Below are 72,089 nucleotides of genomic sequence, written 5' to 3' on the forward strand. Positions count from 1 at the left end.
GGCTGGAATGACGTTTCTCTCAAGGCCATGTTTCAACGCAGTCTGAATATTCAACTACAGACTGAGCTGGCGTGTAAGGGTGAGGATCTCTCTTTCTCTGACTATGTTACATTGGCGATCAAGATTGACAATCTCATGCGTAGCAACCATGCACACGTCAAGCCATTATATCTGGGAAACATGCCCACCCAGCCAGTTTCCAGCCCTGTCCAATCCAACGATCACGCCAACCCTGAACCCATGCAACTAGGGGTCACCAGACTATTGGGTGAGGAGAGATCACGATGACTCATCAATAATCTGTGCTTCTACTGTGGGGAAGCAGGTCATCGCAACTCATCGTGCCCACTCAAAGCCCGGAGGAGCAACATTGAATACAACCGGGTGAGTGTTGATAACCTCTTGCTTCCTAACACCAAATCACTCACTATAACAGTACAGATCTCTACTGATAGTGACTCCTTTGAATTTACAGCGCTGAGTCCTGAGTGTAAACCCGTAGCCATCCCGTCATGCTACCAGGACCTTCAGGAGGTCTTCAGTAAAGCCAAGGCAACACTGCTACCACCTTATCGTCCTTGGGATTGTGCGATCGACCTCCTGCCCAACGCCATGCCACCTAAGAGTAAGATTTATCCCGTCACATCCTGAGAGTCAAGCCATGGAGGAGTACATCGAAGAGGCCCTCAGTTCTGGTTTCATTCGCCCATCTACCTCTCCAGCAGCTGCAGGTTTCTTCTTCGTAGAAAAGAAAGATGGAGGACTTTGGCCATGCATTGATTACAGAGGTTTGAACCAAGTTACAGTTAAGTTCCGTTACCCACTACCATTAGTTCCTGCAGCACTCGAACAGCTACGTGAAGCCAGGATTTACACCAAGCTTGATCTCAGAAGTGCATATAACCTCATCAGGATTAAAGAGGGTGACAAGTGCAAAAAACTGCTATCCTGACCACTAGGGGGCACTATGAATACCGGGTTATGCCATATGGCCTGTCCAATGCACCTGCCGTCTTCCAATTCTTCATCAAGGAGATTTTCAAAGACATCAGGAACAAGTACGTAGTCACTTACATTGACGACATACTGATATACTCCAAGTCTGAAGAGGAGCACAAGAGTCACGTCAGGACCGCACTCACCAGGCTACTGAAACACCAACTCTATGTCAAGGCTGAGAAATGTGAATTTCATATTCAGCGAACTTCATTCCTAGGGTACAACGTCAGCTATCAAGGTGTGGAAATGGATAACTCAAAGATTATGGCGGTAACCGAATGGCCTCAACCCAACACAGTTAAAGAACTTCAGTGATTCCTGGGCTTCGCCAACTTCTACCGAAGATTCATCCGTAACTACAGCATGACAGCCGCACCATTGACATCCCTGCTAAAAGGCAAACCATCGCGATTGAAATGGACTGACCAAGCCACTCAAGCCTTCACCAACCTTAAGAACAGCTTCACAACCGCACCCATCCTGAAACACCCAGACCCAAACCTCCCGTTTATTGTGGAAGTGGACGCTTCGGACTGTGGCATAGGAGCAGTCCTATCCCAGCGCCATGGGGGGGGGGGGGGATTCTGTAACGCCACGCCAGCAGAAGGAGCCCTCTCCCGAGTACTGACTGTGTGCCGCTCCCTCTGCTTCACTGTTCACATCCTGTTTGTCTGGCATTTAAGCATGGATAGGCCATCACTTCACTGCAAAGTATTGCCAGTTTACCTGCCTTACCGAGCGTTTCTTTCATTGATTGTTTGCCATTCTGTTACGACCATTGCCTGTTTGTTCTGTTTCTGCCTTTTGGATTGCCCTTCTGTTTTGTTGTTTGGATTGGACTGCCTTATTGTGTTTGAACCTCTGCCTGCCTCACGTTTATGTCTCTGCCTGTCGATTCGGCTTTGTTTGCTGTGGATTGCAATAAAACACTGCACATGGATTCTAACGCCGCCTCAGCGTCCTTACACCCAGATCATTAACCTAGGTTGCTAACATTTATTGGCAATTTTATCTAACTCCTATTGTTATAATATAAAAATATTATAACTATTATACTAAATATATTATAAATATTATAATATTATATGTTTAACAACCGCATTTCTCTCACTTTTTTCTCTTGAATCACATCACAGGATGTCACAGGACAATTTCAAAGGAAGATAATTTGCATCTCAAAACCTTATTAATCTGAAGCATTTATCTTAAGGCCCTTTTAATTTTTATCATTTATTTCTATATGCGTTGCCTCCTAGCCTTGCAGTTTAACACACAAATGTTTGCTTTATTATTCATAACACAACAACAAATGTCTTTATAGAAATGTTATATTATGGTAAAAAAGACATATAAAGCTGCCCATTTAAAATGGAGACAATTTTATTTATCTGTGTCTGGCAACTTTATTGGGGTATAAAGAAAGTTAAACATTTAATTATCTATAGGCCTAAGCATTTCACAGATTTAATGTCAGTTCACCATAGTTAACATATTAAATTAATTTATTTAGATTCAAATGGATTTTAATAAAATTAGATTAAAGGATTGGGCTTAAAAGATTTCTTATCCTGTGGCTCCCGCTAGTGGACAACATTAATAGCACAGCTGGTTCTAATTATAAGACACTCCTTAATAGATCCAGTAAAACAGTTTAGATACAGCGGTAGAACATTTTTAGTACAATTACAGTTAAAATTTTGAAAATATTTATTTAACAAAAATTAGGTAAAAATGGAAAAGCCATAGGGGAAAAACTTAAGTCACCAGTAAATGTGCAACAGAATGACTGAAAAATAAAAGAATGAAGGTGTTGCACCGGCCAAGTCCAGACCTCATCCCGATTGAAAAGCTGTGGTGAGAGCTGTGCATTAACAAATGCCTAAACCTCAATAAACTGAAACATTGTACAGAAGAATGGGCCAAAATTCCTCCAGAATAATGTGAGAAAGTGATAAACTCATGCAGTAAATGATTACTTGAAGTTATTGCTGCTAAAAGTGGATCTACAAGCATTTGAATCACAGGGTGTGTGTCGTTTACATAATTTTTTCTATAATAATAGTAATATAAATCCAGTGTTACTTTAAAACCAAAATAAAATGGTTAAACCAGTGTTATTCAACAACTACACTTGACAAAACTTTACACCCATTAAACTCACTCTATCCAAACATCTTATATTGGTCAACATTAGAAAAATTGTTAAAAGACTTAATTTATTAAATATATTAAATATATTTTTTATTAAGATAAATCCCAGATAAATCCCAACACATAGAAACTCTTACACCTAGATATTATCACATAGAGACTGTGTCTGTACCCCGAATTAATAAAAACAAAAAACTTCCAAACCCATTTAATGGAAAAAATTTAATTGATGTTCAACAAATAAAAAAATCGAGATAATAATGATAAACAAATGATAAAGCTTGGATTGTTAAATATTAGATCACTTTCTTCAAAAGCACTTATTGTAAATGATATTATCACAGACAATAATCTAGATGTGCTGTGTTTGACAGAAACCTGGCTAAAACCGGACGATTACATTACTTTAAATGAGTCCAGCCCTCAAGGTTATGATTATCGACACAATCCTCGACAGAAAGGTAAAGGGGGAGGTGTTGCTGTAATTTATAGTAATATTTACAGTATTAGTCAAAAGTCTTTCAAATATAATTCCTTCGAAGTGATGGTGCTTTACGTAACATTATGTAAGTTGACATTTGTGCTGGCTACTGTATACAGGCTACCAGGGCACCATACTGACTTTATCAAAGAATTTGCTGATTTTCTATCGGAGTTAGTACTAGCTGCAGATAAAGTCCTTGTTGTTGGTGATTTTAATATCCATGTAGATAATAAAAAAAGACTCATTGGGATTGGCATTTACAGACATTCTAAATTCTATTGGTGTTAGACAACACGTGTCAGGACCCACTCATTGTCGTAATCATACTTTAGATCTAATATTGTCACATGGAATCGATATTGATGCCGTTGAAACTCTGCAGCAGAGTGAGGACATCTCAGATCATTATCTAGTCTCGTGTATACTACATTTAGTTAAAGAGGCTAAACTGCCTCCCTGCCATAAATATGGTAGAACCATCACTTCTACCACTAAAGATCGCTTTATAAATAACCTTCCTGATCAGTTTCATCGCCTTAGCATACCAGACAGCTTAGAAGACCTCGATATTGCAACAGAAACTATTGCCTCTGTCTTTTCCAGCACATTAGATTCAGTTGCTCCTTTGCATTTAAAAAAGATTAAGGAATTTAATCCAATGCCATGGTACAGTGAGCAGACTCGGGCCCTAAAAACTGCAGCCAGAAAAATGGAGCGTAGCTGGAAGAAAACAAAACTAGAAGTATTTCGCATTTCGTGGAGAGAGAAAATGATTGAGTACAGAAAGGCCTTAAAAACTGCTAGATCTGCCTATTTTTCAAAACTCTTAGAAGAAAATAAACACAACCCTAGGTATTTATTTGATACAGTGGCTAAATTAACAAGAAATAAAGCTTCAACTTCTGATGTTTCCAAAGAGCACAGCAGTAATGACTTTATGAACTTCTTTACTTGCAAGATTGATAATATTAGAGAAAAAAATTATAACCATGCAACCGTCTACTACAGTATCGTGTCAGACATTGCATTGTAGTGTCCCTGAGGAAAAATTCATTTTATTTACTGCTTTAGGAGAGGAAGAATTGTCTAAACTTGTTAAATCATCAAAATCAACAACATGTATGTTAGACCCTATACCGACTAAGCTATTGAAAGAGATGCTTCCAGAAGTCATAGATCCCCTTCTTAATATTGTTAATTCATCTTTGTCATTAGGATACGTACCAAAAACTTTTAAGCTGGCTATTATTAAACCTCTTATTAAAAAACCACAACTAGATCCTAAAGAATTAGTCAATTATAGGCCAATCTCAAATCTTACTTTTCTGTCAAAAATACTAGAAAAGGCAGTTTCATCACAACTATGTTCCTTATTAGAAAGAAATAATATCTGTGAGGATTTCCAGTCAGGATTTAGACCGTTCCATAGTACTGAGACTGCTCTCATTAGAGTTACTAATGATTTGCTCTTATCATCAGATCGTGGTTGTATCTCTCTATTAGTGTTACTGGATCTTAGTGCTGCATTAGACACTATTGATCACAATATTCTTCTAAATAGACTCGAAAACTATGTTGGCATTAGTGGAATTGCATTGTCATGGTTCAAATCATACTTATCTGACTTGTATCAGTTATCAGTTTGTAGTAGTAAACGATGAGATATCATATCAATCACAAGTTAAATATGGAGTACCGCAAGGCTCAGTACTAGGAACGTTGCTTTTCACTCTGTACATGCTACCCTTGGGAGATATCATTAGGAAGCATTGCGTTAGTTTTCATTGTTACGCTGATGATACTCAGCTCTATATTTCTTCACGCCCTGACGAAACTTACCAATTCGCTAAATTAACAGAATGCATAGCCGATATAAAAAACTGGATGACCAGTAATTTCCTACTACTAAATTCAGAAAAAACAGAGATTCTAATTTTTGGACCAAAAACTTCTTCACGTAATAACCTAGAATATTGTCTAACACTTGATGGTTGCTCTGTTAAGTCTTCGTCGTCAGCTAGGAACCTGGGTGTGCTCTTTGATACCAATCTTTCATTTGAAGGCCATGTTACTAGCATCTGTAAAACCGCATTCTTCCATCTTAAAAATATATCTAAACTACGACATATGCTCTCAATGAAGAATGTAGAACAGTTAGTTCATGCATTCATGACCTCGAGGCTAGATTACTGTAACGCTCTACTGGGTGGTTGTTCCTCCCGCTTGATAAATAAACTACAGCTCGTACAAAATGCAGCAGCTAGAGTTCTTACTAGAACTAGGAAGTATGACCATATTAGCCCAGTTCTGTCATCACTGCATTGGCTTCCTGTTAAACATCGTATAGATTTTAAAATCTTGTTAATTACTTACAAAGCTCTAAATGGTTTAGCTCCCCAGTACCTAAGCGAGCTCTTAATGCATTATAGTCCTTCACGTTTATTGCGATCTCAGAATTCAGGCCAGCTGATAATACCTAGAATATCGAAATCAACCGCAGGCGGTAGATCCTTCTCCTATTTGGCACCTAAACTGTGGAACAACCTTCCTAGCATTGTTCGGGATGCAGACACACTCTGTCAGTTTAAATCTAGACTAAAAACACATCTCTTTAACCTGGCATACACATAACACATTATCAATTTATATTTTCAAATCCGTTAAAGGATTATTAGGCTGCATAAATTAGTTCAGCCGGAACCGGGAACACTTCCTATAACACCAGATGTACTTGTTACATCAGAAAAAGAATGGCATCTACGCTAATATTAGTCTTTCTGTTTATCCCGAGGTTTACCGTAGTCAACCGGATTCGGGGCCGTTTCCAGATGAGACCGAGGACTGGTGCCTTGACACGACCACAACGCAGCCCTGTATCAGCAGAGATCGAGTCGACTAGATCATCCATTGTGAAGACATCATCGACACGGCAGCCAGTGCCACAGTTTCCTCAAAATTATAATCACGATTATTAATCATGTTTATTCTATCAAAAGAGTAATGTAACTATGGCTATTTTGCAAGTTCTTTACCAACCTACACTTCACCCAAAAGGCCTGTACGTGGCACAAAGACTTAAAATTAACCAACTATGATAACTTCGTTAGATGGTAAATCAATACAAAACATGGTTTTGGTGAGCCCTTTGTAATATGTATTCACATTAGATTTTAAAGCAACACAATTCGTTTGCAATAAGACAAACCAGATTCAAATTGCCCGGCAAATTCGTAAAGCAAAGAAAAATCATTTCTAGCTGATCAACATTATGAAAACTGGTAAAACCTTTAGGAACTTCAAAAGATAAAACAGCGAAATTCCTAATATTCCAATATTTCCAAATTATGTTCATTTTCATAGAGCGGGCCAATATCGTGACGATTATTTAAAATCAATCGAGAGAAGCAGATATCGTTATCGTGATAAAATACGATTAATCGTGCAGCCCTAATTTAATTTAATTTGACTTGACATTTGATATTCAACAGTATCCTTGACATTTATTCAACAGTGCTTTTGATCTGCCTGCATTGACACTATTCTTTAAAAGGAAAAATTCTATACCAATTATCAATGTAAAGCTGCTTTGACACAATCTGCATTGTAAAAAGCGCTATATAAATAAAGGTGACTTGACTTGACTTGATTAATACATTTTTTTTTTAAAGATACATACCTCTGCAGGTGAGATTTCTTCCACCACTTGTTAGCCAGCTGTCCTTCTGTAAGAGTCTGCCACTAGATAATATAATAAAATAGGATGCAAGTATTAGTTGTATAAGGCGACAAGGCATCTTGGAACAAGTTGTCCATAGCTGACATTTGAGAAGGAGTGAAATGAAAAACAGAAACATAGTTAACATTAACACCTTTGAAATAGTACATGTAGACATTATATTCAATATTACATTGAACAGACTTTGGCATGCATTGTAGTAATCCTACCAATTACGATTATGTTATGGTACACAGGAGGCAGACACAGATGTAAACAGGTAACCTGCGTTTATTGACACCAGTAGAGCAGAGAGTATGAAACAGGTAAGCAGAGTAGAGTCAATGGATGATTAGATGATAATAATGGAGATAGTTACTGTCCTTTTCCTTTCAGATATGTACACGCTGGAGCTTGGAGATCGCTGGAGGTGACTGGAGCACACCCACACAGAAGACGAGGCACACAGAGGGAAGGAGACACGCTGGACACAGGTAGGTATGGAACGAGGAGTCCTTGAGGTAAGCATGAACAGAAGTATATGCAAACGAGACCGGACATGGAGTGCTGTGTGTGTGTGCTCTTTATGGTGCTGCTGATGAGTGTGGTGATGAGGTGCAGGTGGCGGTGATCAGTACTCTGGGGATGGTGTGCGCTGGGATTGGTTGATGTTGGAACCTGACGTGTCTGTGACAGATTATTACTACCATTCTCTCTCTGTCACATTGTTCCTTCTCCGTTGAACTCTGTAACATATTTCACACAACGCAATGTTTATTAGAAACCTCATGATCGACTATTTTATTTATGATCTTGTCAATGACAGCAGCCCATATATTGAGCTTCAAAGTTTTTGCATTCCATATAGCAAAATTATATGGGGAACAAGTTTCTTTCAAACATGACAATGACAGGGACCCTAAATGTATTCTAAATATACAATATCAAAATCCTCTCAAATTTCAGTTTCCTTTTGTTTAGACAGAAAGCAGCTGTAAAACATGCTAACGTATATTGTTGTAATTAAGACCCCATCAATGAAATTGTTGACAATTTGACCTTTAAGGTTTAATATTGTGAAATTTAAGACATTTTAAGACTAAAAAAACTGTAAGAAAACAGACAATGCTTCAGTAAAGGTGTTTAACAAAGTTTAATAAACATTGAAACACTGACTTAAATTACTTCAAGTATGCAGCAACTCAGTTTTTACCAACAATGTAAAAATTACCATTTCTCACTTAATCTAGTATACACTTTATCCCAGTATGCCATAGCATAGAGCTTTATAGCTATACAGGTCAATTCAAGTACACAGAATGGATCAAGGTTAAAACATAACCTAATATACACATAACTACCGTGTATGATAATGACATGACTGGAAATAAGCAAATAGACTACAAAACCCGGACCTATCCTTTTAATAGCGCTGCTGGCTAACGTTAACGTGGTGTCTAACTGAAAATAACTCCTCAGCAACATACAGCAAAACACACAAAAAGACTAATTCCCTGGAATTCAGGCTGCTGTCATTGACAAGATCATAAATAAAATAGTCGATCATTAGGTTTCTAATAAAAATCACGCTGTGTCTAATTATTTAGTCTTCTCTTCGCCGATTTAGCGTTTTTCTGGGCTCTCTTCCACTATCAACAAAATATGTTGACCCAGGAATGCATCTAACTCAGCAATATCAGGACATGCCCTCATGTGTGCTGATTGGCTCACACAGATAGAACCTTATAGAACCATGTTAGAATGTGACTTTGTAGATAGAACCTTTTTGTTTTCTAAAAAAAGTCCCAAAATGTACACAACTTAAAAAAAGAAATCACATAATGAAATAAGTTGTCACAGAATATGAATGTGTGAATAACTAAATTTTGACAAAAATGTGAGATAGAACCTTATAATTCCTGTCATACTGGCAGAAAGCATGTACACATGCATGAATCATTGCCCAGCTGAAATCTGTCTCAACGTTTTGGTGCTGGAGGTGTTGTTTAAGCATTTTAAAGAAATCACACGAAAAACAGGTTAGCCAGTGCTGGATAGAAAGTGTGCTCTAATCAGATGAGAGCATCTCTGACACTGCAACAACTGTTGTTCCTGTGGTTGATGTAACTGGACAACTGCATAATAGAGTACATTTTTGCAATCTTCAGGTTTGGGACCACAACAGAACCTGTTGCATCGAGGTACAGAAGAAGAGTATTTTTCTGCTGCAAGTCTCTTAGTAGTGGGAGTTGATCAGTTGAGTACATGTGGGTTATAAAAGGAGAAATTTCCACAAACTGTACATACGGATGCTGTAGAGGACTGAAATGTTGGTTCAAGTCTTGTTCTTTCTGAATTTTGACAATCCAGAAATGGTTTTGTGTCCATTCCATTCTCAAGATTGCACTCACTAATTTCTGTTCATCTGCAGCAGCAGTTTTTTTTTTTTTTTTTTTTGGTGTGAAGGTGCATAGGTGTGAATTCTCTCAGCATCACCTTTAAAACTTCCTTTACACTACTGCTAGTGTGTCTTCAAAATGTAAGGCCTTTTGAATGATCTATTTGGTCAGAAATTTCCACATTAACCAAAACGCAGTCTGCATTTTTGGCAGGTTCTTCCAAAATGTATAAATCAAAATGAGCACAGCCTCTTTCTTGACTGAGACTGAAAGTCTTTATTGAGAAAGCCACAGTTGATCATCTGACCAATTTTTTTTTCTGACAGTATATCTGTCCAGCCATGCTGCAGGATTCTGTAGCCTCATCTTTGGGTGGGTTTCATTTTGCCCCACTCATTGTCTGATAGCTTTATTTGAATTTCAATGGGGCACTGTTTAGTCTGCACCTCTCTTTCACTCTCATGTTTTTCTTCCTCTTCCAATGCCTCAGTGTTGAAAGACTGATCAGAATTATCAAAATGAAGTTGTAATGGTCTACTTGTTTTCTTTATGGGACAGTCCGGACACAGCCATGGAGAAATCAGTGCTACATCCTCTATACTCTGAAATCCAATGCACCTCTGGTGGAACCAAACTTTCACTCTATTACACTGTCATGGATGGCACAGAGACAAGAGGGTTAGATCCAAATGCAGTTTTAACTGGGTAATCCATAAACGTAATCCAGACAGGCAAGGGTCAAAATCCACAGAACAGTCCACATAAAACAAAGAAAACACAAACAGTGAAGCCAGTGACCATAAATGAAACCTTGATAACAAAAGCAGAAACAAACTCCGTATAAATAGACAGACACTAATAACATAACTCAAGACAGCTGGGTGCAATGAAGTGATAATGAGTCCGGGAAGTGAGTTATGGGAAATGAAGTCCAAAAGTGGTGAGGCAATAGTCCGGGTTGGAGTGCCCTCTAGTGGCTAACTAGGGCACTCCAACTTGTGATCATGACAGTACCCCCTCTCTACGGAGCGGATACCAGATGCTCCACATGACAAAAACATAAAACAAAAACTCTCAGGAGGGAGGTGGACAGAAGGAGTACCAGGGGGAGGGATGGTGGGTCAGGTCCAGAGTCCCTGAGGGCCAGGGTGGAGCTGGAGGAACAGACCATGGAGGCTCCAGCAGAGTTGGAGTCCTGACTGAGTGCCAGGGCGGTGCTGGAGGAACTGACCAGGCGGGCTCCAGCAGGTCTGGAGTCTTGGCAGAGTGCCAGGGCGGTGCTGGGAGAACTGACCAGGCGGGCTCCAGCAGGTCTGGAGTCCTGGCTGAGTGCCAGGGCGGTGCTGGAGGAACTGACCAGGCGGGTTCCAGCAGGTCTGAAGTCCTGGCTGAGTGCCAGGGCAGTGCTGGAGGAACTGACCAGGCGGGCTTCAGCAGGTCTGGATTCCTGGCTGAGTGCCAGGGCGGTGCTGGAGGAACGGACCAGGCGGGCTCCAGCAGGTCTGGCGTCCTGACAGAGTGCCAGGGCGGTGCTGGAGGAACTGACCAGGTGGGCTTCGGCAGATCTGGAGGTGGAGCTTGAAGCATGGGTGGCACCTGCAGAGCAGACCAAGGGGGCTTGTTGACCGTATCAGGAAGAGCGGGCGGCTCTGGGACTGCTTTCGGGCTGGCAGCGGGCTCGGGCTGCTCCGGGACGGCAGTGGGCTCGGGCTTCTCTGGGACGGCAGCGGGCTCAGGCTGCTCTGGTCCGTGGTCAAAAGACCTTAAGTGCATTCTCCAGGCACGCAGAACAGCCAAAACATAAAAGGTGAAGACAGCCCTCTTGGCCATGACAGGACTCACAGGGAGAGCAGTCGGCTCTAATACCTCTGTGGTGGCCTCCGGGCCTACAGCGGGCTCTGGGAAGGCCTCCGGGCCTTGAGGGATGGAGGAAGCCTTCTTCCTCCTCTTCCTCCGTTTACGTGGGTGAGGCGGTGGCTCTGTACCTATCTCCTCTGTGGGCGCTGCAGCGGGCTCACCGGCTGGAACAGGCTCTGGAGCGGGCTCACGGGCTGGAGCGGGCTCTGGAGCGGACTCACGGGCTGGAGCGGGCTCTGGAGCGGACTCACGGGCTGGAGCGGCCTCTGGAGGTATCCGAACCTGCCCATTCTTGCGGAGGTACAAGTAATTAGAGAAATTCCAGAAGTTTAAAGTCTTTAATAAGTCCATCTCCCACTGCGCCAAAGGGTCATCTAAACAATTATTAAAAATGTCTTTGAGGACCGCATTAGGGTAATTGAACCTCTCCGCCAGTGACCAAAACTTGTGAAAACCCGCACCTCCATGCCTCTCTGACAAAGCGTAGTCAGATCTTGGGGACCGCTCTGACTTCCCCGGGTGCTAGCCGGTTGCCGGATTCTCTTGCTGCTGGATCTATTCATGATCGAAGTTTCTGTCACGGATGGCACAGAGACAAGAGGGTTAGATCCAAATGCAGTTTTAATTGGGTAATCCATAAACGTAATCCAGACAGGCAAGGGTCAAAATCCATAGAACAGTCCACATAAAACAAAGAAAACACAAACAGTGAAGCCAGTGACCATAAATGAAACCTCGATAACAAAAGCAGAAACAAACTCGGTATAAATAGACAGACACTAATAACTTAACTCAAGACAGCTGGGTGCAATGAAGTGATAATGAATCCGGGAAGTGGGTTATGGGAAATGAAGTCCAAAAGTGGTGAGGCAATAGTCCGGGTTGGAGTGCCCTCTAGTGGCTAACTAGGGCACTCCAACTTGTGAGCATGACATACACTGAGCATATAAATATTGAGACGCTTACAAACACAATATTGCTGTTCATCAGACTCAGATTTTGGGATTGAATGCTCAGCCTAATTAGTAAAAAGGGGAAAAAACACAATCATGAATACATTAATTACGTTTAAACGCATAATTGATAGAAATGATCGTTTACATTTACATATGTAAGTCACAAATTAAATGTGTTAATTAAACGACAGAAACTGCAATAAAAGCAAAACCAAAGCCAAAGGATTTTTACAGTTCTTAGCAGTTAAACTGGAAACATTTACCTCTAGAAATGTGGGTAAAATTGCTCATAATGTTCATGGTGACACATGGTCATTTGGGCACAAAGTTGCCTCAAATTGGGCACACTGGACATAAGACACCAATGAAACTTTAACGACCCCAAATGGCTTAACAATGTAATGGATCTTCAAACTGTAGTGTTAGATTGGATCCATAACTTCAAAATGACACAGTAACCAACAGTTCTTTCAATTCAATACCATTTAATTCACATTCACTTTTCACCGTACATATTTCAAAGCAGCTTTACAGAAAATGTATGTTTCTATGTTACAAAATCACAATAGTCTTTTACAAGATGATATCAGAAAGAACAGATGTAATATAATACAAATTATAGTATTTAGAGCTATAGTATGTATTTAAGCAAAAGTAGTGTGCATTCAAAGCAACATGATCAACAAAATCATCTATGTTTGATGTTCTGGAGTCCTTAATTCAAAGGTGTTGGGTTATCTGAAGTCTTCATAACAGGCTGGATCCAAGCTGGAGCTGGTATAATGTCTAGTTGCCTTGTGATATTGAGATTTATAAAGATTGTTTTAATTATGTTATTCAATTGATTCATTAATGCATTCAGAGGATGATGTGCAATAACTAAAGAATTACAACCATTTTCTCTTATATTTTAGTGTCATTTACATTTCAAAATAGTGACATTACGGGCCGTAAAACTAAAGTGGTGCTTGTTACACTCTTATTTCTTGTAGTTACAGGGTAAATATGACTTTTCGGGCCGTAAATTAAAGTGGAGCTTGTTACACTCTTGTTTCATGTAGTTATGCCGTGTTTCCACCAAAATTATCCGGAACAATTGTACCAGGAACTTTTCTCCCAGGAACTTTTTGTCCCCCCCAGACCTGTTGCCTTCTGCGTTTCCACGCGGTCTAAAGTACCGTGAAGATTAGGCTAATTTGTCCGGTGACGTAGTACTGCGCGCGACTGTTTCTTCCTGTCAGTGACTGAATTTACTGCTGCGTGGAGTCGACCAATCAAATGCGGCATGAATGCGACCAATCAGCATGTTCAGCGCCTAGTCCCACCCCCGAAAGTTCCTAAACTTTGAAAAAGTACCACCTCGCCATCAGGGACTTTTCTGAGGGTGAAATTTTACCCGGAACTTTATTTAGTTCCTGGTTCCTGCGGTGGAAACACACCGAGTACCAGCCCAAAGTCCCTAGTTCCTGGGTAAAGTTCCTGCGGTGGAAACGGGGCTTTACAGGGTAAATATGACTTTTCGGGCCGTAAATTAAAGTGGAGCTTGTTACACTCTTGTTTCATGTAGTTACAGGGTAAATATGACATTACGGGCCGTAAATTAAAGTGGTGCTTGTTACACTCTTGTTTCATGTAGTTACAGGGTAAGTAATTAATAAAATGCAAACAATCTTATATCACTTACTCCGAAACCTTTATTTGAAAAACAACTTAATTAAAAACAGGTCTACAACACTTATTCATTTATTCATTTTTTTTTTTTAAATCAACTTTTCATTTCAAATTCTAAAGTTCTGACAGAAAGTAATAAGTTTGTCCATTTTTTGGTTGTTGTTTCTTGCTTGGCTTCCTCCTCCTCTTGTTTCTCAACTTGTGCAAAAGGCCATGTTCAAGTTAAATTTATGTTATTATAATAGTTGCACAGTGCTCTGTTTTAGTACTGCATCCGCTGAGTAGGCGGAGTTTAATTGAAAGTCTCGCGAGTTTGGCGAATCATAGCGCGAGATCAGATACACGGCAATGGAGAACGAGATGGAAGAAATGCGGTGCGTGTTAATACTGTAAATAAATGATCTAGTGCGGATTATAGACATTCAGTTATAAATCATCTATAGAGCATTCATATTGTGAGCAGTTTAGTATTCTCAGATGTGATGGGCGGCCGATGTTGTGTGATCGCTTCAGAGATATGTGGAATTGTATGGTGAATACCATCGCGTGCGTCATTGCAGACTGTAAGTGTTTGTTTCGTCATTCAGTTTAATACTCATTGTCTTGACGTAATATTAGTTGCATCAGTAAGATATTCAGTTGAAAAGGATCAGCTGCTATATTGTACATCTAGCACACGTTTGTGATGTCTTGTATGTTCACTTGTGTGAAACGATAATGACGCAGCACTTTGATGTTAATATCATATGGGAAAACTAATTGAGTTTTTATTATTTATTTGTAGAACCACGTTCATCCACATTTGTCCAGCTGACGGCGCTTTGTGCATATCACACACACCCATCACACACACAGAACACCGCAGCACACGAAGCCTCTGTTAATATTGCATCACGCCTCGTAGGACCAGATGAGGATACATACTGAAATATAACCACCTGTTCGGGCACCAATGTGATGGCATCACATGTGAGGATCGACGATTGAGAAGATCTGCACCCTCCTTTCATTAAGTGGACTTTCTGGAACAATTGGGACTTGCAGAGACTGAGTACTCCTATTTTCACAAATTCATTGCCTGATCTCACCATCATAATTGTATCTTTTGAGTCAAAGCACATTGTTATTTTGTTTGGTTAATTTGCGTAGGCCTACGCTGTTTGATTTGAGACATATTTATGTTTGTTAACATTTTGAATCATTCATTCTTTTATTTGATCAATCAATACAATCAGTGAATCTGATTCATGACTCTGGTGTCTTTACTCCTCTCCTAGTCCCTGGACATTAATTGGTAAATAATCCTCTAAGGTGATTTAGAACCGTAATAGTATCCAGTGCATAACACAGTCTTCAATACACAACTGATGAATCTTAAGATGAAATCCCATTTATAAGAAAATACAGTACACCCAGAAATTTTCTCATGGTTTAGGCCAGTGTTTCTCAACCCGGGGGGCGCGGACATTCTCCCGGGGGGGCGCGAGTAGGCTACAGGATGGGAGGAAAAAAAAACCTGAAAAAAAAAAATGTGCAAATTGCAACTACTGTCATAAAAAGTTATAGTTTTGTATATACATAACTCCTGAATAAAACTTAAAATGTGTTTGGACTGAATTAAAAAAAAAAATTTTTGAACAAATTTGATTGGTTTGTCGGTAGTGTATGGAAGCCCGTTTCCGCCACTAAAAAAAAAAAAAAAAAAAAAAAAAACTAAAAAAAAAAAAAGATGAATTCTGACTTTTTAACTCGCAATTGCGACTTTATATTTCACAATTGCGTGATATAAAGTCAGAATTGCGAGATATAAAGTCAGAATTGTGAGATATAAAGTCGCAATTGCGTGATATAGTCAGAATTCTGAGATATAAAGTCGCAATTGCGTGATATAAAGTCAGAATTCTGAGATATAAAGTCGCAATTGCGAGTTATAAAGTCAGAATTCTGAGATATAAAGTCGCAATTGCGTGATAAAAAGTCAGAATTCTGAGATATAAAGTCGCAATTGCGTGATATAAAGTCAGAATTCTGAGATATAAAGTCGCAATTGCGTGATATAAAGTCAGAATTCTGAGATATAAAGTCGCAATTGCGAGTTATAAAGTCAGAATTCTGAGATAAAAAGTCACAATTGCGTGATTAAAAAGTCAAAATTCTGACTTTACTTCTCGCAATTGCGACTTTGTATCTCAGAATTCTGACTTTTTCTCACTACTGTGAAACGTTATTTCTCACAGTTCTTACTTTGCTTGCGTTTCCTTTCATTGCAACTGACCATCAGGATTACTGCTTTGTTATTATTATACATAAAATAGAGGACATCATAAAGGATTATTTTTAGCGCCGATTTACCAATAAAGAAATATTGATTTTACTGGAGGAGACACATAAAGATTAGTCTCCGGACATATGCATTATGCAGGAATATGCATATAGAATGTTTCCACGGTAACCTTGTACACAGCGTTTCAAGGAGAAAAAACAGCTTTTACTGCCATCTAGTGGGCTTAATACTAAAACAACCAATACCTATCATGTTTCATTAACTTTGCAACTCAAGGGTAGAATCATGCAATTCTGCAAATTACAGTCGAGGTATTTGGGCAATAAAAGTTGTTTTTAACAGAATGGATACACTAATGAATTTTACACAATAATAACAATATAATAATAATCATAAGAAGAAGAAGAATCAGCTGTGGTGGAGGCGCAATAAATCAGACAAAGCTGAAGTGGCACATTTTATACACCAACAGCTTCAGACTTCACGGCAGCACGGCTATCGTTGGATGCACTGTTACAGACAGAGATACTGACCATCAGTTAATTGCGAGAAAAAAAGTCAGAATTCTGACTTTTTATCACGCAATTGTGACTTTATATCTCAGAATTCTGACTTTTTATCTCGCAATTGCGACTTTATATCTCAGAATTCTGACTTTTTATCACGCAATTGCGACTTTTTATCTCAGAATTCTGACTTATCACGCAATTGCGACTTTTTATCTCAGAATTCTGACTTTATAACTCGCAATTGCGACTTTTTATCTCAGAATTCTGACTTTTTAATCACGCAATTGCGACTTTATATCTCAGAATTCTGACTTTATAACTTGCAACTGCGACTTTATATCTCGCAATTCTGACTTTATATCACGCAATTGCGACTTTATATCTCAGAATTCTGACTTTATAACTCGCAATTGCGACTTTATATCTCAGAATTCTGACTTTATATCACGCAATTGCGACTTTTTATCTCAGAATTCTGACTTTATAACTCGCAATTGCGACTTTATATCTCGCAATTCTGACTTTATATCACGTAATTGCGACTTTATATCTCAGAATTCTGACTTTATAACTCGCAATTGCGACTTTATATCTCAGAATTCTGACTTTATATCACGCAATTGCGACTTTATATCTCAGAATTCTGACTTTATATCACGCAATTGCGACTTTATATCTCAGAATTCTGACTTTTTATCACGCAATTGCGACTTTATATCTCAGAATTCTGACTTTATAACTCGCAATTGCGACTTTATATCTCAGAATTCTGACTTTTTATCACGCAATTGCGACTTTATATCTCAGAATTCTGACTTTATAACTCGCAATTGTGAGTTAAAAAGTCAGAATTCTGAGATAAAAAGTCGCAATTCATCTTTTTTTTTTTTTTTTTTTTTAGTGGATTTTTTTTTTAGTGGCGGAAATGGGCTTACATAGTAGTGAGCGCAAATGCAGGTGATAAGCGGTTTTATTAAGCGAGTCATTGAGTCGTTCATCCACGATTTGTTCAAACGGCCGATTCATCAAGAATGAGACAGATGTTTGTGAATGGGTCATTGAATCTTTGACTCAAACGATTTGTTCAAAACACTGAATCATTCAAAACACGATTGAGTGTTGCTGTGAGATGCGCTATGTTGTGATCTTTGTTTGGATTCATCGGATCTATTTTCGCTGCTAAAATAGACCAAAACAGTCATTATTTCGTCTAAAATGTAAGTGACTTAATAATATTAACTTGTTTGTTGAACTGTCATATCATTGTCACATTTTCAATCGCGAGGTGATGGTCAATTAAGTGATGGTCAATTGTCAGCTCTCTTGGTCGTCAGGTCGTGTGATGTATGTTGCTGAACTGTATTCAAATGTTATAAATATAAAAACACCACATTTTGAAATTTAACTGCAGTATGTCATTTTAGTTTATTTGTGTGTGCTGCGCTCATAGACTTTAGAAAACGGCGCTCATTTGTTTGATTTCTCCTCGAGAAGCTGCACAAGCCTCACAAGTTTAAGGTCCGTGCACCCTGACTGAGTCCGAAACTGTTGTATTCGTTTTTTCATATTCGTCATTTGGTGGATCAATTGTCAAAAACCCCTCAAAATATTTGCTACGGATGCGAAAAATGCAGAAAATCGAACCATCGAATTCCCCCCTTCTGGTCTATGTATCCCTCCCTCTGCTGAAATATTTTTATAAAAAATATCCCCCCCCTGGGTGATGCTACTCCACAAACCACCAACAGAGCATATAAAATACCGAAAATAAAAATCTTTTTTTTTAAAACATCGGCAAGTAAAACGTCTCTTTACGACCATGTAACAAACGGGACACTTTTCAGACGCGCATTCCGACTTCGTCTCAGTGCCAGGCGCAAGTCAAACGAGCGCGGAAAAGGTGCAGGACGAGTGAGCTTCAGTTGAACAACAGTGAACTGCGGTCAAATGAGATGTTGTCAGGCTATGTCTGTAAAACTCAGAAAAATGAACACGACTGCCCTATCAGCCGTTATACTGTGCTCGTGGCGCGCACTCAAGAATTGCATGCGCAAATGCGCCGGCGCGCGCTGCATAAGACTTTATTATAGCTTAAATAAAGCACAAAAGAAACTACGAGCAATGATGGTCATTGTTCTGTTGTAAGTTAAGTCATGAAATTGCCAAACATGCGATTAAAGCTGTCTCAAAACTGTGCATGCATATTTGTTGACATGGTTTTAAAGCTATTGTTATCCAATTTGTTGGCCTTGAAACGTCTTAAAATGCACATATGTACACCAGGGAAATCTAAATTTTCTCGGGGGAGCATGCCCCCATACCCCCCTAGCAAACAACATTTTCTGACCTCGGGAATTATGAAACCCTGCGTACGACCCAGCTTAAATTCTATATAATAAAATATGAGGTAAACGTGTATGCACTGTGATCAAAAATAAATGGGGCCAAACGCGACTGAATGTAAAGGTTTGTGTCTCGTTATTCTATTAATAACTACTGATTGATTTTGCATTTCTATCAGAAATTAAGAATTATTAATGTCATTGTAGTGGTGCAAATATCTCTAAGCTATCTAATACTTCAAATCTCAAGGTTAAATCAGAAGATTTAAAAAAAAAATAAATAAAAAAATTCTGTAACAGCTGCCAAAAAATAGTATATAGCACTGTGGTTTTTAACAAATTAAAAAAAAAAAAAAAAAAAATTCAAAACATCCCCCCTCTGTTTTTTTTTCACAAATCGCACCCTGTGTATATATATATATATATATATATATATGAACGAATAAACTAGTCAGAACAGTTAAAGCTTTTCTTTAGTTTTTGTGAAATGCTCACACACACTGGGGCCCCAACTGCAATGAACCAGCTTTGGGGGGGCCCAGCTTGCAAAAGGTTGAGAACCCCTGGTTTAGGCTATTCATCTTTCCGCTTCCGACCAACTGTCACCAGCGTCTGCATGAGAGTCGACTTTGTGTTTGACGAAGCATATTGAAATGAGCAACATGAAGCTTTCATGACGTTCTCGCAGGAGATTCATGTGAAACTCAGTCTGTTATTCTGTCTTGTTTGTTTATCATTATCTGTTATCTGAAATAAAAAAAAAAATTCAAATAAAGGTTTCAGAGTCAGTGATATCAGATTGTTTGCGGGGTTTTTTTTAATTACTTACGCTCTTATTTCATGTAGTTACAAGGTAACAAGCACCACTTTAATTTACGACCCGCAAAGTCATATTTACCCTGTAACTACATGAAACAAAAGCATATTTCCCCATGTATTAAAATATATTGCAATAGTTCTTTCTACTTGCCTTGAAACAACTTAATCAGTGCACTTTCTCGATAAATTGCTCCCAAACATAAGATTGTTGTCTATCAAAACAGTATAAGTACTAGAGATGAGCCGGATACTCGGCTGAAACGAGTATCCGGTACGGATAAAGCACTTCTGCCGAGTACGAGTATTATACGAGTAATACGAGTCAATATCTGTGCTCGGATTGAATGAAAATCATCATTGGGTAGCTGATTGTGTCAGCGTTCTGTGATAGGCTAGTCACAGCGCCACTCCCCTACACACATACAGATGTATTTTGTTGCTGTGTATCGCTCTGCTCACTCACAGTGAAGCCTCGTTTACACTGCACGCGTGTGCGGCGCGTTACGGCTGCGACGCGGCTACCGGAGCTGATACACGGCCACTCTAGTCAATGCTTGTGTTTACACCAGCCGCGCCGCGGCGCGTTTGAGAAGCGTCCCAGAAGCGGCTCGACGCGCCGCTTCGCTAAAGATAGGCACCTCGCCTATTTTGGACGGACGCCGCGTCCAAGACACACAGCTCAAATACAAAATAAAGTCAAAATAATCACCCTTTGTAAACTCCCGCTCATATTTCACATCACTAGGAGGCCCGCTCTCTCTCTCTCTCTCTCTCTTGCTCTCCCTCTTACTCACTCTCTCACACACACACACCTGGTGTGGAAATAAAAAAATAAAAAAGAACCAAAAAAAAAAAAAAATCACACTGATCATAAAAAAATTAAAAGTTAAAAAAGAAAGTTATGTTGTTCATTACATTTTACTTCATAATTGCACTGCATTGTTTTGTTTTCATTGTTGCAAAACTTGTTCTGTAATATAGTTTTTTTGCTATCGTGATCAAAACCATTGATCTGAAGCTCAATCCTGATGCTGTCCTGTAAATATTTTTCTAACCAGCAATAAATCTAACAATTTCTGATCAACCCATATCAATTGCATGCTTAAAATAACCTACCGGTTAAAGCCCCGCCCATTTCAAGACAAGCCCCGCCTACTTCCGGGTTAGGCCCCACCCACTCCGAGTACAGATACAGATACAGATAATTCATATGGTTAACAGATACAGATACAGATAATGCTGTACTCGCTCATCCCTAATAAGTACCCCTTAGTTCTAAAATACTTACAGTATAATTAATTTGTTATTTTTCTGGTTGTTACCCCTTTATTCCAAAGACTTTACTTATTGTTCCCCTATACTTACACGTACTTACTTTATAGGTACACTATAATTATTGAAAGTTATTTAGTTAGTACTTTCCGGGCTGTAATCTAAAGCGTTACCGAATGTTCAATAATTGAAAATTAGCCTATACTGTAATTTATGTGCCTTTTATATTTTTTCAGTCTATTTTCTCTCATATATCAGTGTTATTTTCACTTCATTCGTTTATTCTGAAAATAGACAGCGTTAGCGTCGGTTCTGGCAGGTCACGTCATTCAAGCTCGAATCAGCTGACTCCCAGGTGACTCACGTCTACCAATAGGAATACGAGGCCTATCAAAACATCCATATATAAGCTCTTCAGTATTATCAGCAGCTATTGCATTCTCAGGAGCAAATTAAATGGTGAAATCAACAGGCAAAACAGCATCATCTCACTAGGAATTGTGCAATCGGGAATTTAGCGAGAGGGATTTGTTCCTCACTTGGATTTCACCTCTCATACACGTGAATTTGTCGCACTGATCATAAGCCGACTGATTGGAAATGACTGAGTAAGCATTGCTTCTCGCATCGCTGCAATTAGACATGGACTCAATGAGTTACACTAATATGACTGACTTAAGAAACACTGCTTCATGAAGCATCGGAGCAAAAATGAATCAGTGTGTCGAATCATGATTCGGATCACATGCCAAACTGCTGAAATCATGTGACTTTGGCGCTCCGAACAGCAGATTCGATACGCTGATTCATAACGCTCTGATGCTTCATGAAGCAGTGTTTTGAAATCGGCCATCACTAAATAAGTCGTTATTTTGTTTTTTTTGGCACACCAAAAAAGTATAAAGTATAAATACTTTAAATATAAATATTTATATTTAAAGCCATTTATAAAGTAAATTTACCTCTTGGTAAGTAAAGTTAGTTAAATATGTATTGTACTAACATCTGCTGATGCATTATATGGCAAATGAAAAGGTTGATAGCATTGCCTTGATTCATTTACTATGCAAGTGAAATGATCTTTAATGTTTAATGACAGGTAAAAATGGGTGTTTAACAATGTTAAAAGTGCTTAGTAATTTACCTTCCTTAGCTGGATAAACAATGGCCTGCAGAGTCGTCTTCTCATCCATGAAATATCTGTTGTCTCCCTGTCTCTGGTATAATGTCCCAGTGAAATTTGCAGATTTCTCATCTACATAGAGCTGCATCTGAGAGTCCAGGAGTACTAAATAAACACAATAACGAGCTTATTGTCAGATGTATGCTGAAAACACAGACTAATTTGAGTACTAAGAAGAAGTAGAAAAAAAACAATAGAGGTAACATTGAAGTGTTATGCAAATGAATTATTATTACACTTTGTCATTTATTTAGGTTCTCATTACAAGAATAGCCTAGATATCTAACTTCCTGCTGAATGTCTTTAGTTTATGTTCACATTACTTTTGCATGATCAAAATTTGTGTACATTGGTAAAAGTCAATTACATGAATTTTTAAATTTTCTGGAATAACTGCTTATTTATGTTTTACAGCTGGAAGCACTGCCTTTTTTCACTGATTCCGTGTGAAGGTGAGGTGAGGTGCAGCGGTCACGTGGGACAACCCCTAACTTTCAGAAAACTCCCAGCTTACAAGCTGTAATTACGAGATCTACAAGGACGTGAACGCTTTTTACAAGCTAGAATCTCAGGAATTCAGGAAATCTCAGGCATTCTACAGGAATCACGAGGCTGCGTGAACGCACCTTATGTTCACCTTATCAGCAAAACTGCATAAATTTGTTGCTGTTTGCCTTTATTGATCCTTTTATGCTTGCTTTATTGCATTAGAGGATTTTTAACCATTCAACTATTCAATAAAGAATCCATGTTTCTTGATCTTTTTGTGAGAAATCGAACCGGTGTCTGTCCTTTTGTCTTTTACCTGTAGTTAATCCTGGGTGGCGTAGTTTCTTTGACCCTTTAAACATCACACTACCACACTTAGATTAAACACCAGTAAAAAAAAATCTGTTTGACACTAAACTGAAACCTTTGTTTCTTTTGTCCTATTACTACTTGCATGAAAAGGTTTTGGTTGAAATTTAGGGAAAGCAGTATCAAAAGATACTTGCGATAGTAATGATATTTAGTAAAACATACTTTTGTAAGACAGAAATAAAGTCTGGTATGTAGAAAGTGAATATGGTAATGCTCTTTTTGGAGTTGATTAATCATCCTCTGCTGATATTGTGTCAGATAAAGGAGACATATAATATGCGTGCTGTTGGAGGAAGTCCAGTATCAGAGTCAGGATCTTATAGTTGTTTGTTTTAAGCCCTTTCATAAAAAGACTCCCATTTACTGGAACAGGAAAGTGAAAGTGAAAAGCCTGTTAGTTAATCAGATCATGTAACCACATGAACCATATTAACATGTGGGTCAGGCACTATGTGCATATACTCTGATTATCTTAGCTGTATGTATATGTTTCTATCATAAAAATGAAATAAAATTATTTAATGTCTCATTTTGTTAAATGTCAGTTTTAATGAATAATAGAAGATATTATAAAAGTATAATTATAAAGTCTAAGCTTTTACAGAAGGAAATAAAGACAAGCAAACACTTCAGTCAAATGCATAAAGTCAGCTCCATACAATTGTATATATAAAGTTTGAGACTGTCACATAAGACACGTGTTTTATCTCAGTATATATAATGATGATTTTATGTATATTTGAGTTTTAATTGGGTTACATGTTGCCATTTTATTCCTATGACTTATTTTAATGTATTGATGCGTCCCAATTGGCCTACTTATACTACGCCCTAAAAGTATGTACTCTTTCTGTGAACAAAAAGTACTTTTGAGTGTGTAGCAAGAGAGTAGACAAGCTTTGGGACATACTATCACATCATACAATCGCGTCTTTTCTCTCTGTCGTATCCTGTCACCGTAAACTGGCCTGTGAATCATCTTACATCCTCCACATTTCATTTAGTTAATTTCCTACTGTATCGGAGAGAAATGCAGCACCACGTTAATCTGCAGTCGCAGGTCTTTCATGTGGAGAACTCTCCTCATATTAATTGAACTGATTATTAGTCACTCAAACCTCTCACCGTCGGTTGCGCATATCTGCCATGTTTTGTAGTTTTTTAACACTTTTTACTCGTGTTTGTAGTTCTGAACTGAATCCTCATCCAAAGCGCAATGGGTTGTGGGCAATATTAGCTTTTATAGTGTGCATAGATCCACACTTCAAAAATCTACCGGAAATAGTAGACCATCCGGGGACTTTTGGCATACTCTTTTCAACATACTATGCTTAGGGAAACACTTATTTTAATCTCACATACTATAGGATGGATAGTACGGACATTGGAACGCAGGGAGAGTCTTTAAATGTGTATGGGTCTGCCTGTTGTAACACTAAAAGGGAACCGCTTGTTCCACAAGAAAAATATGTTGGTTCTTGTTGAAGCTCAAACGTGCTGCGTCACACGAGAATGAACCTCGTTGGTTCTTGTTGAAGCTCAAACGTGCTGCGTCACACGAGAATGAACCTCGTTGGTTCTTGTTGAAGCTCAAACGTGCTGCGTCACACGAGAATGAACCTCGTTGGTTCTTGTTGAAGCTCAAACGTGCTGCGTCACACGAGAATGAACCTCGTTGGTTCTTGTTGAAGCTCAAACGTGCTGCGTCACACGAGAATGAACCTCGTTGGTTCTTGTTGAAGCTCAAACGTGCTGCGTCACACGAGAATGAACCTCGTTGGTTCTTGTTGAAGCTCAAACGTGCTGCGTAACACGAGAATGAACCTCGTTGGTTCTTGTTGAAGCTCAAACGTGCTGCGTAACACGAGAATGAACCTCGTTGGTTCTTGTTGAAGCTCAAACGTGCTGCGTAACATGAGAATGAACCTCGTTGGTTCTTGTTGAAGCTCAAACGTGCTGCGTAACACGAGAATGAACCTCGTTGGTTCTTGTTGAAGCTCAAACGTGCTGCGTCACACGAGAATGAACCTCGTTGGTTCTTGTTGAAGCTCAAACGTGCTGCGTAACACGAGAATGAACCTCGTTGGTTCTTGTTGAAGCTCAAACGTGCTGCGTAACACGAGAATGAACCTCGTTGGTTCTTGCTGAAGCTCAAACGTGCTGCGTAACACGAGAATGAACCTCGTTGGTTCTTGCTGAAGCTCAAACGTGCTGCGTCACACGAGAATGAACCTCGTTGGTTCTTGCTGAAGCTCAAACGTTCTGCGTCACACGAGAATGAACCTCGTTGGTTCTTGCTGAAGCTCAAACGTGCTGCGTAACACGAGAATGAACCTCGTTGGTTCTTGCTGAAGCTCAAACGTGCTGCGTAACACGAGAATGAACCTCGTTGGTTCTTGCTGAAGCTCAAACGTGCTGCGTCACACGAGAATGAACCTCGTTGGTTCTTGCTGAAGCTCAAACGTGCCGCGTCACACGAGAATGAACCTCATTGGTTCTTGTTGAAGCTCAAACGTGCTGCGTAACATGAGAATGCTTAATGGAGTAGCTAATGGGGATCTAAATAATAAACAATAAACAATGAACCTCATTGGTTCTTGTTGAAGCTCAAACGTGCTGTGTAACACGAGAATGAACCTCATTGGTTCCTGATGAATCTCAAACTTTCTTCTTTTCTATTTGAATTCCAGCAGTGTAGACACTGCTAATTGTATTATTGCCCTCCACAGGTCAAAGTTTGAACTAATTGTTATATACTATTGAATTAGCATACTGCATATAAAAATAAAAAAATGGTTATTACCCAGTTATTGCAAGTACTATAATAAGTACATAGTATTTACACAGGAAACAAGACTGTAAAATAAAGTGCTACCGTTATCTATGATAGTTCTGAGCTTAAAATTGTTGTACAATTTTGTGACGCCTGTCTTTACGTGCACATGAACTTTAATGACATCCCATTCTTAATCCGTAGGGTTTAATATGGAGTTGGCCCAAGCTTTGCAGCTATAACAGATTAAACTCTTCTGGGAAGGCTTTCCACAAGGTTTAGGAGCATGTTTATGGGAATTTTTGACCATTCTTCTAGAAGCGCATTTGTGAGGTCAGACACTGATGTTGGTGAGAAGGTATGGCTCACAGTCTCCGCTCTAATTCATCCCAAAGGTGTTGAGGTCAGGACTCTGTGCAGGCCAGTCAAGTTCCTCCACACCAAACTCGCTCATCCATGTCTTTATGGACCTTGCTTTGTGCACTGGTGCGCAGTCATGTTGGAACAGGAATGAGCCATCCCCAAACTGTTCCCACAAACTTGGGAATGTGAAATTGTCCAAAATGTCTTGGTATGCTGAAGCATTAAAGGGATAGTTTACCCAAAAATGAAAATTTGATGTTTATCTGCTTACCCCCAGGGCATCCAAGATGTAGGTGACTTTGTTTCTTCAGTCGAACACAAATGATGATTAAAAATCTGATCGCGCTCTGACAGCGGCAGTGATGTCTCACGCATATACTTCGATCAGACCTCACTAAGCAAATGCGGAACACAGTTGGACATAGAGGTGTTTTAGAGGTAAAAAATTATATAAATACTGTTCGGTTTCTCGCACAAACCAATCGTTTCGTGTCTTAGGACATCAATGTGTCGTCACGAGCCGCAGGGTTTAATATGGATTTGTCTATGGAAGTTTTTTCAACTCTTATTGATAGAGTTCCCATTCACTCACATTATTTGACTGACAGACGGCAACGGTTGGAGTTAAAAATCATCATTTGTGTTCTACTTAAGAAACAAAGTCACCTACATCTTGGATGCCCTTGGGGTAAGCAGATAAAAATCAAATTTTCATTTTTGGGTGAACTATCCCTCTAAAGAATTCCTTTCACTGGAACTAAGGGTTCAAGCCCAACCCCTGAAAAACAACCCTACACTATAATCCCCCTCCACCAAACTTTACACTCGGCACAATGCAGTCAGGCAAGAACCGTTCTCTTGGCAACTACCAAACTCAGACTCGTCCATCAGATTGCCAGACAGAGAAGCGTGATTCATCACTCCAGAGAACACTTGGATGGCTTGGATCAGCTGCTCGGCCATGGAAACCCATTTCATGAAGCTCTCTACACACTGTTCTTGAGCTAACCTGAAGGCCACACGAAGTTTGGAGGTCTGTAGCTATTAACTCTGTAGAAAGTTGGCGACTTCTGTGCACTGTACATCTCAACATGCGCTGACCCCGCTCTGTGATTTTACGTGGCCTACCACTTCATGGCTGAGTTTCTGTTGTTCCCAATTACTTCCACTTTGTTATTATACCACTAAAAGCTGAACGTAACGAATGGACTTATTGCACAGGTGGCAATCTATCACGGTACCACGCTTGAATTCACTGAGCTCCTGAGAGCGACCCATTCTTTCACAAATGTTTGTAGAAGCAGTCTGCATGCTTGATTTTATACACTTGTGGCAATGGAAGTGATTGGAACACCTGAATTCAATGATTTGGAGGAGTGTCCTAATACTTCTGGCAATATAGTGTATGTTTGTTACGGTGGTGTACTATCAAGGACGAGGAAGGCAGGATAAGAAGCAATAACGTAGTTTAATCACATATAGGAGTCAGGATACATAGAAACACTGGTAACATACAACAATACCGGACACTGGACTGAAGACAGGGAGGAACTTAAGTACACACACAAACCAGAAACAGCTGGGGATGAAATCAGTGTCCATGGTGAATAATGAGTGGCGGGAGCAAAACACAAAGGAACACGTGACAGTCAAACAACCTGGACGAGACGGTGGACGTAACAATGTTCACCTTATCAGCAAAACTGCATAAATTTGATGTGTTGCTGTTTGCCTTTATTGATCCTTTTATGCTTGCTTTATTGCATTAGAGGATTTTTAACCATTCAACTATTCAATAAAGAATCCGTGTTTCTTGATCTTTTTGTGAGAAATCGAACCAATGTCTGTCCTTTTGTCTTTTACCGTGTAGTTAATCCCGGGTGGCGTAGTTTCTTTGACCCTTTAAACATCACACTACCACACTTAGATTAAACACCAGTAAAAAAAAATCTGTTTGACACTAAACTGAAACCTTTGTTTCTTTTGTCCTATTACTACTTGCATGAAAAGGTTTTGGCTGAAATTTAGGGAAAGCAGTATCAAAAGATACTAGTGATAGTAATGATATTTAGTAAAACATACTTTTGTAAGACAGAAATAAAGTCTGGTATGTAGAAAGTGAATATGGTAATGCTCTTTTTGGAGCTGATTAATCATCCTCTGCTGATATTGTGTCAGATAAAGGATATAATATGTGTGCTGTTGGAGGAAGTCCAGTATTAGGGTCAGGATCTTATAGGTGTTTGTTTTAAGCCCTTTCATAAAAAGCCTCCCATTTACTGGAACAGGAAAGTGAAAGTGAAAAGCCTGTTAGTTAATCAGTTCTTATAAAGCCTTGTATTTACAGGAAAAGAAAAGTGAAAGCGAAACAATCTAAGATATAATATATTGATATTAATTCTTTCCATGCCATTGGCAAGAAGAAAACACAACCTTGCCTCTTTTTGTTTTCACTTTAAAAACATGAACCATATTAACAAGTGGGTCAGGCACTATGTGCATATACTCTGATTTCCTTAGCTGTATGTATGTTTCTATCATAAAATTGAAATAAAACACAATGTTGTCTCATTTTGTTAAATGTCAGTTTTAATAAACAATAGAAGCTATTATAAAATTATAATTATAAAGTCTAAGCTTTTACAGAGGGCTATAAAGACAAGCAAATGCACTTCAGTCAAATGCACACAGTCTGCACCCTACAATTGTATATATAAATATATAAAGTTGTGAAACTTCACTTTGCCCTCAGCTAAAACTATATGCCAGGAGCAAATTATAGATCAATGAGACCAAAGATTGCCCATAAGATATACACAAGATGAATTATATCTTAAGTTTAACCACTAAAGACATCAGACACAGCCACTGACATCAGAGCCAGTGGCAAACGGTAGAAGGACTACCCGAGGTAAGGCTGTTCTCGGCTGGGTACATGAGCACTGAGCGCCCAGTGATTGCCTGGATCTCACAACTCCGAAAACGTCAGAACACCTTTTAGATTTGAGCTTTAAACGACTACATTCTCACTTTTTAATTTTTACAACTGCAGGTTTTCCACTATTGATGCTTGCTGGTTGATGCTAGATGCATTCTGGGATACCTGGCTGTCTTAAGTCCACACAGCCCTTATGCATCGTCGATAAAAGGGGCAGATCAAGAACACATTCGTTACACTGTCACCGTCATGTTCTGTTTGTTTTGTTTTTCATTCATCACACGTGTTCCTTTGTTCTAAGTTCCCTCCACTCATCAGTCACCATGGACACATTAGTTCATCTTCTGCTCTGTGTATCATGTTGGATTTTCTCCTTAACATTAAGATGCCTGGGAATTGCGGACTTCGGCATTTGTCCATCTATTGCTGTTTTCCATGTTCGTAGAGTAAGTGTGTGGAGTAAATATATAGGCTTTAAACTGTATGTTGACATGGCTTTTTTACAATAGGGGATGCTGGTGTTTTCACGTACATTCGGCCAATCATCACTTACATCACTGGTAGTTCCTATTGTGCTGGGTTATCCCTGACTTTGAAGCAGGAGCTAATTTAGTCCCCCAAAAGTAGTTCCTGGAAGTAAAATCATTCTCAGTTTCTGTGATGTGAACATGCAAAAAACTGGGATCTTCCAGCAATAGTTATAGGAACTATGAAAACATTCCTCTGGGGCAAAATCCCTGTATAATAATGAGGACAGGTTTGGGAACCAAGATCTGAGAACCTATTCAGAACTGGTCCCATTATTTAAAAAAACAACAACAAGAAAACATCAGTGTTAAATTATTAATAAAATTCTGTTAATGAATGTAATAACACAAGCAGATTCATTTCTTCTACAATATACTTCAAACTGCACCTAGTTGCAGTTTTTTTTACATTCTCTCTAGATTTCTTAAATTAATCATCATCTTTTGCACACTGATATATTTAATTAATTTATTATTTGAATTGTGATGTTGTTTAATACTCTGTTCTATTTATAGTTTTCTAATAGATGTGACGTTGATGATCTTCAGTGGTCTGCCAATGCCTGTCCACTTCTTATAAAGCCTGACAGTTACTGGAATAAAAACAAAATGAAAGTAAAATTTTCCAAGCCATGTGGGATTTTTTTTTTTTTTTTTTTTTTTTTGTGGGGAGGGGCAGCAGTTGGGCACTATAAAAAACAAACGCAGAAGCTTTCTGCAGCTGCAGATGAAAAGGAGACTCAAGAGGAAACCAACATAACAGTAAGTCTATTTCCTTCCTAGTATAACACAAATAGATTTACAAAGACTCCATTTGTAATATTTGACTGAAAAAAGCTTTAAAAATAGATCCTGCTGATTCTGCATAAATGTCCTAATCTAAAAAGTCAGAATGACATCTTGTATAGTAAAGTTTAAAAAATCTGATTGAAATTAAATTTAAAAAGTAAACTTAATTATTTTTCAGTATAGTGGTAGTTGCAGGTGATAGATTCAAAGGCCAAAGTGTAAAAAACAATGAATTTTTTTTAATTGTTTTTATTTGTAATAATTTGACTAATATGTAATAATAACTGAACCTTTATTTTTCAATCATTATTTTTCAGGACAAACAGGCTGCTATCACAGAAAAAACAGGACATTTTCAAGGTGAGTACATTATCAAGATGATTAGACTTGACTAAAATATATTCAAAAAGCAAATATATTTGAAATAATTTTTACAATAGTGTTTTTAGAATTTAAGTGTGATGAATGTTATTACAGCCAGAGGAATCAATATATACACTGTATAAAAACTTACTTTACATTTTATGACTTGCTTTCCAGTAAACATATCTAAAAATTATTAATACAAGTTACATTTACAAAACTAACAATACTATGTAGAATAGTAAGACTATACAGGTTATTTAAACAAATCTAATATATATAATATGTTTTTCTTCATGTTTTTCAAACTTTCTGTTCACCACAGCATTCTGAAAAAAATAATATTGTAGTTTCCAAACTTATTATCAGCATTTTCAGCTGTGCTAAGAAACATTTCTGATGTTTGAGCAGTAAATCAGCATATTAAATTGATGTCTGAATGATCATGTGACACTGAAGACTGGAGTAGTGCTAAAAAATACAATTTTAAAATATAATAATCAGTCCTTCCATGATTTCGTAGGACTTTTCGACCGACTCTATGGCGTTCGGACGAGCTCATTAATATGACGTTGCAACATGCATTCGTCTCACTGAACGTCACGTCTGCGTCTGCCAAACGTGACATCTGCATCTTAAAATGAATGGATTTAATAGCAAAAAATGAAGACGTCAGTGAGACATTCAGTGAGACGAGTGCATGTTACAACGTCATATTATTGACCTCGTCCGAACGCCATACGACTCGTCAGCGCAGTGCAAACTGAGGCCGGGTTCACACCGCAAGCGGCAGCAGAGCGGAAGCAGCGCGTGAACTGCAGCTGCAGAGACGGTCGAGTATTCACACTGGAAGCGTTTGTACAGCGTCACAGCTGCGGCCTGAAGCTACATATAAAGCAAGCATTTCTTTAAGTTTGTTAACATGGGGAGGTGTACAACATTCTCATATAAACATAAAATAAATAATTAAAAGCCTTGTGTCATCCACTGCTGCACACAAATGAGGTAAGCTTTGTGTTTTACATCATCTGAGGCATGAACATGTTTACAAGACAGCAAACTCGGGTTTGATTTGCGTATGCAAGAGCCTATATTGCTGTCTGTGTAATAACTAAAATAACGTTTATATATCATATTTTATGGCTAGTTTAGTTTAGTTTTCTATAATACACCATACTTTAACCCAAACTGAATAATTAAAAAACAAGTTTAAATGGGTAAATCTTCTATAATTATTTTTGATCCTTAATTTTCTTTTTCTTGTTAAAACACATTAGATATGCTTATTCTGTGCATTTTGAACACTTTTTGTGTGAAATTTTATTTATTTTGTCCATCAAAAGTGTGCTTTCACTTTAATTGAGCGTCAGCAGCACAGCAAAAATAGACTCGTCGCCGAAACCCCCGCTTCACTGCTGCTTACGCGACGCTCCTGCTTTACACTTACGCGCTGCTCCTGCTGCCTGTGTGAATGCATCCGTTGATTAACATGGGCGCCGAAAAAAATACGCACTGCTCACGCTCTGCTTACGCTTGCAGTGTGAAGCCTTGTTTACACTGCACACATGTGCGGCGCGTTACGGCTCCGGCAAGGTTTTGTTCCGTCTTCTGAGCGGTGTCAAATTACACCAGAAGCATTTCAGAAGCGAAGCGGCTGGATTCGCGAACCACTAAATTTGCCTTTCTAACGTTGTTTTCGTTGATTTTTTCATGTATTTAGCTCCCTGAGGTCTGAAAACGCGCTGGCGTTTTTTTCACATTGCAGAAAAACAGACTTAAAATACTCCGTCATTTTTTGTCATAGAGACATAAGTAATATATCAATTGAAACTATAGAATATCTTATTTTATTTGTATACACTCAGAGTAAAAACAAAATGTTGTGCTTTTTGCAAAATGAAAACTAAAATAATGTGTGATCTCTCGTCTCCCTCTGAACAAAGTTTAATCTGATAGTTCTCAGAAAATGAACTGTAACTTAGTGAATACTAATGACAGAAAAAATAGACTTAGGTCTAAAGACACGTTGAAATGTCAGGTTTTAAATCATGTAAGACATATCGAAAACAAAAATTCTGTGTTTATGTAATCTGTATGAAAAGAGACACATGTCAGAAATCCGTGATTCAGCTCATTATCCGCTAATGCGGCCACGCCCACGGAGCCAGCACTATTCAGACGCAAATTATGAGTCAATACATGCATTCATCGTCTCAATCGTGTATTTATTGTCTTGAAAAGTGTTTATCTGGATGTAAAAGCCTGTATGTTAGCGACCTCTAGAAGACATGCCGTTAGTTCCTGGTTCTTCTTCTTCTTTAGAATAATTTGTGGACTAAATGTGCACAGAGAGCGCCCTCCGGCTGCAAGAATTAATTGAAAACACCATTCCTGAAATGTCCTCTTATTCTTTAGAATAAATTGTGAACTAAAGGTGTACAGAGCGCCCTCCGGCTGCAAGTATGAATTGGAAACACCAGCACTCATAGTGATAACAATGAATATAGAATAAATATAACTCTTCTGTATAGAAAATTGACATAAACATATGAGAATCCATCAATATTTCTCCAAATGTGAATGCTTTTAAACTAAAAACCTATATTCAGACTCTTTGCATCACAGAAATACATTATATTTTAAAGAATATAATAGAATACCATTATTTTAAATTGAGCTGAGACATGATTACAGAGGTTTTTTTCACAGCCTACCTGACTGAAAGGCCTCATTAAAATGCAAGTCATTTCAGCTCATTACTATCCAATTCTTTTGTCTTCTCAGGTGTAAATGATCCATTATTCATGATGATTCATGCCTCCACGCATACTGTGTTTCTTGACAAAAAGTGTCTTACAAAAACTAAATCAATATATTGTGTTATATGAACAAGTAGGCATTATAATTTTTACATAATTTTGAAGCAAAAACTCTAGTCTACAACCTCCAATACCCAGAAGTCTTGTAAACACAGATTTAATATATATTTTTGGCCTTATTTCAGTGACTTAATTTTTTTGTTTTTTCAATAACCACGCATAAACATTATTCCTTCAAAAACACAAACATGTACATACATGTTCCTCACATATTATGGTAGCCTAGTTTGTGCTGAATACAGTGTAATGACACTTTTTCCATTACTATGTTTATGAACAACTGAAAAAAGCACAAATGTCAGGGCATGTCAAAACTTCTCCAGGCCCCAAATCAGCCTCAGACTCCAGAGGGTTAATGGCTAAATTGTTATATTTTGTCCGGTTTGATTGTTTTATATAATAAATATAATATAATAATACATTTTATCATACTATAGTATTTACAACACTTTGTTAATGAATGCTACAACATTCTGTAGTACTATAGTGAACTGATAAACTGTAATAAATAGCTACTGTAGGCCTAGTATACTATAGCTTTTATACAGTAAACTGTAGTGTAGCCTATATTTTAGTATAATATACCCTATTGTACAAAACTGTTCAGTATTGGGTAAAGTAATTTGTTTATAATACTATTGTTGTTCTGTTAGGGTTCAGCAACTATAGAATTACCACAACAAATGAATTCAAGTACTTTACCATAGTATGGTTCAAATACATTATAGTATTTACAATAAATTTCTATAGTATTTTTTCACCTGGGTATACACCATGCATATACACACACTTCTGTTCTAGTTTAAGATTTTTTAAATGTTTTTAAAAGAAGTCTCTTCTGCTCACCAAGGCTGCATTTATTTGATCAAAAATACAGCAAAAACAGCAAAAATGTAGAATATTTTTTTCATTTTAAAATAGGCCTAACTGTTTTCTATTTCAGTATATTTTAAAATATTAATTGTGATCAAAGCTGAATTTTCAGCATCATTACTCCAGTCTTCAGAGTCACATGATCCTTCAGAAATCATTCTAATATGCTGATTTGCTTGTGGAAACCATGATACTTTTTTTTTTTTTCTAGATTCTTTGAGGAATAGAAAGTTCAATGAACAGCATGTATTTGCATTTATTGTCACTGTCACTTTGATAAATGTAATGCATCCTTGATGAATAAAAGTATTAATATCTCTCTTTTTTAATCTTACCACAAGGGTTTGAATGGTATCATATGAAAGTATTGGTATCAATTGAAATTTACACTCACAGTCCTGATGTGAAAAGCTGAATGTTTCGATTTGGGGAGTGAAGCCGTTTTATTGGTCGATGCCTGACTAATGAACAACGCCATCCAGTGCGACTTGGCATGCAGTAATAAATATTTGCATATGTATGAGACAATATTTTCATTAAAACATCATTGGTTTTAACGGGTTTTTTATATTACAGTAAAAGAGTAGTAAAGTTGTTTATGGGGTGGCTGCTACATGGACCACCAAAACGGTGCAATCTGCTCTATGTAGTGACGTCATCGCGTACAAAAACGTCCCATTTCATTGGCTGACTCCAACCAATAAACGACTTTACTACTCTTTTACTGTAATATAAAACTCAGTTAAAACTAATGATATTTTAATGAAAACAGGGTTTTTTATCTCAGGGCACAGAACTAGAACTAGAACAGAACCCCTTTTTTTTCCCTTTTTTTTTTTTTTTTTTTTTTTTACATGGTCTCTGAGCAGCTTTGTCCCAAAATGTGCCTGTTGTTTTCAGAGAAACATGTGATTAACGAAGCTTCACATTGTTTACAGTCACATGCTACACTTTGCTTGTCAGAATGTTTGAACCCAGACCATTAGCCTACTATATGAAAGTTCCATTAAGTCCATTTACTAAACATTTTAAATATATAAACCTGTAGCCTATATTACATCACCATATGTTCTGTCATATAGGCTACAATATCAGCACAATACTTGCATCAAACAACTCAGTAGGCTATGTTTTATTAGTAATTATTATTCTTTTTGTTGATCCATTTCATTTATTGCCAAACTTTAAGATGTGAATTATATTACTGAAATAAACACATTTTGCGTCGTCAGGCTTTTATTTGTGTTTAATGGATAATACTACGGAGTTGCGATCTCAGGTTTATGGCTGCTGTAAATTTTACCTGCCACAGGATGGCACTGTTTCGACACTTTTGATGCTTTGAAACCTTTTCCGAAACGTTTAGAGAAAAGAGGCTTCATTTTTCCATCTCAATGGCAGTCGAATTTAGCTGTTTTATTGAGTGTTTACTCATTTTGAGCCTGTTGTTATAAACATTAACCATCTGTAACGTCATATACAATCAGATTTCTTTTCACCCATATCCCCCACGCCCACCATGCGCGCACATAGTACACACATTTGACTTTACAACACACAAACGCACACCTTTATTTATTCTCATTCTCTCTTGCTCTCTTAATATGTAATGAGTTGACGCAGAAAGATTTTAATAATCAATTTAAAAATTTTGTAAAAAAAAAAAAAATGAATAAATAAAAATAGCTCCCTCTCATGGTATGCGTACACTGCGTACACGTCTCAGTGCGTACACTGGCGTTGTTCATTAGTCAGGCATCGACCAATAAAACGGCTTCACTCCCCAACCAACCCCCCCCCCTCCCGGTGCTCAAGTCAGTATTGCACCATGAATATCGCAAAAAGTGTAGCAAAAGTCAAAGCGCCAGGAATTGAACTTGTACGGCCAGATCTGAGAGGTTGTAAGTGCTGACTTGAAGCTGTACAGCAAAACTGAAGTAAAGTGCAACAGTAAATATGTCTCCCACATCTGTGTCTGTCATTTTGTTTATGTGAATGCCATTTTACACATTTGTAACTATTAATGTGCAACTACAACTTCGTAACACGGGTGTTTTGATTGTTGTCTGCGTGTGCAAATCGAAACATTCAGCTTTTCACATCAGGGCTGTGAGTGTAAATTTCAATTTACAAATACAAATATGAACACGACAAGTTCTTACATTCAAATCAGCAACCTCTCGGGTTTTGCTACTGTTTTACTTTCATAATATCATGGTTTCCACAAAAATCTGAAGCAGCAAAACTGTTTTCAATCATAATAATCATAAATGTTTCTTGATCATCAAATCATCATATTAGAATGATTTCTGAAGGATCATGTGACACTGGAGTAATGATGCTGAAAATACAGCTTTGATCACAGGAATAAATTACACTTTACTATATATTCACATACCGTTTTTACTGCTTTTTTTTTTTTTTTTTTTTTTTTGATAAAATAAATCCAGCCTTGGTGAGCAGAAGAAACATTTACAATTGTAATGTTTCCAAACTTTTGATAGGTACTGTATTTTCTGCCCCATTCTATGATCTTTTTTGCATTGTATTGTATCCATGAGGACTTATTGCACAAGTGTTTGTAGCACATAAACCAATCATAAAATTGACATAAAAATATAGGGGAAAATATTAGATATTGGTTATTGTTCAGCAGTGTATTTGATTTCTTATTAAAAGCAAGAGAAGTCCCCCTCACTTCTGAAATGATGGCTACGCCTCGATCACGACACCTATGCCTCGTTTCATGTGACTGAGATTGGCCGCTGCTCTGAACTCCTGTCGCGTAGCTCAAATGAGTTGACTAAATGCATGTTGCGATGACGTCACGGGATGTGTCTAAGCCCAAAATCTGCTGAAAAGTCTGCGGCAATTAAGAAAAAATGCAAACTATTGTGGAGTTTGCTTGATTTTACGATAAATTCAGCGATCGCAGAATCACAAAATCCTGGAGGGACTTACAGAAAAGATATTTCACATTTAAGATTTTTCACAATATTACTGTTTTCAGCTGTACTTTTAATAGCCTTTGTGAATATAAGAATCTTCTTTCAAAAACTAAAAGCCATGATCAAAATAAATTCAAAATTTGGAACAGATGTTGGTATATACTGTTGTTTTAGCAAAGTTTTATTATACAGTGAATATAAAAAATACTGCTGACACTATACAATAAGGTCCATTATTAAACATGAATGTATTAACTAACATGAGCTAACCATGAGCAATACATTTGTTACTGTATTTACTAATCTTCGTTAACGTTAATGAAAATACAGTTGTTCATTGTTTGTTCAAGTTAATTCACAGTGCATTAACTAATGTTACCAAGATTTTAATAATGCATTAGTATATTGAAATTAACATTAACAAAGATTAATAAATGCTGTGTAAGTGCAGTTCATTATTAGTTCATGATAACTAATTTAGTTAACTAATGAACCTTATTGTAAAATATTACCAAAATGGGTAACACTTTATAATAACGTTCAGTTATAAGTCATTTATGAATTATTAGTTAATGATTAACAAATCATTTACAAAACATGAATAAACATTTATAAATGATTGATAAGTGATATACTAATATTTTATGAATGTTTTATAAATTCAGTTATAAGTCATTTATAAATAATTTGTTAATTATGAACAAATCATTTACAAAACATGGCTATACGTTCATAAATGATTAATAAATTATATGTTAACATTTTATGAATGTTTTATTAGTTCAGTTATGAGACACTTAAGTTATTAGTTAATAATGAACAAATCATTTACAAAACATTACAATATACGTTCATAAATGATTAACAAGTGTTATGCTAACAATTTACAAATGTGTTGTAAGTTATCTTAAATCAAACAGATCATTAGTAGATGGTTTATAAGTTATTAGTCAAGACATTATTTATTGCTTATAATAACTGAAATATTTATGACAAAATTGTTTTAGTATCATTATCTTAATAAACAATTGTTAATCATGAACAAATGATGAACAAACCATTAGTAAATGATCAGTATATGATTTATTGATGAAGTTGTAAGCTGGTCTGTGTTCAAAAGCACAAACATGCAGGTATGCTAAAGCACTATTTTTAAGAAGAGTAATTTATTTGTTTTGAAGTGGATAGACATTTATATATGCCTTACAGTCAGGTGATTCCAGTGGGTTGTGTTCAATCCTTTCACTCATTAGCACAGACTTGTGTTCTGTGTGGAGTGTGTGAGGTCTAGTGATGAAGTCACCCTCTGATCCGGATTTACCTTCCACTGAAGCTCACATCAGGTGCACAGAGTTAAACACTCCATGTGTGTCAGAGAAGACAGCTGTCTATACCCTCACCAGTCAGCACTTACACTGCACTACACACTACAAAGTGTTCAACACCTGTTATAGATGATGTGTAAATGCATGAATAAATCATTTACAAAGCTTTCTGCATCCTTATTCTAAAGTGTAAACTATTCTTCACTTGTAAATGTTACACATCATTTGCAGATGTTCCTGTTACATTATCATCTCACTCCATCACTTTACCCAAGCCTAAAATTTACATTATTTAAAAAATAAATAAATAAATAAATCAACACTCTGCCACCGTTTAACCAGCACTTAATCATTTAATTTGTATCTTGCTTTTCATGGAACAGCTCCTCAGCATAACATGAAAACGCACCATAAACTGATAATAAACGTAGTCCATTATTTCGTGCATTATTTTCAAGTCTTATGAAAAGTCGTACGATGCCATCATGTGAGGAAAAGATTCTTATAACGTAATATTACCATTATACATTAATAATCGTATCAATCCGTCATTTCATAACTTTCAAATTAAAATTGGCGCATCTAACAATACGACACAGGTTTGCGGCAGTGACGTCAAACCTCGCTCCTTATTGGCTGACACATGTGATTTGCGACTACCATAGAGTGTTTGCGACATGCCGAATTTGAGTTGCTGTGTTAGATTCAGCGCGACACTTAAAAGGATGGAAATGCAGATCAGGGGAATGTTTGCAGTGATTAAACACTTTAATTTCATTCTGTTACTCACAAAATAACGATTTGCTGTCATTTTGCTGGTAATGTAGCACACGCCTCGTTTTGTCTGTTCTGTATACTGCTTTTTGTAATGTTTTAAATAAATTATTGTGACTAACATACATTTATCTGCCTGTTACACTGCGTATATTGTCAAAATGGTTATGCTTAAGGTTACAGGGTGAAGTAGGGAGCTTAAAATTATACTTTTTATACAACAGTATATCAACTAAGATAACAGTCACTGTAAATATATCTGTATTGCGTTTTTATTTTTGTGAAGTGGCTAAAAAGTGGTCATGTTTAGGTACAAGGGGTGAGTTAGGGGCTCAAAGTAAAATATAGTATATAGTAATAGTAAAATATATTTGCATAAAATATCATAATTTTTATATAAAAATATATAATTTAAATATTGGGATTCGTATAGATTTTTATATCCTGTAACTGAAAGATATACTTTGCATATGGCAAATAAATGGTAAATTTACAAATTGCAGTTTGTACATAATTTATAAAGAAGGTCTGCAAATGATATGTAACACATTTATAAGTGATGAATAGTTTACACTTTAGAATAGGGGATGCAGAAAGCATTATAAATGACTTGTATACATATACAAATAATTTGTAACAGGTAAGAAAGGTCTACAAATGATATGTAACACATTTATAAGTGATGAGTAGTTTACACTTTAGAATAGGGTATGCAGAAAGTGTTATAAATGACTTGTATACATATACAAATCATTTGTAACAGGAAAGAAATGTCTACAAATGATGTATAACATTTACAAGTGAAGAATAGTTTACACTTTAGAATAGGGGATGCAGAAAGCTTTGTAAATGATTTATTCATGCGTTTACACATCATCTATAACAGGTGTTGAACACTTTGTAGTGTGTAGTGCAGTGTAAGTGCTGACTGGTGAGGGTATAGACAGCTGTCTTCTCTGACACACATGGAGTGTTTAACTCTGTGCACCTGATGTGAGCTTCAGTGGAAGGTAAATCCGGATCAGAGGGTGACTTCATCACTAGACCCCACACACTCCACACAGAACACAAGTCTGTGCTGATGAGTGAAAGGATTTAATATAATCCACTGGAATCACCTGACTGTAAGGTATTTATAAATGTTTATCCACTTCAAAACAAATAAATTACTCTTCTTAAAAATAGTGCTTTAGCATACCTGCATGTTTGTGCTTTTGAACACAGACCAGCTTACAACTTTATCTATAAATCATATACTGATCATTTACTAATGATAATTTACTAATAATCATTAACTAATCACTGATCATTAACTAATAAATTATAAATGACTTATAGCCAAATTAATAAAACATTCATAAAATGTTAGTATATCACTTATTAATCATATATGAATGTATATTCATGTTTTGTAAATGATTTGTTGAACATTATCTAATAATTTATAAATGACCTATAACGGAATTAATAAAACATTCATAAAATATTAACATATCACTTATCAATCATTTATAAACGTAATCATGTTTTGTAAATGATTAGTTCACCATTAACTAATAATTTACAAGTGACTTATAACTGAACGTTATTATAAAGTGTTACCGATTACGAGAAACAAGGAAGTTCAAGTTCTTCATTCATGCCATCAGGAAATAAAGATTTAAGTTCAAAAATCCAAAATGCCTCCCTTTGCAACAATTTTGCAACAACTGTATTTCCACTGTATTTCCACCTCTTCTATGAAGATCATCCCGTCTATGAATTGCACTTGTATGTTCAATCATTCTAATGCGAAAAGCCGGTGTGGTTTTACCAACTTATAACAGAGAACATGAACAAATGATAATATAATATATGTACTCTTGCAAGTTATCAGTTGTTTGATGTTGTATGTTTTTTGTGTACAAAGATGTACAAATGATTGACATTTGACATATTTTGTGCAAGAAGTACACCTGTAGCATGGAAAATGACCCTGGGCATCAACTAGGGTGGTCGGAGAAGAGACATGAGTGTCTGCATGAACAAGCTTATCCCTCAGACTAGAACTCCTAGAAGAAACATAGAGTGGTGGATCATTAAACACATTCAATAACTGAGGATCACTTTGAATGATGTGCCAGTGACTCTTAATAATCCTCCTGATATCATTACTCAATGGACTAAATGTGGATTTAAAACACATGAATAGCTTTTTTTGCTTTTAATTGCAATCAAGTTACTTTCTTCACGTTCTTGTAAACTGCGCACCTTCTCAAGTGCACTGTCGAGCCACTTATTGGGATATCCACAAGATTTAAAATCTGTATATAGATTATGAGCTTTAACATCAAAATCTTCTTTCCAAGAGCAGATACGATAAAGTCTTAAAAACTGACTATAGGGTAACCCATGTTTTAAAGGAGTTGGATGGGCACTGGTAGCATGAAGGTGACTGTTCTTAGCTGTATCTTTTCTATAAAGAGAGGAAACAATCTGTTTGTCAACAATTGATATACAGGTATCCAAGAAATTGACATTTGTAATTCCAACATCATGTGTGAACTTAATTGTTGCAAAGGGAGGCATTTTGGATTTTTGAACTTAAATCTTTATTTCCTGATGGCATGAATGAAGAACTTGAACTTCCTTGTTTCTTGTAATCTTTTGTAACACTTATTGTTGTTTTCATTGCTTTGAATGTATATTTCATGTGGTTTGTGCTATGTTCATTGCTTTTCAGACTCTCTTGATGTGACACTTGTGATGATTGATTGTTATTATTGTTAATTGATGATTGGGATAACTGGATTCATTCAGCTGATGGCTTTGAATTGCTTGTCTTTCTAGAAAGAGGTTGATTGTTTGTTGTATTTTGAGCACTGAGGATAGCAATCTGCTCAAAACGTCTGCTCATGCTCCTCTGTTTTTAACTCACTTGCACTTTGCACTTTATTGCACCATTCAATTGACAAAATGAATTTTGTATTTTCCTAGTCTTCAGCCTTTTTTGGATTCAGTGTGCGGCCAGCATGAGCAATGTTTTGCTCATAATTTTAGTGATTCTCATTTGCTACTTAAATCTACAACACTTTTAAAAAACATTAAGCAGAACAGTTTAGCACAATCAACTTTGCACTGCTTCCAGCGATTGCATCAAGGATCAGCCACATTTCCACGTGCATCATGTAACTCCAATGTCACATTCAGTGGTTATTCTCTATTATATTGGTAATAAAATTAAATGCCTTTAACCCCGCTCTACCCTATTCTGTGTAAAAACAGAAATGAATACAGGCCTGTGTGCCATATCACTAAAAATGGGTAGGGTATTTTTGTAAAATTACTTTAGTAAAATTAAAAAGTAATTGTTTAGATTTAATACATTAACTCTTTCTCTGCCAGCCTGCACCAGCATTTCATGGCCCCCAGAATATTTTGTTGTATATACACTATCATTCAAAAGTTTGGGATTTGTAAGATTTGAAATGTTTTTTAATGTTTTAATTCAGGAGATAATAAAAATAAGCGAACCACATCAAAAGTTATAAGCGTATAAATATATTTTTTTCTCCACTTGGTAGCGCTGGTCCGAAACTTCTCAGGCTCCTTCAGGGCATTATGTTGATGACCCATACTGAGTTTCGTAATGATACGCTAATGTGTTCATGCGAGATCGACTTCCATAACTTTTTGTCAGCATGGTCTGAAGATGATCTGGTTCAGTTTTCGTGAAAATAAGAGTAACAGCCTAGGAGGAGTTCAAAAGGGTTTTTTCATAAAATTCAAAATGGCGGGAAATTTTCCTGATGGAAATGACGATTTGACTTGAGCCAAGGAATCAGAGAAAAAAAGAATCTAAATCTAAATCTTCAAAAGTTATTAGCATAAACATGAGTGAAAATTTGGACAGGTGGTGGTGCTAGAGGAATTGAGTTAGAGACTGCAAATTTGCTATTGACACATTTCAGAATGCCCTCTATCAGTGTGCCAAATTTCACAACTTTTCCGCATACGGTTCTATGGGCTCCCATAGACTTCAATGGCAGAAGAATAATAATAAGAACACTAACGATTCCAATAGGTGCCTTCGGTGATTCGGCCCTAATAAACAGTGTTTTAGGTCTATAAATATACAGACCGGTAACACTTTACATCAAGGTTCTCATTGTAAAGGGTTTATAAAGGTTTTTTTACATGATGCAGGAAAAAATTTAATTTATAGTGAGACTGAAAGGTGATAGAGAGGATTTTTTCGTCGACTAAGAATCCAAAGACTGTTACTGAGCCAATGTCCATTGGCTTGTTTTAGTTTTCTCGAAGCTGATAGGGGCTCTCTAGCGATATCCCAATTCGTCGGTCACTACTGACGCTGTATCACGTGTTTGGGCGTTCAGCACGCTGAGGCAGCATTTGTAGATGATTCATGTTCTCATTGTGGGAACATGACTATCGCAGTGCTGAGGTCCCCTCCCCTATGCCCCGTGCGGCCGCTTTCTCTGGCTCCGGTCGGAGTGACGGTTCGTCGGCGTGTAGGCAGGGTGACTTGAGGATCACAGTAAGGGCTTCCCCGCCGAGCGCTGCTCCGCGGGCCCCTGATGCCTCTTCAGCACCGCAGCCAGTGGTGTTACCGCCGTGCCGTGCCGGGCCCTCTTCGGAGCGTGCGGTGCTGTCCTTCGGTGCACCTGCAGAGGATCAGATGTCGATCACGGCATCGGAAGGCAAGCATGAGTCCTCAGGAAAGGATGACTCGGCTGAGCCCCCGTCTCAAGGGGCGGCGGCTGTGGCTGAGTCGGATCCTGAGTTGACGGCTGTGCTTTCCCGGGCAGCCGAGAAGGTCGGGCTCGTGTGGAACCCTCCACCGTGTCCTGGTCCCTCTCGGCTTGATGATTGGTACCTCGGGGCGGGCCGCGTCCTGCTCTGATGCCTTTCTTCCCGGAGGTGCACGACGAGGTGACCAGGTCTTGGCGGACGCCGTATAGTGTTCGTTCGAGACCAGGGCCCTCGTCCCCCTTCACCACCCTGGATGGCGGAGAGACTAAAGGTTATACGGGGATCCCTCCAGTCGAGCGGTCTGTAGCGATGCAGTTGTGCCCTACGGCCGCCGGCTGGCGTGGTGAACCACGCCTTCCGTCCCGAGCCTGTAAGTTTTCTTCCTCTCTGACGGAGAAGGCTTACAGAGCTTGTGGGCAGGCTGCCTCCGCCCTGCATGCCATGGCCCTTTTGCAAGTGTACCAAGCAAAAGCGTTATCGGAAATGCCACAGGGTGGTCTTGACCAACATCTGTTGGGGGAGTTGCGTGCTGCCACCGACCTCGCTCTCCGGGCGACTAAGGTGACGGCACGCTCCGTTGGTCAAGCGATGGCTACTGTGGTATTCCAGCAGCGCCATCTATGGTTAAACCTGGCTGACATGAGGGAGACCGATAAATATCGGTTCCTGGACTCCCCCGTGTCCCAGGCTGGCCTATTCGGCGACGCAGTGGAGAGCTTCGCCCAACAGTTGTCCGCTGCCCAGAAGCAGGCTGAGGCGATAAAACATGTCCTCCGCCCCTGCTAAGTTGGCCAAGCAGCAGCCTCCACCAGCCAAACAGCAGGGAGCCGGCGCCGAACATGGCGCCCAGCCCGCTCAAGCCAAGCCAGGTGGCAAGAGGTTGAGGAAGTCGCAATCCTGAAGCGGGCGACCTGGAGGAGGAAGTTGCAGCTCTTCGGGGGAGGATTCCATCATCTCCTCCACTCCTGGGGGAGGGCCGGGAGAAATTTGTTGTGTCTGTCCCGCCGCTGGCTCTCCGGAGTCCAGCGGTACCCACCTTTTCACAAAAAGAGCTGTTTCCCTTCCTTCCTCCAGGTCACAAGAGGGCGTGGTTGTCAGGACCTGGGGTTCTGCCTCAGTGTCCGCAGCCCCCTCTCATTTCGCCAGTGGGGGGCAGTCTGATGGTGCAGGCCGTACCACGCATACCGTCTCCCATCTGTACTGTCACCCCGCAGAGTCTGACTCCACTTCGGGCCGCTGTGCCGTCCGAGTCGAGCCTCAGCACTCTGCCTCGCTACGCCTGTGGTGCCTTTGGTCCCGCTCGTTCGGTGTCTGGAAGTGTCTGGAAGTTCGTATTCTCAACTATCTTGACGACTGGCTCATTCTAGCCAGCTCGCGAGAGCAGTTGTGCGAACACAGGGACATGGTGTTGGCTCACCTCAGCTGGTTGGGTCTTCGGGTCAACTGGGACAAGAGCAAACTCTCCCCCGGGCAGAGGATCTCTTATCTCGGTATGGAACTGGACTCGGTCGCTCAGACTGCGCAACTCACCGAGGAGTAGGGCTGCCCCCGACTAAAGATTTTTCTGTTCGACTAGTAGTCGTTCATTTAAGCCATTAGTCGACTAATCGCGCGTTTACATTAATAAGCCATAAATCATAATAAACACCTTTTAAAAAAAACACCTTTTAAAAAAACAGAAGGCGACTGTCTAAACATATTAATAATTTATTGTTTTCTGTGTTTTTGGCTGCACAACAATGCTGACTCGTCATCTCCGCAGTAGTGGACGTGCCTATATGCAGGTTTCATACGGATGACATAATCTGAGAATAGTTATTTTCCGTTTGAATTTGTTCGTTAAAAAGTAGACGTCAAGCTTTCTATAGATACATTTCTCGTGTTTGTGAAGCAAGTATACGCTGAGTTTCAGTTCATTTTGTGCTCAAATTCACTGCGACAGAGACGACAGAAAGCGCATTACTTTACAATGCACAACGTTTTGCTGTTATTGTGAGTTTACAGAAATAAAAGTAGACTCTTTACAGTTTGCATTACTCTTATCTGTCTGAGTAAAATGATGGAGTATTTTAAAATGCAAAAGTGAGCCTCCATTTAATGCAATAAGTGCGCTTTCCACACAAACACTTGGATATGCACCTAATAATAGCGCATATTTATCTAGGACTAGGCTTACATTAGAGCGAGTGACTTGTAAAGTTGCTACTAATTTTCAAGTGATAAGCCATATTTGAGGTCGATGAAAAATGAAAGATATGTGAATGTTTGGATTTCCTGCCGTTAACAATCTGTCCCTCACGGACTAGAGCTTAGATCAGGCCCAACAAATCAAGCCCGACCCTACCTGAGCCCGAGCACGTTGTGTCCGAGCCCGGCCCGGCCCGACACGTCCACTGTAATTATGAGCCCGAGCCCGATTTAAACCCGACCATTTTTAATATGTGGGCCATTATAACCAGGGGCGGCGCCAGATTTTATATTCTTTTTTTAACGCATGTGCTGCTGTGCTAGATCATTTACAGGGGGGAGCTGCGCATTTATATATATACATATATATATATATATATATATATATATATATATATATATATATATATATATATACAGTATTATATAAATACTATTAATAAGTTAGCAAAAATTGGCCACTCAGTATTAAATATTCAATTATTTTAATTATCAATTAAAGTTTTAATTTTATTAAATTGATCTAGCACAACATTCAGCATTCAATTAAATATTCTTAAAGATTAATTATTATTAATAATGTTACTTCAACATATTGTTATTCCAATATGTGTGTGAGCAACAAGCAAGATGTGCATTTGTAAATTCGGTGACAGCGTGTGTTACGAGTTTCAAATGGTGTAAGTGTGACCGCGGCGCGCCGACGCCTCCATGTCATTATTATATTGTCTGGATTTAATACATTTTTATGTATTAAATCCAGGCAATTGGTTGATGAAAAATGTATTAAAATGAAGATACAATTTATACTAAACGAAATTCACTTTAAAGAAAATCTTTCTTCAAAACAAAACTTAATGTGCTTATTTAATGGCTAAAACACGTAGGCTACTACAGACTCTCTTTTTGTACAAATTGCAGCACATTCATTTAATTCTGAATTTTGCACATGTAAGTTGAAAGGCATTTGTTTGTGTATAGTAAAACACATCTGTAACATTTATCAAGTTCATAATTGTGCGTGCATTTATTAATTATTATCTTAATGAATAATACGACAAGGAAGAAGCTTGTAAACTGCGATTTTGTTTATTAAAACTAATTTAAAATGTTTCCATACCTCCGATTTTCCTCCAAACTTGCTCAAAGTTAATTCTCCTGTTTTAATTTTCTTTTGCTACTAGTACAACACGCACAGCAGGTGTGATGCGTCAGGCGTGCGAGACTGCAAGTGCGAGTGGACGAGACGCTGCGCAACGTGCTTTATCAAGGGCCCGACCCGACCCGGCCTCGTATATAGTCCGGGCTCGGGCTCGGGCAGACAATCTAAGCTCTATCACGGACTTCGCCACTTCCTGTGGATTTTTTTTTTTTTTCTGCGACTAACCAACAATCTTGCTCGACCAAGCCTCGTCTAATCGACTAACGGTTAGTCGACTATTAGGGGGCACCCCTACCGTGGAGCGCGTGCAGTCAGTGTTGAACTGCCTGAGTACGCTCAAGTGCAGGACAGCGGCCCCACTGAAAATGTTTCAGAGGCTCCTGGAGCATATGGCATCCGCAGCCACAGTCACGCCGCTTGGATTGCTTCATATGAGGCCGCTCCAACACTGGCTCCACGGCCGGGTCCCGAGATGGGCGTGGCAACGCGGCACGTTCCCTCACTTGATGGTCAGACCCCTCGTTCCTGCGGGCGGGAGTTCCCCTCGAACAGGTTTTTCAGGCATGCTGTGGTCCACACAGACGCCTCGACCTCAGGGTGGGGTGCCACGTACAACGGGCATGCAGCTTCGGGTCTTTGGACGGGGCCTCAGCTGCATTGGCATATCAATTGCCTCGAGTTGCTGGCAGTTCGTCTTGCGCTGGGCCGCTTCAAGGAGCTGCTGACAGGCAAGTACGTTCTAGTCCGTTCAGACAACATCGTGACCGTGGCGTACATCAACCATCAGGGTGGTCTACGCTCCTGCCGCATGTCGCAACTCGCCCGCCATCTCTTGTTATGGAGTCAGAAGCATCTGAGGTCGCTTCATGCCATTCATGTCCCAGGTGTGCTCAACCGTGCAGCCGACGAGCTCTCACGGCAGCCTCCACTTGCGGGCGAATGGAGACTCCATCCCCAGGTGGTCCAACTGATTTGGCAGTACTTCGGCGAGGCTCAGATAGATCTGTTTGTCTCCCAGGAGAATGCTCAGTGCCAGTGGTTTTATTCCCTGACCGCAGGTACTCTCGGCATGGATGCTCTGGCACACAGTTGGCCCCGGGGTTTTCGCAAGTATGCATTTCCCCCAGTGAGCCTTCTTGCACAACTCTTGTGCAAAGTCAGGGAGGACGGGGAGCAGGTCTTGTTGGTGGCCCCTTATTGGCCCACCCGGACATGGTTTTCGGACCTGATGCTCCTCACGACAGCCCCTCCTTGGCCGATTCCTCTGAGGAAGGACCTTCTGACTCTGCACCCTGTGGCACCCGCGTCCCGACCTGTGGAACCTCTACGTGTGGTCCCTGGACGGGATGCAGAGGTTCTAAGTGATCTCCCGCAAGCAGTTGTAGACACTATCACTTCCGCTAGAGCTCCTTCCACTAGGAGCCTCTATGCGTTGAAGTGGAACCTGTTCATGAATGGTGTTCTTCTCACCGAGAAGACCCCCGATCATGCTCGGTCAGATCCGTGCTTTCCTTCCTGCAAGAGGGCTTGGAGCGAAGGCTGTCTCCCTCCACCCTCAAAGTGTATGTTGCCGCCATTGCCGCACATCACAATGCAGTTGATGGAAAGTCCTTGGGGAAGCACGATCTGGTCGTCAGGTTCCTGAGGGGGGCGAGGAGACTGAATCTGCCTCGTCCCCCCTCCATACCCTCTTGGGATCTCACCATAGTTCTTTCATCGCTTCGGCGTCATCCCTTCGAGCCCTTGCAGTCAGTCAAGTTAAAAGTACTGTCCCTTAAGACCGTCCTCCTGGTTGCATTGGCCTCGCTCAAGAGGGTAGGGGACCTGCACGCATTTTCGGTGGACAAATTGTGCCTGGAATTCGGGCCTGGGGATTCTCACGTCATCCTGAGACCCCGGCCTGGATATGTGCCCAAGGTTCCTACCACTCCCTTCAGAGATCAGGTAGTGAACCTGCAAGCGCTGCCTTCGGAGGAGGCAGGCCCAGCCCTGGCTTCGCTCTGTCCAGTTCGTGCTCTGCGCGTTTATGTGGATAGAACTCGAAGCTTCAGGACCTCAGGTCAGCTCTTTGTCTGTTACAGAGGCCAGCAGAAGGGAAAGGCTGTCTCCAAGCAGAGGATGGCCCACTGGATAGTGGATGCCATCGCCCTGGCTTATGATTCCCAGGGCGTGCCTTGCCCGTTCGGGTTGAGAGCCCACTCCACCAGAGGGGTGGCCTCTTCCTGGGCGTTGGCTCATGGCGCCTCGCTGTCAGATATCTGTAGAGCTGCGGGCTGGGCAACACCCAACACGTTTGCTAGGTTTTATAGCTTACGTGTGGAACCGGTTTCTTCCCGTGTACTTGCTTCCACTAGCCGGTAGATGCGTTGAACCTGTTCTATGTGTCGGCTTGCAATGCCATTCCCGCCCTCTGGGCTGGATACGTGCATCTTTGACTCCTGTCGAGTTCCTCCGCCTCCCCCTTCGGCTCGGACATTGCGGAGTGTCTGATGCCAGACCAACATCCATCTTCGATGTTGTCTGTTGGTTGGGTTCCATATGTTGCAATCCCTCTAAGTGAGTGATGCCATATGTGTGTTGTCCATGGTTACTCCCTACGGTAAGCCCGTGTCTTTCCCTTAGCAGAGTTTCTGCTATCACCTGTCAGATGAGTCTCCCCCTACTCAGGTGGAGCCATCCCAGGGACTCGTATGCGTTCTGCCCTTCGGGCCAGGCCATATTTTTTTCACGTAAATTCCTTCCCTACTGGGTAGGTAGTGGTTCCGCAGCGTCCCCTACGGGTTCGCTTCCCCAGTGTAGTCTAGTTTACTTAGTGGGTATATCGGAACAGCAGTAGACTTCCCGGCGTAAGCTCGCCCCCTTCTCCGTCCTTTTGGTGCGACGGGCGGCTAGAGCCTGCGCTGGGCACTGGAAGGGGTTTCGTAACTGTGGCGTTTTATTTGGGATCCCAATTCGTCGGTCACTACTGACGTACGTCAAACGTGACCGACTGAAAGGGAACGTCTCGGTTACGTATGTAACCCTCGTTCCCTGAAGGAGGGAACGGAGACGTACGTCCCGTCGCCACAGTTTCTGTACCCTCGCTGCAGTGCGGACACCAGTTGTCTCCTCAGCGAAAAACAGAGTGCGATTGCATCTCCTCCCCCTTTTATATGCCCCGGTTAGGGGAGGGGTGCGTTATGCAAATATCGCACGCCAATGTCCATTGGCTTGTTTTAGTTTTCCCGAAGCTTATAGGGGCTCTCTAGCGATATCCCAATTCGTCGGTCACTACTGACGTACGTCTCCGTTCCCTCCTTCAGGGAACGAGGGTTACATACGTAACCAAGACGTTTTTGAAATGAGCGCATGCGTAAGAACAACCCTACCCCTCCACAGCTCATTTCGAGGGAACGCCTCCCAAAACTCATGCACGAGTATTGGAACACGAGTGTTTGTTTACCACCGGCATTCGCTGTGTCGTGTTAGTGAATTCATTATGTCAGACTCACCGCAGGTAACTCATAATCTGCAAAAACATTTTTGGGGGGTGTGAAATTATATAATAAACACATAAGACGTAGCTCAGTCGACGCTACTCCCATTTCAACTAGCATGTAGTATTTAGCAGACTGGTCACTGCCTTACAACTACAGTACAAGAACAACGTCGATATACCTGAATAACAGTACAACAATAATTATTCCACAAAGAAAGAATAATCACTGTTACCTGTCGAGAAGAATTTTTGCAAACTGCGCGTCTGTCTTGACACCTCTCTGTTCCTTCATTGCTCTCCAGCGTTGAAATGTTTCTCCAAGAACGACTCTGGTAAGATTACGTTCTTCTGACAATTTTCTCTTCTTCTCAGCGACTTCAAAAAAAGTCTTTCTTTTGCGTCCTCCTTCGGGTTTCTTCTCTTCTATGGTGCAAATTCGAGGAGGAAAGCAGGAGCTACAATGAAAACAAACTGAAACTAACGACGGAGATTCATGCGCTATTCGCATGCGGCACCTGTGTAAAGTTACTGGAGTGCACAAGTCTCTCACAAGGAACATAATGGCAGTGATTGACAAGCCAGAGGGCCAATCGTTTACGCGATGATCGCGTAAACGATTGGCTGATGTTTTTAAGGCCCTACCTCATGCACAGATGATGTATATTAGGCAAGGCAAGGCAATTTTATTTGTATAGCACATTTCATACACAGTGGTAATTCAAAGTGCTTTACATAAAGAATAATAATAAAAATAGAACATAAGGAATAGAAATAACAGTAAAAAAACAGAGAATTTTACCGCAATATTTAAAATGCATTAAAAGTCAGAATCAAGATGATGCATAAAAGATATAAAATACATTAAAAATGAAATAAAAACAGGAAAAGGAATTTAAAGAATAAAAAGATAATACGTATAAAAAAAAGTGCAAACAGTTCGGACATAGCACAGTGCTCAATCAGCAAATGCATAGATAAAAAGATGTGTTTCGAGTCTGGATTTGAATGTGGCTACTGTAGGAGCACACCTGATCTCTTCTGGAAGCTGGTTCCAGCTGCGGCTGGCGTAACAGCTAAAAGCAGACTCTCCCTGCTTTGGGTGAACCCTTGGTATTTTTAAGTGTGTTGATCCTGATGATCTGAGTGATCTGTTAGGTTTATATTCTATGAGCATATCTGCAATGTATTGGGGTCCTAGGCCATTGAGTGATTTATAAACGAGTAACAGTACTTTAAAATCAATTCTAAATGCAACTGGAAGCCAGTGCAAGGACCTGAGGACTGGTGTGATGTGCTCATGTTTTCGGGTTCTGCTCAGTATCCTGGCAGCAGCTTTCTGTACGAGCTGCAGTTGTCTTATGGTCTTTTTGGGAAGGCCAGTGAGGAGCCCATTACAGTAATCCACCCTGCTGGTGATGAAAGCATGAACAAGTTTCTCTAAGTCTTGACTGGAGACAAAGCATCTAATTCTTGCAATATTTTTGAGATGATAATATTCTGATTTAGTTATTGTCTTTACATGGCTACTGAAACTCAGGTCTGACTCCAGAATCACACCAAGATTCCTGACTTGATTTTTAGTTGTTTGACCCCTAGAGTGAAGGTACGTGTTCACTTTGAGAACTTCGTCTTTGTTTCCAAACGCAATGACTTCAGTTTTGTCTTTGTTTAACTGAAGGAAGTTTAGGCACATCCAATTTTTAATTTCATCAATGCATTGGCACAGGGAGTCAATGGGGCTGTAGTCGTTAGGTGAGAGGGCTAGGTAAATCTGGGTGTCATCTGCATAGCTGTGATATGCAATTTGGTACTTTCTCATTATTTGGCTCAGTGGCAGCATATATAGGTTGAACAGGAGGGGTGCAAGTATTGAACCTTGAGGGACTCCGCATGTCATGGATGTCCACTCAGACTTATAGTCACCGATACTCACATAATAACCTCTCCCTTCTAAGTATGACCTGAACCATTTAAGGACCATCCCAGAAAGCCCAACCCAGTTTTCGAGCCTGTCAAGAAGAATGTTGTGATCGACAGTGTCAAATGCAGCACTGAGATCGAGAAGAACCAGCACTGATAATTTACCTGTATCTGTGTTAAGGCGAATATCATTTATTATCTTTATGAGTGCTGTCTCTGTGCTGTGATGCAGTCGGAAACCAGATTGAAAGTTGTCAAAGTATCCATTCAAGCTTAAGAACTTGTTCAGCTGATTGAAAACAACTTTTTCAATGATCTTGACTATGAAAGGAAGATTTGAGATTGGCCTGTAGTTGCTCAATATGGTGTTATCCAGATTGCTCTTTTTCAGGAGGGGCTTAACAACTGCAGTTTTCAGGGATTTTGGAAAAGTCCCAGAGAGAAGTGAGGCATTTACCACTTCTAGGAGATCTGCTTCTAAACAGTTAAACACTCTTTTGAAAAAAGATGTGGGAAGTGTGTCAAGGGCGCAGGTTGATGTTTTAAGGTGCTGTACTGTTTCTTCCAAAATTTTACCATCAATTGCTTCGAAATCAGACATAATAGCTACTTTCTGAGGATGTGATCTGATCTGTTTTACCCCAGTGCAGCTCAAGGATGTGCTGATCGCCTTTCTGATATTATTAATTTTCTCAGAGAAGAAGGAAGCAAACTCACAACATTTGCTGTCTGAGAGCATTTCACTGGGAATCTGACTTGGGGGGTTTGTTAGTCTCTCTACAGTAGCAAAAAGAGTGCGGGTGTTGTTTAAGTTTCTGTTTATTATATTTGAGAAGAAGGTCTGTCTAGCTTTGCCTAATTCCACATTGAAAGCATGAAGAATATCTTTATAGATGTTATAATGAATTTCAAGTTTTGTCTTTCGCCACATGCGCTCAGCTTTTCTGCATTGTCTTTTCATATTTTGCACTGCTGTTGAGTTTCTCCACGGTGCTTTTTGTCTGCCACTTTTCTTCCTGACTTTCACAGGAGCAATGTTATTAATATTATTCCTTTCAGTGCACCTAATAAATAGTCTTTTATCAGTTAGTAAAGACAGTTTCAAGTAATATTGCAAAAATGTATAAAACAAAACATCCTCTTTAGCACCTTGAAGGGTGATGTATTTGTTGTTTTCTTATTAATATCTCATCACTTTTCTTACTATGTTGCTTACCAGAAGTTTCTATCTTACCCATGATACTCTGCCAAAAGGTCATGATGCCTATCCACAGCAGTGTATAAAACTGATTTCTTGTTTATCAAGATGAAATTCAAACTTTATTTTGAAAATAAAACATAAGAGCACAACCATAACTTGATGAGGTATTAATAATGAAAAATTAATTCCAGTATTAGTTACTTGTAAACCTTAATGTAAAGTGGACTTGTGAACTCAACACCTTTTTAAACCCTTTATAAAGGGAACCTTAATGTAAAGTGTTACCGTCATGTCAATAAATATAATATAATCAAATGTAAAATAACACTGCATAGTCTTCACTTTTCAAAATCAAATATAGATTAATCCTTATTAAAAGGAGCAAATGTCAAAAGTGAGCAATTTTTTTCTTTTTCTTATGTTGTTTGATGAACATTTAATACACAGGAGCTTAACCATTTAGGGCCATGTAATTCAGTAGCATCACTTTATTATCAATACGGAACTTAAAGGTGCAATAAGAGATTTCTAAGAATCTCTGTTAATATTTGAAATCAACCCAAACACGCCCCTCCCTTCATTGCTCCACCCCCAAAATTCACAAACACACAGTGCAAGAGTGGATGTCTCTTTATCAGTGCAAAATAAAGCTTCATGAAAAATACAGTGAAGAGCAACAAGGAAGAAATAAAATAAAGTACACAAGTGTATACACAAGCAAGAGTTTGATGTTAGTCTCCAGCAGCACAGCAGCTCCAGACAAACAATGACAGTCAAATCTGTCCTGTTACTATAGCTAACATTAAAACAACAGCAATACAGCATATCTTGGTTCTGGGATGCCATCTTTCTTCAAATCTCTCTTTTGCTCACTCTCTCTCCTCAAAGGTGTATTCACTTTTGTTGCACTACTTTGGGGCTTGTATTTTTAATATAGTCTTGCTAAGTTTTTTTTATTATTATTGTTTTATAATAGGAAATACTCTACCTGTCAATTTAGAAATTATTTAATTATTGATAGGTGATATAATGTTTAATCATTTGACGTTTTAGTGATATCGGACAGGGTTGTACTCATTTCTTTTGTATACTGTTTTTGTATAATGTAAATTGATGTACAAACAATTATTTCTTTTTCCTTTAATCAGATTAAAAAAAGCCAGTCAGCTGTTGACAACAATCAAAAAATGGCAATAGAAAGCACAAAAAGCAAAGATGTTGCACATATTATAAAAAACAACTGGAGCAGAAAAATAGCCAATGGAAGCAATGAAAAACTGCCCATATTTAAACTCAACCTGTCTGAAACATGGAAGAACAGTGACGGATTCTGCAGAAGAAGCACATTTGGGACAGAAAACATCAAGAAAATGAACAAGACCATCATGATGATCGGAGCCACTGGTTCAGGAAAAACCACTCTAATTAACAGCATGATCAACTACATTCTGGGAGTGCAATGGGAGGATGACTTCCGGTTTGTGCTGATAGATGAAGGGAAGCAGAAATCCCAGGCTGAAAGTCAGACTTCAGCGATAACGGCATATCAAATCAATCACATGGATGATTTCCGGGTCCCTTATTCTCTGACCATAGTGGACACACCAGGATTCGGTGATACCAGAGGAATCTCACATGACCAGAAGATCACAAAGCAGATTCAGGAGTTCTTTTCAGCCCGTGGAGGGATCGACCGCATTGATGCCGTGTGTTTTGTAGTTCAGGCTTCACTTGCCCGTCTGACGCACACACAGAAATACATCTTTGACTCCATTCTCTCCATATTTGGGAAGGATATTGCTGAAAACATCCTTGTGCTGGTCACCTTTGCAGATGGGCAAACACCTCCTGTTCTCGAGGCCATCAAAGTCTCTGAAGTGTCCTGTGCTAAAAATAAGTCTGGAGAGCCTCTTCACTTCAAGTTCAACAACTCTGCTGTGTTTGCTATCAAAAAATCTGCAGAGGATGAGGACTCTGACTGTGAAAACTTTGACCAAATGTTCTGGAAGATGGGATTTTCTAGCATGAAAAAATTCTTTGCATCTCTTATCAAGATGGAAACCCAGAGCTTGTCTCTGACACGGGAGGTCCTAAAAGAGCGACAGCAGCTGGAAGTTAATGTGGAAGGCCTCCAGCCCCAAATCAATGCTGGTCTGACAAAACTGGATGAAATCAGGAAGACAAGAGCAGCTCTGGAGCAGCACAAGGCTGAGATGGATGCAAACAAGGATTTTGAATATGAAGTAGAAGTAAATGCTCCAAAACAGATCAAAAACACCACAGGCTACTACTTATCCAACTGCCAGAAGTGTTACTTCACATGTCATGAAACATGCCAAATTGCAAATGACAGTGAAAGATATAACTGCTGGGCCATGACAGATAGAAAGTGTAGGATCTGTCCTGGAAAGTGCGCTTGGAATGTGCATTTTAATCAGGAATACAAATGGATATATGTCCCAGAAAAGAAAAAGGAAACCTATCAGGAATTAAAAAAGCGATTTGAGGCTGCACATGGACAGGTCATGTCAAAAGAAAAGATCTTTGAAGAACTTGAAAATGAGCTTGAGGTTGTCCAGGATACTGTGGCCGGACTAATTGAAAGATCTCAAAAGTCTTTGGAACGACTGCAGGAAATCGCCCTCAAGCCCAATCCTCTGTCCACCCCTGACTACATCGATCTGATGATTGAGTCTGAGAAACAAGAACGCAAGCCTGGATTTAAAGATCGCATTCAGTCTTTGATGGATGTCAGGAAGAAGGCAGAGATCATCAGTAAGGTTTCCACAGGAGGAGTGCTTCCAGAGAATTGGAAAACATACAAACCTGCAACAAGAAAAAAAGCTTTATATGATCCAAGAAACTGGTTCAGTTGGCCCAGTAATCACTAAAGTAATGAACCAAAACATTTGGTTTTGTGCCAAGATGCTCTGCATGCATTTTTATTATACTTAAAAATACTTCAGCTTAAAAATGGTCTTCATCTTCATTCTTTGTATGATTTATAATACATACCTGCATGTTTCTGCCTAACAGCTTGTTACATGAAAAAAAGTGAAAATCGAAAAACTGATTTATAGTGTATTGAATGAACTGAATATGTTGCGTATCATAATGTTGCTTTGGGATGATGTAATTTTACTTTCATTTATATTAGTCATTCATTTTGCATGAAAAAAAAAAGCAAGCGAGTTAATAATCTAAACATTGTGTGTTGCCAATAAAGACATTTAAAATGTAAAATTTCACTTTTGGTGTTTCTTTTTTGTTATACAGTCAGGACATTTCTCATACCTTAACTTAGCTCTGGAATGATACGAAAGGGAGGATGAAGAGATACAGATTAAGATCAAAACAAGCTACACTTTTGTATTTTCAAACAATAAATTAATGTTAATAGACAGTGATAATGGCAACATTTTAACATAATTAAATTAACAATTATAATGGATTTTTGTTGAATAACATAAAAGCTTCCTCAACCCAGAACTGTCCTTACTGGATTAGACAGCTCAGAGTTGATTATAAGTATAGTGTACTCTATTGATATTTATTATTATTATTATTATTATTATACTATTATATAATTCACGTTAATGATTCTACATGATTTTCATCTGACTATGAGTTTCACTCCAAATTCACATCATACATAAAAGGTGTTTGAGCTTTTTCCTTTGCTTCTCCAGATCTGTGGAATGATTTGCTGGTACACACTAGGCTGTCTGCTGATGTTGATCATTTTAAAAACTCACTGAAGTTAAATTTGTTTTAACACAACTTTAAAAAATGAGTCCCGTGTAATCATGGAACTTGTCATGATGCATAATCAATTACATTGTTAGCCGACACAAGAACAATACGACAAACACTAGTAACATACATACTCATTATAGCATCAATACTGATTCGGTCCAGGGCCTCTTGTGCTTCACCAGGGCCTTTCTTTTTTGACTTGCCACCCAAGAAGCAGCAACATTTAAGAAATTAGAACTAAACCAACTAAATTAACTCCCCCACAATGTAATAACTAAACCATGCCTTTATTTATTTATTTTTTCATATATGAAATCAGTCTACATAATAACTAAAATGAACCCAAATTAAACAAACACAGACACACTCTACGAGCAGTGACATCCTCTGAGATTGCTCTTTAAAAGTGTCTCAATGTTGAACACGCACCCGTGTCATAGCAGTGGGGCTGTTTACATGGCTAGCTGACCACCACACATTTTTTGGCACATAAACACCTGAGTCTGGGTAAATTTCAAGCTGTAGAGGGAGAACAAGCATGTATTAGACCTTGTGTTGTGTTGACAACACTAAAACACTCATGGTGTTCCCAGTCAAAAATGACCAGCCTGCAAACAATTGCTGATAAATCTCTCATTATGCTACCTTATCACCAAATATTGGATTCAATCTGTCAGCTTGTTTTCTTTCAATAAGACAGGTTTTGTATTCATTTGTGAAACTGACTGATCATAGGCCTCATTGATCTGAGCCTCACTGATTTGAGGATAAAGTTCACCTCAGTGCAAAAGAAAACCTGTAATACTCAAAATGGCTTATTTATACCTGTGTGTGTATGTGCGCGGATGCACGAGTATGCATGTATCCGCACGTGCACAGGTCCGAGGCCTTTATTTTTGCTCGTCCACATGTATATATGTGAACATGAACATGAACACACTCCTGAACATTAATTGTTTCTCTGATTTTTGACTCCCCCATTCATTTTCAATGAGTCGTCATTTTTGACCATTATAACCTGGCCTGCGATCATAGTGTAATGTTGATTCAACAATATTACCATTGATTATTTTTTGTTCACCATCATGTCAACATTGAAAAAATATCACTTCATAATGTTGATTCAATGATATTACCATTGATTTGTGGTTGAAAATCTCAACATTGCTTCAACATTAACTGAGGGTGCAAGAGAGATACTGAAGCAACATCACTTTGTAACGTTAATTCAGTGCAATTGGCATTGACGCATCAACACTGACTCAACATTGTTTCAATGATTACATGCTATCTGGGTTATGCTCAAACTCTAAATAGCAATATTGGAGATGCGTCCTTCGATAGGGTGTGATCGCACATTTTTCTCACACATTTGTGACAGTTTGAAAGCACTCGAATTGGTCGGCCGCCGGGCAGTTTTTGTTCGTCGGCCGACTAAGTTTTCTCAGTGTGTTCCACACCATCGGCTGAAGTTGGTCCTCGTCGGCTTTTTTCAGCCGATTCGACATGTTGAGCTTGTCGATCCTCGTCGGACCATCTGATCATTCTGATTGGCTGTTCAGCTACTGCCACCTGCTGGTTCAGCTAATCTATTAAATGTTATCTACAAATAAATATATCTAGCATGAATGTCTAAATATAAAGCTGCTATGTAATGTGTGTTCTTTTATTAATTTGTCTTAATTAAAGTCTTACCAGTGCACTGAACTACTAAACTAGATCTGATTGAGACACACTCAGAAATTTAGTTTGGATGTGTTTTTAGTCTAATCAGATAATTTAAGGTCATTAATTCTCAAATATATTACCTGTATGTGATCTAAGACACGAACACTGTTGCTAGATAAACTTAAACAGCATTCCATTAAGTTTTCCATCTTACTCTGTCAAGCAGCTCGCTCATCTCTGTACATTCAGTTTCCCAAACCTGGCATTTGACGCTTCCCCCATGAATATCATGGATTATAATCGTATTATTCTATTATAAATAAATAACAAAATGATCTATTTTCACGTTGCAGATCTTGTTTTTGTCCTGATACTGTTCCCTGTATATTGTACGTGTGTTTATTACCTGTTGGAAGAGTCCTTTGTTGATTTTGTTTGTACAGTTGTGTTTTACTGTTCGGTCATCACATTGTTGTGTGTGAGGCTGGGAAGGCGCGGGCAGGTAACAAGTCACGCGACATTCTAGTCACACATTAGACACACTAGTTTAGGAGAGAGTGCCACCCACTGTATATATATATATTTTTTTTCTCTCTTTTTGGGTTAGGCAGAGTAGTTTAGTTAGTTTCTATACCAAAGACCTTTTTTCACATTTTCTTGGGTAGTTTAGGTTGGTGAAATAGTTAGCTGTGTTTTGTTTTATTTATTTATTTTATTTGGCATCTCTCATGCTCCCATTCCTACCTCTGTATTTGTTATTTGTTTTCTGTAAATACTGTAAATATTGTGAGTTTTGACAACACACTTTCACTTGCTGTGCACTTCTGAACAATAAACACCTTAAACAGAGTTTTCATGTCCTTCTGCCTTTTCTACCATTCATGTATATACACACACAAACTTTCAAGTGTTAAGGCCTGTACACACCTGGATGAATATCGCACGATTATCACCGACGTTTAACGCCTCGTAACTAAACAACGGGCACCAATGTGAGTGTGTACACCGACGCGAAAAACGGCAGGCGTAAAAGAGTCGATTTTTAAAAAAACGCCTCGGGTTCGTTTTTCTGGTTTTACACACCACGTTAAAAACTGGCAGACAAATGAGAGTGGTGCTTTTGTTCACATCCATGGAGCTGCTGAAGTTACAGTAAAACACGACTTGGTGGCACTCAAGCACAAAACGGTCTTGCCAAGCACACATTGATACCAAGATGATGAAGAGGAAGTAAGTAGACGAGGAAGACACTCAGTAATTCATGGGGCTCACAGATGGAGCTCGCTGCAGAGTTTGAGAGAGGTGTTAATGTCTCTCAGCCTCCAGCGGCGGCTGGCGGGGATGAGCTCCTGGATGATGATGATGTCCTGTCTTTGACATCATTGGATGCAGGAGCGAGTGTTCTTTTGACAGCTAGCCCCTGAGAGCAAGAGATGGCAGTGGAGGAGGAAGCGAGTGAGACCGCTTCTTTCTCCAGGCCTCCTTGCCCAGTGTATGCCGAGTTACTGGAGGTTATGGAGCGCACTGCGGGCAGACTGCAGCTGCCGTGGGTGTGCAAGAGGAAAGAGACCGTACGTGGAAGGCTTGACGAATGTTTTTTTCTGACCATAACCCCGCAACTCCAGTGAGCCTTCCATTCCTTCCGGATCTACACGTAGAGATCGAGAAGGCATGGAAGAGCCCGTACTCAGCGAGAATACATCCACATCAGCGGGGAAATTTCGCTGATGTGGAGGGATTACGCCAGCACGGGTATGCGTCAATGCCGCCTATTGACGAGACGTTTGCGAACTATCTCGTCACTGGCAGCGCACCGACGCTAAAAGCTCCCGTCCTGCCGTCTAGACCCCTAAAGATGACATCTCGTCTGAACGGCAGGGCATACGCTGCTGCAGGTCAGGCTGGCGCGGCTTTGCACTCTATGGCGGTGTTGCAAGCCTACCAGGCCGATCTGCTGAAGGATCTGGATCATGGGTGTAGGTTTAGGGGGGGACGCTAGGTACTAGTCCCTATCAATATTTTGAGATGACAAATTTGTCCCCACCAATATTTAGCAAGCTCCTTTGAATTGCTATTTGGATCTTTGCACTGCTATTTGGATCAATTCTAACGGCCAGGACGACGACAGTACAAGAAACGCCATAATGTGATTGGCGGCGAGGTATCTGACAGGCTACACGCGCGGGCCGGGACTACTTTTGTGCTTGCTCTAGCAGCGAGCGGGTGGTGTGTGTGTGTGTGTGTGTGTGCGCGCATGTTGATGACGCCGACACCAGGGCTGTCTCTCTGCCACATACAAAGGCCAGAGTAAAAACATTTTAATATTCCGTTTTTTTGCCCCTTTTTGTACTTTGTAGATGCCACCCAAGAAGAAGAAAGGGGACATAAGAAGCTTTTTCATAAAGGAGAGTCAGAGTGTAAGTAGGCAAAATAACTAGCTAGCCACACAAATAAACTAGCAGTAGTGACTGACCAGGCTTTCAAATGCAAATTCTACTGTGGAAAATAGTATTAAATGGTGATAGTATGTGTTACCCAGGATGATAGAATGCTACGTTAGCAAGTTACTGAATGTCAAGTAGCCTGTACCTTAACTTAGAATCTTGCAGTCAACATAAACGGTGGATCTGAGACATTTTTCGTTTCCTACATTCTGTTTATGTAATGTATTTGTGGGTGTAGCCTACCCTACATGCAGAGAAATAAAAGGGAAACCACCCACAGTTTAATGAAGAACTGACATTGCTAGACACATGTGCTGGAAAAACGTGTTGGCAATGTTAAAAAGGCAAAAGTTAACACTGTTGGTTATTCAAATATAATAAATCATTATTTAATTGATAATATCCAATAACACTATCTGGTAGGAGGGTTAAACTTGCTAGCCATAGGATAGACTACAAAATTAATTAACCATTTTGTATGCAGGAAAGACAGCATCAAACCACAACAGATTAGTTTATTTTTATATAGTTAATTTTTATTTACTTTATTTTTATTTTTTGAGAGTGCATTTTTTAGATTATACAGTTATACTAGCTATTCACTTCTGTATTGTGATATTCTGTATTGCCAACAGTCTGAAATAAAAAAGGAAATCACCATTAAATCACTGGTATCTTACAACAAAAAAATTCCGGGGTGGGGGGGTGTCCCCACCAAAGCAGAGACCAAACCTACGCCCATGATCTGGATCAGGGGCAGGGTTTGTCCCCTGATGCGGTGGCTGAGCTGCGCCACACCACGGATCTCGCTCTCCGGGCCACCAAGCAGACGGCCGCCTCGATTGGGAGATCGATGGCGGCCATGGTGGCCACGGAGAGACATCTGTGGTAGAACATGGCGGACATCGGGGAGAAAGAGAAGGGCTTTCTCCTCGATGCCCTGGTCTCGCCTTCTGAACTTTCCAGCGTTTCCGTTGAGACGGTCGTTGGGAAGTTCAGAGAGGCGAGGGCGCACTCAGCAGCATATAAGAACTGTATACGGCTCAGATCCGATTCTGGGCCCAGACAGCCAGGAGGCCCTGGCCCGTCTCGAGTTGAGGCTCAGAGACAGGGCCAGCGATCTAGTGTTGCCGCTCGAGCGCCTCCTCCTCTGCGGAGTAAGTCACAAAAGCAGCGGGATACGAGGAAGAGGAAGCAAGACTTGAGAGAGGTGATCGAGCACAGGCGCCAGCAGCACCGGTAATCGATCTCCTCTCTGGCGGGGATACATTACATCTACCCTCGCCCCTCTTCCTCGGCCTCCCGGGAGTTTTTAATTATTCTGCATGTTCAGGAGACACCTTTGAACGGTCAGGCTGACGGCTGGGCCTATGATGAATTTTTTCTCTGACGGCCCGCCTTCTGGCTTGATAGTGAAAGGGTTCTTTGGCTTAGAACCTGGATTCTTTCCTTTCATCAAAATCATTCAATTCAATTCAATTCACATTTATTTGTATAGCACTTTTCATGATACATATCATTTCAAAGCAGCTTTACAGAGAATGCATGTCAACATTACAATTTAAAGAATGCAGTTAGCAAATAATGTAATAATTTAGGCAATTAATTTACAATCACTGTTAGCAGTTTAACTGAAGGTAGAAGCCATGAGCTCCTGGAAAAATGAATTACATTAACAATAATTAGCATATAGAAATTGGGCAATGTGCATGTTGATCCAGATGTTGCATCTTCTGAAGTCCTCGCAGGAGTTGGTGCCATCTCTTCACAGGTGTTGGTCATCTGAGGTCTTCTTAAGAGGCTGGATCCAAACTGAAGATGATGTCCTCTCTAGTCAAAACAGAAAAGCAAATGGAGAATAATTAGCGTAGCTGCTGTTCTTAGCATTAAGCAAAGATAGTCATGTGCAATTGATCTGGTATGAGATGCATTATGTGAATGCTTGGCTAAAGAGATGCGTCTTTAATCTAGATTTAAACTGGGTGAGGGTTAGGGTCATTATCAGGAAGGCTATTCCAGAGTTTTGGAGCCAAATGTGAAAATGCTCTCCCTCCTTTAGTGGACTTAGCTATCCTAGGTACAACCAAAAATCCAGAGTTTTGTGATCTTAAAGAGCGTGAAGGATTGTAGGGCGATAGAAGATCAGTTAAGTACATAGGAGATAAACCATTTAGAGCCTTATAGGTCATTAGGAATACTTTATAATCGATACGGAACTTAGTGGGAAACCAGTGTAGAGATGGTAAAATTGGTGTTATATGATCATATTTTCTTGATCTGGTAAGATCATATTTTCTAGCAGCTGCATTTTGTACTAATTGTAGCTTATTTATTGATGAAGCAGGACAACCAGCTAATAATGCATTACAGTAATCTAATCGAGACGTCATGAAAGCATGAACTAAATCATAAGGAAAGCATGAACTAGATCATAAGGAAGATTCCTTGGTCTTCGAGCCGCGGGAACGTAAGACAAGGTCCGATTTATTATTTAAATCTGTGGTCCACACAGATGCTTCTGCCACAGGGTGGGGTGCTACGTACAATAGGCATGCAGTGTCAAGTCTGTGGACAGGGCCTCAACTGCAGTGGCATATCAATTGCCTCGAGTTGCTAGCAGTATGTCTTGCACTGAGCCGCTTCAAGGAGCTGTTGTCAGACAAGCACGTACTGGTCCACTCGGATAGCACTGCGGCCGTTGCATACATCAACCATCAGGGTGGTCTATGCTCCCGCCGCATGTCGCAACTCGCCCGCCATCTCTTGCTATGGAGACAGAAGCATCTGAGGTCGCTTCATGCCATTCATGTCCCAGGTGTGCTCAACCGTGCAGCCGACGAGCTCTCACGGCAGCCTCCACTTCCAGGCGAATGGAGACTCCATCCCGAGGTGGTCCAGATGATTTGGCAGCTGGACGGGACGCAGAGGTTCTATGTGATCTCCCCCAGTCAGTTGTAGACACTATCACTTCAGCTAGAGCTCCTTTTACTAGGAAGTTGTGGAACCTGTTCGTCGAATGGTGTACACAAGGTGAAACAAGACTTTGCAATGATGTGTGGTGAATGAAAGTCTTTTATAGTCCGGTTAATGTGCTACAGCTGGGTGTGGTGATTAGTGATTAGTGTGGAGTGTGTGCAGATGACTGGCAATCCAACAATTTGACACAAAATGATAACTGCCAATCCATGTTTCTCTGCTGGAGTCCAGCTGTTTCTGTGCATTGCAGTGATCCATTTGCTTCTTTTTTCTGTAGCTTTCGGCAGTTTTTAAATATATACCTCGGGAATACCTCATTATGTATTTGTAGCCTACTTAGTCATTTTGATAGTAAGCTAATATACACTTACAGCCTGTGTTGCCTTCATATAAGGCTTAAATAAGGCTTTTAATTTTTTGTGGCTCCAGACAGATTTGTTTTTTGTTTTTTTGGTCAAATATGGCTCTTTGAACATTTTGGGTTGCCGACCCCTGCACTAAAGGGACATGGTGGTGGAAAAGATATGGGATGGGAGGAAAAAATATTTTTTTAAAAATTGCATTCCCTTCAGAATCTTTGTGTTCTCCCTGAACAAACACTTCCTGTTAAAAGTCCCGCTGGTGGTGTGTCCGACATCTCGGTATGGTATGTTCACAATGGAGTGGTTCATAGAGTTTTACTTTGAACTTGGACTTAAAAAGAAATACTGTCAGTGCTTAACTCAAGGAGTTCAGTAAAGTTTCTGGATCAATAACTCGTCAGAAAAACATTTTTAAAAACACAAATTACAGTTCTTTCCAATAGTAATGTAGACAAAGAGCTACAACCTAATTTTCCTCAATACAAGCCTTATAATATTGATGAATGTACTGTATGAATGAATGAATGAGGCATTTATATAGCGCTTTCCTATGTACAACTGTACACCCAAAGCGCTTTACAATCATATCAGGGGTCTCTCCTCATCCACCACCAGTGTGCAGCATCCACTTGGATGATGTGATGGCAGCCACAGTACAACGGTGCCAGTATGCTCACCACACACCAGCTGTAGGTGGAGAGGAGAGAGAGTATTTAATCTCTTCAGTAAAGTATTTTGATCTCTTTAAGAAGGCCGAAGAGACCGTCTGCAAAGTGCAAAACCCCAAAAGTGTTCCAACAAAAAATATTCAACACTTCACTGTAACACACTGTACTGTCACCAGATTCACTTCACACATCAATGCTCTCCTGCTGGCCACACTACAACACTTAGTTTGATTAAACAAGCTTATAGTTATTTATTTTTAAATATTACATAACTTCACTGTTATTAGAAAAAATAGTCAATAACTTCACTGTTATACAGTGTAAAGCCATCAAATTAAGTCCACACATCCATGCTGATTATACTATAGCAGTTAGATTGGAAAAAAATGTGCTTTTGGATAATTGTTGAAAATGATTTTGTTATGATTATGTAAAAAGGCATTTATTCAAACTAAGTGCTGCAGTATGACCAGCAGGAAAGCATTGATGTGTGAAGTGAATCTGGTGACAGTACAGTGTTTTACAGTGAAGTTTGTAGGAAAAATGGTCCCTTCGGCCTGCTCAAAAAGATCAATTTATAAGGCTTGTATTGAGGAAAATTAGGTTCTAGCTTTTTGTCTACATTACTATCTGAAAGAATTGTAATTTGTTTTTTAAAACATTTATCTCACGAGTTATTGATCCAGAAACTTTACTGAACTCCTTGACTTTTTAAGTCCAAGTTCAAAGTAAAGCTCTATCAGTTTCTCCATTGTGAACGTCCTGTACAGAGTCGGAAACGCTGCCAGCAGGACTTTTAACAGGAAGTGTTTGTCCAGGGAGAATACAAAGATTCTAAAGGGAATGCAAACCTTTGAAAAATATTTTTTCCTCCCATCCCATATCTTTTCCACCACCATGTCCCTTTAGTGGCTCCACTTCAATATTCTCTTAAAATAACACAATAGAAATGTATGAAAATAACTATAAAGAAGAGGAGAATGTCGTGTCTGAAAGCTTTGCCTTCCCTCAGCACGTTCACTGTCTGGCATGTACAAACCTGATTCCAAAAAAGTTGGGACACTGTACAAATTGTGAATACAAACAGAATGCAATGATGCGTAAGTTTCAAATTTCAATATTTTACTCAGAATACAACATAGATGACATATCAAATGTTTAAAATGAGAAAATGTATCATTTTAAGGGAAAAATAAGTTGATTTTAAATTTCATGGCATTCCATGTTTACCACTGTGTGGCATCCCCTCTTCTTTTTATAACAGTCTGCAAACGTCTGGGGACTGAGGGGACAAGTTGCTCAAGTTTAGGAATAGGAATGTTGTCCCATTCTTGTCTAATACAGGCTTCTAGATGCTCAACTGCCTTGGGTCTTCTTTGTCGCATCTTCCTCTTTATGATGCAGCAAATGTTTTCTATGGGTGAAAGATCTGGACTCCAGGCTGGCCATTTCAGTACCCGGATCCTTCTTCTACGCAGCCATGATGTTGTAATTGATGCAGTATATGGTCTGGCATTGTCATGTTGGAAAATGCAAGGTCTTCCCTGAAAGAGATGACGTCTGGATGGGAGCATATGTTGTTCTAGAACTTGGATATACCTTTCAGCATTGATGGTGCCTTTCCAGATGTGTAAGCTGCCCATGCCACACGCACTCATGCAACCCCATACCATCAGAGATGCAGGCTTCTGAACTGAGCGCTGATAACAACTTGGGTTGTCCTTGTCCTCTTTAGTCCGGATGACATGTCTGCTCTTCTGTTACATCTGGTGCTGCAGAAATAAAGTGTATACAGAGATCCACAAATAAGGGTATTTAATAACAATAAGGAGAAACACACATTTACAAACTTAGATTAACATAAGAACAGACAAGGAGTGAAGGGAGTGAGTCCATTATAAAGGGAGTGCAGATGATGAAGTCCAGGTGCAGGTGATGAGTGATGATGGGGAGATGACGAGGAAGTGAGTGCAGGTGTGGAAACATGAAGGATCATGGGAGATGGATTCCAGGAAACGAGAGAACTGTGACAGGGCTCAGGAATACTTCCAGAAAACATTGTCGGTGAACACAATCCACCGTGCCATTCGCCGTTGCCGGCTAAAACTCTATAGGTCAAAAAAGAAGCCTACCGCTCCAGTGGGCATTCCCCGATATACCTGCCTGACCCTCAGCCCATGCCATCCAAAAAGAAAAGGTCCACAAAGAGATCCAGACGGCCGCAGAAAATGGCCGCAGGCTCACCAGAGCTTCCAGTGAAGCCTGCCTCCGAGCCTGAGACGCCCACTCCAGTACCCATGGGGATTTGATTGAGTTTGAGGGGATGTCTTGGATCCCGTCTCCAGACCCCTCACCAGCCTTCCCTGAGCCCGCTCCAGCCTTCCCTGAGCCCTCACCAGCCTTCCACGAGCCCGCTCCAGGTTCCACGTGCCCGCTCCAGTCTTCCACGAGCCCGCTCCAGTCCTCCACGAGCCCGCTCCAGCCTTCCACGAGCCCACTCCAGCCATCCACAAACACGCTTTTATTCTCCTCGAGCACACTCCAGCCTTCAACGAGCCCGCTCCAGCAGCCCACAAGCCCACTCCAGCCTTCGCCAAGCACGCCCCAGCCTTCGCCGAGCACACTCCAGCAGCCCACAAGCCCGCTCCAGCTGCCAACGAGTCCACTCCAGCTGCCAACGAGTCCGCTCCAGAAGAACATGAGCCCGCTCCAGCGTCCGACAAGCCCGCTCCAGCGGTCGACAAGCCCACTTCAGCACCCTACGAACCAGCTCCAGCAGCCTGCAAGCTCGCAGGCGGGGGGGGCATATACCCGTGGTTGGGGAACACCTGGGCGGGGTCTCGGTGTCGCCACGACTCCTAACCCACCACGGCCTTCCACGGCTCCTGACCCACCATGGCCACCCACGGCCTCTGACCCACCATGGTCACCCATGGCCTCTGACCCGCCATGGACTGCCTGAGCTCCTGGACCCACCAGGGCGCCCACCCCCTGTAAGGCTGGTACAAAGATGGCTGAACCTAGAGAGCGCCATTTTCTGAGGGAACAAAGGTTCCTCACAAGAATTAACATTTGAACACTTTCTCAGGGAGTTCACCTCCACGTCCGAGACAACACACCTCACTGGTGAAGAGACAAACCCCACTGAGTGAAGACAGAAGAGTCACACCTCGCTATTGACTGTAAACATCTGTTTCCTTGCTCACTCTCCCCCTCTCTTCCCCCCTCCTCTCTTCCTAACCTCAGGACACTCCAAAACTCACCTGAACACCACTATCTAAATCAAGATGTACAAAATTGTAATAATTCATGTTTGGTATCATTTAAAAGGTCTCAGTGCGTCTGGTAAAAAGGTCTCATTCCCTTAATCAAGTCAAGTCAAGTCAAATTTATTTATATAGCGCTTTTACAATTGGTAATTGTTTCAAAGCAGCTTTACATATTAGAAGCACAGAAAAAAGGGAAGTGGTTAAAAATGAGCTGTACAAACAAGCGTGGTAATATGTAACATATACAAGATGGTGCTACATTAAGCCAATGTCGGCTGACTCCCAGGGGTGGAAAAAAACCCCTAGGAGAAAAACCCAGCGTGCTAACACTGGGAAAAAAGTCCTAGGAGGGAAAAAACCCCTTGGAAGATATATATAATATATGTAAATGGATATGGAGATCAAAATCTGAATTATACATTTTTATTATAGAGATTAAAAATAGATTATATATAAATATATGTAAGCGGATACGGGGATTAAAAATCTGAATTATAGATGCAGCCAGAACTGGATCTGTAGGCCCATTGTCTCCTGGGCTACGTTGTAGTCAGGTCCAGACACAGGTTCTCCATCTGATCTGGATACGGCCTGGATCCAGCACCCGGAAAACCTCAGGATAAGCAGAGAGACAGATATTAGCGTAGATGCCATTCTTATTCTGATGTACAGGTATATCTAGTGTTATAGGAAATGTTCTCGGTTCCGGCCGACCTAATTATTGCAGCGTAACAATCCTTTAACGGATTTGAAAAATGTAAATGTATTGATAATGTGTTATGTGTATGCAAGAGCAAAGAGATGTGTTTTTAGTCTAGATTTAAACTGACAGAGTGTGTCTGCTTCCCGAACAATGCTAGGAAGATTGTTCCAGAGTTTAGGTGCTAAATAGGAAAAGGATCTGCCGCCTTCAGTTGATTTTGATATTCTGGGTATTATCAACTGGCCTGAATTCTGAGATCGCAATAGACGTGAAGGACTATAATGCATTAAGAGCTCACTTAGGTACTGGGGAGCTAAACCATTTAGAGCTTTATAAGTAAGTAGCAAGATTTTAAAATCTATACGATGTTTAATAGGGAGCCAATGTAATGTTGACAGAACTGGGCTAATATGGTCATACTTTCGTTCTAGTAAGAACTCTAGCTGCCGCATTTTGGACCAACTGTAGTCTGTTTAAAAGCCGAGCAGAACAACCACCCAGTAGAGCGTTACAATAATCTAGTCTTGAGGTCATGAATGCATGAACCAACTGTTCCGCATTTGTCATTGAGAGCATATGTTGTAATTTAGATATATTTTTTAGATGGAAGAAGGCGGTTTTACAGATACTAGAAACATGACTTTCAAATGAAAGATTGGTATCGAAGAGCACACCCAAGTTCTTAACTGAGGACGAAGGTTTAATGGAGCACCCGTCAAGTGTTAGAGAGTATTCAAGGTTTTTTCGTGAGGAAGTTTTTGGTCCGAAGATTAGGATATCAGTTTTTTCTGAATTTAATAATAAGAAATTTCTTGTCATCCAGTTTTTAATGTCAGCTATGCATTCTGTTAGTTTTGTGAATTTGTAGGTTTCGTCAGGGCGCGAGGAAATATAGAGCTAAGTATCGTCAGTGTAGCAGTGAAAACTAACACCATGCTTCCTAATTATCTCTCCTAAGGGCAGCATGTACAGAGTGAAAAGCAACGGTCCTAGTACTGAGCCTTGTGGTACTCCATATTGAACCTGTGATCGATACGACATCTCTTCATTAACTACTACAGACTGATAACGGTCAGATAAGTAAGATTTGAACCATGCCAAAGCAATTCCACTAATGCCAATATAGTTTTCAAGTCTTTTTAAAAGAATGTTGTGATCGATAGTGTCAAAAGCAGCACTGAGATCTAATAACACTAATAGAGAAATACAGCCACGATCGGATGATAGGAGTAGATCGTTTGTAACTCTAACGAGAGCAGTCTCAGTACTATGGTATGGTCTAAATCCTGACTGGAAATCCTCACAGATTCCATTTCTTTCTAAAAAGGAGCACAGTTGTGTTGAAACTGCCTTTTCTAGTATCTTTGACAGAAAAGGTAGATTCGAGATTGGCCTGTAATTTACTAAATCTCTCGGATCTAGTTGAGGTTTTTTAATAAGAGGTTTAATAATAGCCTGCTTAAAGGTTTTTGGCACGTACCCTAGTGTT

At 39.7% G+C, this 72,089-nt stretch overlaps 1 protein-coding gene across 1 annotated transcript; it reads left to right on the forward strand.

Moving 5' to 3' along the window:
* The first annotated feature begins 30,802 nt into the window (after positions 1 to 30,802).
* LOC137024733 (uncharacterized) lies at positions 30,803 to 57,975 on the forward strand. The gene is made up of 3 exons (XM_067392586.1): positions 30,803 to 30,865; positions 31,210 to 31,252; positions 55,903 to 57,975. Exon 3 carries the CDS (start codon positions 55,942 to 55,944, stop codon positions 57,643 to 57,645), a length of 1,704 nt encoding a protein of 567 aa, XP_067248687.1. The 5' UTR covers positions 30,803 to 30,865; positions 31,210 to 31,252; positions 55,903 to 55,941; the 3' UTR covers positions 57,646 to 57,975.
* The last annotated feature ends 14,114 nt before the right edge of the window (positions 57,976 to 72,089 follow it).

Source organism: Chanodichthys erythropterus, chromosome 8, assembly GCF_024489055.1.
Source record: "Chanodichthys erythropterus isolate Z2021 chromosome 8, ASM2448905v1, whole genome shotgun sequence".
Lineage (NCBI taxonomy): Eukaryota > Metazoa > Chordata > Actinopteri > Cypriniformes > Xenocyprididae > Chanodichthys > Chanodichthys erythropterus.

Coding starts and splice junctions, on each gene's coding strand:
- LOC137024733 (XM_067392586.1), top strand. CDS start 55,942: ATGGCAATAGAAAGCACAAAAAGCAAAGATGTTGCACATATTATAAAA.